The sequence below is a fragment of the Myxine glutinosa genome, chromosome 1 (assembly GCF_964187855.1).
Source record: "Myxine glutinosa chromosome 1, kmMyxGlut1.1, whole genome shotgun sequence".
Lineage (NCBI taxonomy): Eukaryota > Metazoa > Chordata > Myxini > Myxiniformes > Myxinidae > Myxine > Myxine glutinosa.
Window position 1 is genome coordinate 49,678,009 of NC_136261.1, and position 68,540 is coordinate 49,746,548.

Sequence of the window (68,540 nt, forward strand, 5' to 3'; positions counted from 1 at the left end):
TGTGTGTGTGTGTGTGTGTGTGTGTGTGTGACACACTCCCCCGTGTGCAAGTGTGTGTGTGACTCACTCTCCCATGCGGGCAGATATTGAACTTTAAAATAGTAGCAGTATTTGTGCCAAATTAATTATGTGGATCGTGTTTGAAAATGGTTTTGGAATTCGAAAAACACGAGTAGTATATAATTACTCTCATTAAACATGGAAGAAACTGACATGTGGTGCTCAGATGTGTCGAATGAAAAATTGCATACCTTTTGCTTTGGTACACTATGGTATTTGTGACATCGCAATGTGCGCTGTGTCATGACTTGGTGACTGCTGCGTTGCTATTGGTAACAAACTGTTTACTTTTCAACTCTCCAGGGCTCCTCTGACAGCTGAATAGTCCAACATGGCAGCGCGAAGCTGCAGGTGATTGATTGTTCAGGTTAAGACTGCACAACACTGATGTGACTTCATTGAACCCGTCTGTTTGGCTCCTCCTCTATCTATTTATTATGTACGTAAATGGGACCAATTTTACCCCTCACCGCTCTCCTCCCACAGATGTCCCTTCTTGTTTGCTTCTAGGTTGTCCATGGCTTGTTTTCTATCCAACGAAGGTGGACGGAGGTTATGTTTTCACCCTTGTCTGATTGTGTGCAGGATATCTCAAAAAGATGTGGACGGATTCGGATGAAATTTGGTGGACAGGTTGATTCAATTTTGGTGAAGATCCGGATCCGATAAAACATTTTAGTGATTCTTCACCATTGAGAGATTTTGCCAAGATTGATACGATATCCCAGAGTTGGAGACAGATTCAGCCGAACTTGCTGGACACGTTGGGTGTGGGATACGTAATCTCAAAGACCGCTTGACCTTCCAATAGGTTATTGCGTCATAATAGTTAGTGTACCTGCACTGAAGTTGTGCACTTGATATTTGAATCTTGTCCCTGACCGAATATTTTCGGATAGTGACGTAATTAACAAAAAATACATTTATGATCATAACTTGAATAATTGTCCTCCGATTTTCATGATGTTGAGTTTTATGGATAGATTGCAGATGGGGACACCATCGCATCACGTGCTCTGAGGCAGGCTTTCCATTGGCGATCGCTTTGTGAACGCAGGTATCTTGTTATTTCCACTGTTTGACCCGTAACTTTCCAAACAGCGCATCATGCTATTACCCACTGTTTCATTTCGCTCTAATCTTTTAGCCAATTTTTTTTAACTTCCATAAAACTTCTTTATTTTATTTACCAAATTTAAAAGAAACCAATCTCTGGTTCTAACCCTTGTCATCCATACCACCGATTGTGTATATTCTCCATCTTCTCTGTCCATTGTGTGCAGGACATGAGTATTTTATCATCCATTTTAATATTGCACGAGCAACGAATTTGTATTCAGGTCGCATCTCCGAGGAAGCAACAGACATCCCATTGCTTGCCAGCTGAGCCTTTTACGATGACGTTGTGAGATATTGCGTGTAGGGATTGCAGAATCCCAATACATTTAATCATATAAGCAAGGAGAAGGGATGGAATAGGTTCGCTAAATAGGATGGGTGTTCTGCTTGGCAAGGTAGCTGCACATATTGAATAAAACCCATCACTAGACTCACGACAACTCGATCAGAGAGCTGAGTTTGACCGAACGCCCCTGAGCACGACCGTATTGTACTTTGTTTTCCCCCCGTGTTGATTCATTATGCAGCATCAACAGTTTCCTTGTGAGCCGAGAACATCATTATTCACGAGCAGGTACCCGTGGAAATTCCGTCTGATGTAAGATGCGACTTCAACAACATTGTATACAACAGTTAAATATATCATGTGAATTTAATACTGTCCAGCTGTGGCTCCCAAAGATGTTGCGAGATTAAATCAACACCTCCCACCGAACGCCCAAAAGATTAAATAATGTTGCGAGATTAAATAAACACCTCCCACCCAACGCCCAAAAAGTCCCCCCCCCCCTCAACACCAAGGCCGCAACTCCCCCTCCCACCGACAAATTCTCATCCCCTCCCCCCAATCCCAAGTCCTCAACTGCCCACCCCAACCACAAGTAATGAACTTCCCACCCCCAAGCCCAACGCCCTCCCCAACATACAACCCCACAATATCCAACCCCAAGTCTCCAACAAGCCCTCAACAAGAAATTCTCCGAAAACCACAACTTCTCAATGCCCTCCTCCCCTCAAACCACAAGTCCTCAACTCTCCCCCTCCCTCTTCCCCCACCCCCCGACCTGGAGTCCACAACTGGTCATAATCAGCTCTCCTCGAGCAACCACAAGTCCTCAACCCACCACCACAGGTCCTAAACCCACCACCACAGGTCCTCAACCCACCACCCTCCCCACCCGTCAACCACAAGTCCTCAACCCACCAACCACAGGTCCTCAACCCACCAACCACAGGTCCTCAACCCACCAACCACAGGTCCTCAACCCTCCGCCCCACTGCAAGTCTTCAACCCACCCACCCAGAGCCTCAACCCCCACCCCAATTCTCTATCCTCTCATCCTCCTTTCTTCAAAGCAAGAGGGCATTTTTACATCATTACAGATAATTTATTCATTACTTCATTAAATAGTGGGATACACAACTGTTTGCCCTCCCCTATTCAGGTTAATATTGAACCGTGGGCAAAATCGGGAGAGGCCAACACTAGCTCATTGGTCAGAATAAGCTTGGAGGGGAGCAGTCAGAAGTGGAAGCTCTTTTACAGAGAATATATATCTTAAAGGGGAGGGGGGAAGGGGAAAGGGGAGGAGGAGGGTGAGGAGAGGGGAGGGGGGGGGGAAGGGTGGGGAGATGGGGAAGGGGAGCAGTCAGAAGCGGAGCTCTTTCACAGAGAATTTATATCTTAAAGGGGAGAAGGGGGGGGGGGAGGGGAAGTGGGAAAGAGGGGGGAAGGGTGGGGAGAGGAGGGAGGGGGAGGAGGGAGGCAGGAGAGGAAGGGGAGTGGCTCATGTTTCTGAGTGAATGTGGCTCACGTTTCTGAGTGAATGTGGCTCACGTTTCTGAGTGAATGTGGCTCACGTTTCTGAGTTGTGTGATGGCGATCAGGAAGAAGAAGAAGCCACACTACCAAATTCGTACATTTCCGGAATTGTTTGATTTATTTGTATTCAAATGTCTGGTAATTGTTTTGTATTTATTTATGCGAATGTGTACTTGTATATAACTGTCATTCATTTTAAAAGGCTTCGGCACTATCGAGCGATTTTGTTGTTTTTTTAACTCCAAAAAACGAACTTTTTTTTTTCAATATATATACACTAGCAGAAGTACCCGGCATTGCCGGGTGGGGGAGGGGAACAGGGGGGAGGGGAGGGGAACGGGGGGGGGGAGGGGAGAAGAGTGGGAGGGAGAGGGGAGAAGAGGGGGGGATGGGGAGGGTGAGGGGAGGAGGGGTGGGTGGGGGGAGAGGGGGGAGGGGAGGAGGGGTGGGTGGGGGGAGAGGAGGAGGGGAGGAGGGGAGAGGGGGGAGGGGGGGAGGGGCCGGAGGGGAGGAGGGGAGGGGGAGGACGAAAGGGAGGGGGAGGGCGAAAGGAGGAGGGGGGAGTGGGGAGGGCGAAAGGGAGGGGGAGGGGGAGGGCGAAAGGGAGGGGGAGGGGGAGGGCGAAAGGGAGGGGGAGGGGAGGGCGAAAGGGAGGGGGGAGGGGGAGGGCGAAAGGGAGGGGGAGGGGGAGGGCGAAAGGGAGGGGGAGGGGGAGAGGCGAAAGGGAGGGGGAGGGGGAGGGCGAAAGGGAGGGGGAGGACGAAAGGGAGGGGGAGGGGGAGGGCGAAAGGGAGGGGGAGGGGGAGGGCGAAAGGGAGGGGGAGGGGGGAGGGCGAAAGGGAGGGGAGGGCGAAAGGGAGGGGAGAAGGCGAAAGGAGGGGGGAGGGCGAAAGGGAGGGGGGAGGGCGAAAGGGAGGGGGGAGGGCGAAAGGGAGGGGGGAGGGCGAAAGGGAGGGGGAGGGGGTGAGGGCGAAGGAGGGGGAGGGGGGAGGGCGAAGGAGGGGGAGGGGGGAGGGGCGAAGGGAGGGGGGAGGGCGAAAGGGAGGGGGGAGGGGGAGGGGGAGGGGAAAGGGAGGGGGAAAAGGTAGGGGGGAGGGGGAAGGGGGGATGGAGGGGGGAGGGGGAAGGGGGGATGGAGGGGGAGGGGGGGAGGGGGAAGGGGGGGATGGAGGGGGAAGGGGGAGGAAAGGGGATGGCCAGTCAACAATGACGTTGCAGTTCTCATGGTCGGAGAGCAGCACAACAATCGGACATAGTCCTGCATATTCGCAACAGCACGAAGCGGATTTTGGAGACTCACCGATCCTGTGACGTCCTCCAGTACCGGCGTTGCCGGGCGGGGGAAGGGAGACCCATACATTCGCCCTCTCGACTCAAGCTCACTCGGACAAAAGCCTCGCACAAATTACACCATGAAGGCCCAATGGTCATGTCTATGCCACAAATCACGGGCGCACTGAATTGAAAATATATAGAATGCTCATACTCTGTGAAATGTGAAGCCGCCGTGTCGCCATCTTGGTCAGCACGACTCGACCAACTAGCTTCGCGGATCTCGTTTTGTGCGGCAAGAAACTGCTCCAATCGGTTACGGAAGGGTTGTGGAAAGACGTTTCACAGCTGTTTCAAAGACAATTAATTCATATCGCACAAAATCGATACAAAACACGATCGCATAAAAGGTGAAGTGACGGGATGGAACATCACGTGATCGCTCTGAGAGAATCAGTCTGGCGGCGGGAATGGAACATCACGTGATCGCTCTGAGCGAATCAGCGAGCTGCTCTGGAACCGGCTGAGATTAGCGGGTACTTCGCTGAAATGCGCTGAGGTAAATATGAATAAAAAATATGGATCGTCAAATATTTTGAGTTCGGCCATGTTCGTCCCATGCTCAATGGCCATGTCTATGTCAAATATCAAGCACGTAAGCCTCTCCGTTTAGGAGTCTATCGGTAACATTACACACACACACACAAACTGTGTTTTATACATATAGATATATTTGCCTAAAACACTCCCAGGCACTCACTGATGAACCTCTGAAAGTTTGATGAAGATCTGTTCAGCCATCTCTGAATAAAACGCGGACACACACACAGACAACTCACCTTTATACGTATATATAAATCGGGATTTAAATTTCATTCAAATATTGATCCAGACTCTATTCTCTTTCAAACATTCAAACCGACAGGGGTAGTTATTTATCACAGCATCTGTGGAATTTTCACCCTTTTACTCAACTCCGTTTCGCTGTTATTTGGTGGAGCAAAAAGTCAACTGAGCTTTATAGATATGAGACTCGTGAGATACCCGTGCTACGCACGCGTGGGTGGCCAGAAGCAAAGAGGCAATGCAGATATGACGAATCCTAAAGCATAAAACCAATAAATTACACATTCCTGTAGCACCCTCAGTCGCACATCAGACATGGACATTGGACAGCGAGTTCGTGAAGGACTTCCATGAAAAACGTACCCGTTCGCAAACAAACAGGTACGTTCACGTTTCGAAACATTGATCATGGGTCCTCGGGCGAGTGAAGCGTACTTCGAGCTCTCCACGGCATCGAAGTTTAAGTGTTTTCCCATTCTTGTCTTTGTCAAATTTCCACTGGTTATTTTGCTGTGTACGTGTTATTGTGCGTTTCTGGTTGGTGTTGGTTTGTAATTCGTACAAACTTGTGTGTAGTTAATCGTTTTCTGAGTCGTACCTCGTGCACGGCCTGGTAACTTGGGGCTTCCCTCCCCCCGTCGGTGTTTTGTCGGTTTGGGTTATTTCCTTCGCTGCATTGCTTGTTTCTTTGATTTTATTTTCTCCCCCTCACCTCACCTCCCTAGACAAAGAATCCTACATCGATTCTTTCTCTCCTCCCGGACACGTGCTTGTTCGCTCTCCTCCTCGTCTCGGCTTGTGCCCCGCCCCCTGTATCTCGTTTCTCTTCCGCCTCTGCTCCTTCCTTCTCAAATCCACGTTCTCGCTTGGAGACTTTTCCCAGATTGTTTTTCATGGTTTTCATGGTTCTGTTAGTGTAGCAGCATAGCAAACCTGTTGTGCATTTTGTGATACAAGCACCAAATTTGGTACACTAGTAGACTATCATATTATGAAAAGATCTGGATATTGGGCCATCTCAGATTCAGAGATTTGATTTTTGCAAGATTTCGATTCGATTGGGATCGAAGAGAACACCTTCTTCGTCTTCTGTACAGTGAAGTTGCCAGCCCTGAATTCTCTGGCTACATCTGGGTGCTTCATTGGGAGTGCAACCGTGTCCCTCAGGTGAACAGGGACCCACCTGGCATAGTGTGTGTGGTCTAAGGCATGGAACCATGGGACCAGTTCCGTCAGGGCATCAAGGTACGTCGTGAATGAAGCCTGCCGCAGAGAACGCACGTAGACCAGTACCAACATCTCTAGTTCCAGCACAGTTGCCCAGTACTGAAAGTTGGCAATGTCTTCTCCTCTCTGGTGACACCAGTCTTCGAACTCAGGCAGGTCTTCTGCATCATCAGCATATGTCATACAGTGGCGTTCATACGCACGGTGTTGCAGGATGTGCAGTGCCGCTGCAGTGATTTGATGAGCTCTTCTTGTGCGGGTGACGTGGGCAGCTCGTAGGAAGGAGTCGGCCGGCCCTGGCGTTGCAATCTCAGCTTGCAAAATCTGCAAATCTTGCAAAAATCAAATCTCTGAATCTGAGATGGCCCAATATCCAGATCTTTTCATAATATGATAGTCTACTAGTGTGCCAAATTTGGTGCTTGTATCACAAAATGCACAATTCTTTTGAATATTTGGGCTAAGCCGCCCCACTATGTTTGGATATTGTTGGAATATGTTTAAACCGCAGCCGTGATGTTGGGGGAGGAGGCTGTTTCACAGCACCACTTGGTTGTCTGCGACATAAGGGTGAAAGGTGCGAGGATAGCTCAGCGGGTGAAGTACCAACCAAGAATGAAGGTGTGGAGGTTGAAAGAGGTGACAGTAAGGGAGGCATTAAAAGAGAGGCTGAGTAGGGTAGAGGATGATGTCGTTGAGCTCGAAAGTGGTTGGATGTCAATGAAAGCTAGTCTGTTGGGAGCCGTTGGTGAGGTATGTGGATGGACAAAAGACCACCGAGGCACTCGGAAACATGGTGGTGGGATGATGAAGTTGGAAAGAGGATTGACGAGAAGAGGAAGAAGTTCAAGGAGTGGCAGAAGGCGAAGGGTACGGGAGCAGAAACAGCAGAGCATGAAAGTTATAAGGCAGCCAGGTAGGCTGCAAAGAAAGAGGTAGCAAAGGCGCAGGAGGCATGTAGGAAAATGTTCGGAGAACGCTTGGATTCGGAAGAGGGTCAGAAAGCAGTATTCAGGATTGCAAAGCACATACCGAAAGAGAGGTGTGATGTGATGGGGATGAGTTGCTTGAAGGATGAAGTGGGACAAATCGTTGTCGACCCACATGGAATTAAAGGAAGATGGAAAATATATATGGAAATGCTGTTGAATACAGAGAATGAATGGGATGGCAACAAAGAGAGTAACCCAGTTTTAGGACCGGCAGAGAAGATAACTGAGAAGGAAGTTGAGGAAGCGATAAAAGCAATGAATAGTGGAAAAGCGGGAGGGCCGACGGGAGTTGTGGGAGATATGTTGAAGGCAGCAGGAACTTGGGGTGTGAAGAGAATGACAGAGATCTGTAATCTGGTGGTGAAAGAAGGCCGCATTCCAGTGGATTGGGAACTGAGTACCCTCGTCCCTCTATACAAGGGGAAAGGTGACCCTCTGGAGTGTGGCTCGTACGGAGCGATAAAGTTATTGGAGCATGGAATGAAGGTATTGGAAAGGGTGTTGGAGAGGAGGATAAGGAAGAAAGTGAAGATCGACTAAATGCAGTTTGGATTTATGCCAGGAAGAGGAACGACAGATGCCCTTTTCATTGTGAGGCAGTTGCAGGAGAAGTACATGGAGAAGAGGAAGAAGTTGTTTTTGGGGTTTGTTGATCTGGAGAAAGCATTCGATAGGGTTCCACACAAAGTATTGACATGGGCATTGAGGAAGTTAGGAGTGGAGGAATGGTTGATCAGAGTAGTGATGGCAATGTACAAAAGAGCGCGCACAGCTGTAAGGACGAAGGACGGGAACAGTGGTGAGTTTGAGGTGAAGGTGGGAGTGCATCAGGGGTCGGTACTAAGTCCACTACTATTTGTAGCTGTGATGGGGGTGCTGGCTCAGAACGTAAAGGAGGGTTTACCATGGGAGTTGTTGCATGCAGATGATCTGGTGTTGATTGCGGAAAGTATGGATGGACTGAAGGAAAAGCTGAACAAGTGGAAGGGATGTATGGAGACAAAAGGTCTGAAGGTGAATATCGGAAAGACGAAGGTGATGGCAAGTGGTAAAGCATGTGGTGAGGTGGAAAGAACTGGGAAGTGGCCGTGTGCTGTGTGCAGGAAGGGTGTCGGAGTGAACTCCATTCAATGTACAATGTGCGCTGAGTGGGTTCATCAAAAATGTAGTGGTCTGAGAGGGTCATTTACCAGTGTGGCAGCTACATTCAAATGTAAGGTGTGCACAGAGGGAGCTGCAGATGGAGGAAATGTTGAGTTGGATCTTGGAGACGGCGTGAAGCTGGAAGGTGTGAAAACATTTTGCTACCTCGGAGACATGCTGAATGGAGAAAGTGGATCAGACTCGGCAACGGTTGCTCGAGTGAGATGTGCATGGAAGAAGTTTCGGGAACTGAGTGGCGTGGTGATGAGGAGGAGAGTGTCGCTGAAGCTGAAGGGAAAGGTGTATGCTGCATGTGTGAGAAGTGTTATGATTTATGGGAGCGAGACATGGGTAATGAATGTAGAGCAGCAACGAAGGCTGGAAAGGGTGGAAATGCGAATGGTTCGATGGATGTGCGGAGTATCATTGAGAGAGAGGAAGACAAATGATGAATTGCGAAAGATGATGGGGATATTGCCTGTGATTGATGCTGTGAAGAGGAACAGGCTGAGATGGTTTGGTCATGTGTTGAGGAAGGATGAAAGTGACTGGTTGAGAAGAGTGATGGAAATTGATGTAGAAGGAAGTAGAGGACGGGGAAGACCGAGAAAGACTTGGCTAAAGATGGTGGAAGAAGAAATGCGGGCAAGGGGGTTAACAAGGAGAGATGCAGAAAATAGGGCAAAATAGAGAAGATTGTCATGGGGACCGCAAGGCTAACCCCCCTCTAGCAGGGAAAATGGCCTTAAAATGCATGTTGTTGTTGTTGATCATGGGTCCGTGGCGAATCTGCATATGGCGATCCGCGAAGTTCACGTTCAGAAAGTCGAAACCATCACGGCATGTCGTCATTTACTTGAACTCGATATCTCTTTTTTTCATTCCAAACAACATAACTCCAACCACAAATTAATCACAAAATAAACTTTTAACAACATTGTTAATGTTTCCTTCATTGTAAAAACTACCAAGTCAACCGGTAAAAGGATTTTGAGCCGATACGTGTAACGGCCTTGGCAAGATCGATGGAGACAGCGATCTGTTAGCTTATACACCCCCCAAATAGCTTTGTGGAATTCTCTCATGTAGAGATTAAACTCACGTCGTTTGAACTTTGGCCGAGGTCATTATTTACTTTTAATGATGTTTATATGCGAATCAAAAAGAAGATGAATGGTTTTTGGTCGTCCTTTCTGCATATCTCATGGGATTGTGAGTTGGAGAGACGACCGTGATGGCGGGGAGGGGGTTGGCATTCTCTCAAGCAGGGATTCAACCCATGTCCTTATAAAAGGTCTTTGTCCGAAGTCACCAAGTCTGATCGGTGCAGCCGTGTAGCGATCGTTTGTGCGGCACCCGGGAAAATAACGTTATGCAGGAGTCCAAACCTGAAAATGCTGGAGGGCAAAGCTGAAATTGGAAAAACAATATACCCTATTTTACTCTAGGGGATCCCAGGATTACCCACCCAAAATATCGTTGCGATCGGTTCAGCCGTTCTTGCGGTACCTTCAAACAGAAGGACAGACGGACGGACATTTGGTGAATCAAAAAGATTTCTTTACTTTCAAGTTCTTTATCTGCTATTCAATCAAATCACGCACCTCTTGATTTTTTTTGGGGGGAAGAGATTTTTTGGGGGAATTTTGGGGATATTTTTCCCATCGCAGGAAGTTGAAACAAAACCGCCTTTTGTTTGGCAGGTTTTAAAAGAGGTTTAAAAAACCTCTCTTGTTTTCTTTCAAACATTTCTTCACCCGTTAGTTTCTGTCTTCGTTTCTTCTTTATCTCTTCCTGTTGTTTAACAACTTTTGAAAGTAATTGATTATATTCCTTAAATTTTCTTGCTCGTTCTTCGGTGTTCATTTTATTTAAAAAAAAAATTATTGGTTATTATATCATCTTCTTTAACAACATTATATTTATATTTTCCAACCGTATGTTTCATAACACCCTCAAATTCCTTTTTACCACATAATGTAGAACAATTATTCCTCCAAAAATTATTTGTATCTATTGAATTTAGTTTGAATAAAATAAAACTATTAGCATTATTTGTTATTGCGCGACGAGGGAGTTGAAAGTATGATTGACTGAGATATACAATTACAAGAAGAATGTCGTCCCCTTGTATAGTAGCTGTCCATAACCGTTTGATTTCTCTCATTAACACAATCGTCAAAGATAACGAGGTTCTTTTTTGTTTCATCTAAATTCTAAATCTTGGGGTAAAGGTATATCACCCGTATTATCGCTGAGAATACAAGTTATAGGTATAGACGATGTGGGTTTTGATTCCTTTTTACATTTTTGTGGAGTATCACAAAATAGTTGTATTACATCTTCAATGTTGTGCTCATTTAGTTTGTGTTGAAGCTTAAATAACCCGATTAGATCTTCTTTTTGAAGACCCGCATTAAAACCTTGTGATGCTAGTTGATACTCTGGTTGAAAACTTGATTTTGTGAAAATTATTAAATTTTCATAATCTAAAAAATATGGAGTTATCCGATTATATCCTGACAAGTTCCACTCCATCATTCCTCCTCTTTACCCACGGTTCTAAACCCATGTGACTCACAATAACCAAGACAATCTCCAACTTTCTCATCCTGGATGTCACACAAGCCCCAATATGATCAGCCACAGCTCATAACTCCACCTCACATAACAGTTCTACATTTTGTACTGAAAGCACATTTTTTACATAGCAGTAAATACAGTAGTAACAGCAACACACACAAAACACGATTAAATTTTTTTTCTGATTGGTAAAAGAATGAAAAATCTAAGACAGGCAGCAGTATAACTGACATCCCAGAAGAGAGCCCCTGATTTGTTACGGCATGCAAAACACAAAGCAAAGCATGGGGTCAAACACTGCTTTAATTAACAGTTATAACAACGAGAACTATATACATATGTATAGAGAGAGAAAAAGAGAGAGAAAAAGAGAGAGAAAAAAACCCCAATCAGGCCAACGGACCTACTCGATCCATGAACGAGAAACCTGTGTTGGCATTGATCCCCATTCAATGTCACCACCTTCACTCCAGGGGTGAGAACACAGCAGTCCAAGGGGCCGACGTGAGAGTGATGGAGGACGGGACAATGAGATGCCCAGATGTGAACTCGTCACCTGTGTCACGTCACCACGATGAATGAGGCCTTCTATGTCCGCCCGTCCGTTGCTGCTCCGTTCTCCAGAGCAGTCAATCATTCCTTCTCTCTCGCCCAACAGCCATTCACAGGATTTCAACGCATGGATTGAACCACACAAGCCAAATTTGGGGGAGGAGTGAATAGGAAGAAGAGGCATCAGAGAGGGTAAAGAGGCCACAACCATAACAAGTCAAACTCGAGAGGGGATGAGGGGTGAAGGCAAAGAGGTCACAGACCGTAACAGTTTCTCTTTTGTGTTTTATTTGCAAATGTGCTACTTGAGCTGAGTTAGTAACTTTGAGTTGTTCTTCCTCTAGAGGTGTTGCCACAGCATTTGCTGTCGTCAATATTTGATGTCGTTGTGGAGTTTTCTGATTGACTTCGCCAATCTGATGCCCAATCTCTCTCTCGGTAAAAGTAATCACATTTTAAATCCCAATCAAACTGTTCGATCTCCTGCTTAACACTAGGAAGTTCTTCCGGTTGCTTCTTTTCTTTGGGAGTTTGGACTCCTCTGTGAATCTCATCCCATATGATGTACCCCTATTCCATTTTAGCGTTGGTGATGGTCACCTTTAGATGGTGCAGTAATTATCTATTGTGCGTATGGTCTACTGTATGGGAAATCATGTGCTTTTTCCAACTGCCTTTTTGACAGAAATCTTTATCACATATTGAGCATTTGTATGGACGCTCTCCTGTATGGATCCTCATATGTAATTTCAAATTTGGGTTTAGAGGGAAATCTTTATCACATATCGAGCACTTGTAAAGACGCTCTCCTGTATGGATCATCATATGTCTTCTCAAATTGCTGTTACAAGAGAAATCTTTATCACATATCGAGCATTTGTAAGGATGCTCTCCTGTATGGATCCTCATATGTAATTTCAAACTTTGGTTTAGAGCGAAATCTTTATCACATATTGAGCATTTGTAAAGACGTTCTCCTGTGTGGATCCCCATGTGCCTTTTCAAAATGCTGTTACAAGCGAAATATTTATCACAAATTGAGCATTTGTAAGGACGCTCTCCTGTATGGATCCTCATATGTAATTTCAAATTTTGGTTTCGAGGGAAATCTTTACCACATATTGAGCAGTTGTAAAGACGCTCTCCTTTATGGATCCTCATATGCCTTTTCAAATTGCAGTTATGAGTGAAATCTTTATCACAAATTGAGCATTTGTATGGGTGCTCTCCTGTATGGATCCTCATATGTGATTTCAAATTTTGGGTTTGAGAGAAATCTTTATCACATATTGAGCATTTGTAAGGATGCTCTCCTGTATGGATCCTCATATGTGATTTCAAATTTTGGTTTAGAAGGAATTCATTATCACATATTGAGCATTTGTAAAGACGCTCTCCTGTATGGATCCTCATATGCCTTTTCAAATTGCTGTTACAAGTATAATCTTCATCACGTATTGAGCATTTGCAAGGACGCTCTCCTGTATGGATTATCATATGACTTTTCAAATCGCTGTTATAAGGGAAATCTTTGTCGCAGGTTGAGCACTTGTTCGGGCACTCTCCCGAATGGGTACTCATGTGCATTTTGACGTTACTCGGTGAAGCGAAATCTGTACTGCATTCATCATACTTGTGATGTATTTGACTTTTGAGAACAGTTTTGTGTTTATTTAATTCCACATTGATCTTTGTGTTGCGAGCAACAGACATGCACATGCATGATGAAGGTCGAGAGTCTTGTTCTCGGGATCGTTTCTTCAAAAAAGACTTCTTCGCAGTCAAGCTGCACCTGGATCTTGTTTGTGCAACATGACTTCTTCGTTGTTCTATAAAAATGAAGAATAAAAATCATTTTTCATTTTTTTGGCAAACTCTAAATGCAAAATATTGAAAGATTTCGAAAAATTTTCATGTTCTGAATTCAAAATATTCATTTTGTCGGTTTCTGCTCACCACTTGCAGAACAGGTAGTACTGCCATTTGTCAAATGAACATGTGGATCTCCCTTTGCAGAAGCACATATTGAAGCTCCTGAGACAGATGAATTGTTGTTGTGTTGTCTGCGTTCCACATTCACAGGAGGGACATCACCTGCACAGAATTCAGTGTCAGGCTTTTGCAGAACATTAACTTTAAAACACTGACAAATAGATATCAGGCCAACAGGTAGCATAATAGATGTCACTTCTGTAATTCTGCCACCATTAAGGATGATGAGCCAAGGTGTTTACAACGAGAAGTACATACGAGCTGGTGTGTGTTGCAACCATTTTATCAAAGGTAATTGTTTCCAAATGCTGGACTCAGCATTACCATAAATTGGCGTATAAGCTGCACCCTAATTTTGTGACACTTCACATTAACTTCCTGTCCGGGGATTGTTCCACATGTTATCATATACTGTATGTCGACGCCGGTTGCACCTCATCAAAGCCAAGTTATCCTCACCAGATTTGTCGTGTATTTTTCTGTTATACATTTGTCCCTGTGTTGCTGTTATATTCCACCAAATGTTTAAAGTTATATAGGACCTTGTTACCTTCGCCACCAAATATGGTCTTATCTTTACTGGAAACCTTTATGAATTCCATTCAAATGGCCAAGAACTAATTTGCTCTTAAACTTCTTAATTTTTTCAATGTAAAATTTGTGAATAATTATTTAACCATTCCCTCATATTATTTCAAAGTTATTGCAAAAACAAAAATAAAAAAAAATCAGAAAATGTGAAAAGAAATCATGTAGAATGATTTTTTAAAAACACCCAAGAAAAACACATTTAAAAAAATTAACATCTTGGATATAACTCACTGTCAAGTCTGAAATACGAACTACAAACAAACACAAGAAAGACTTGCAATCTCATGCAACACACAGTCAATGTACTCAATCAAACACAATGCCCAAAATCCATTTGAACAAGAAACCAAAAATTGAGTTGCATATTCAAAGACCTCTTAAAACACAGTTGTAAAATACACTTGCAATGCCACAAACACCAACAAAATACAGGATATATGATAGACAATGCTTTTGAAGGACACATTAAAACTAGATTTAATCAATTCATTAAATCAATCTTCATCTCGCGAGATCTTTGTCAGCGAGGTCACGTCTTTTCAAAGCTGTCCATGCGCTCACGCTTTCGAAGTTATGTAATTTTTCACAATTGTGTTTTTGTCGCAACTGTATTTATCTTTCGGTGTGTGTACCTATAGTGTGTCCTTAGTAAGATTCTCGGTGTTAATTTTTCATACCTGTATACAAAATCGTCGGTTAATTTGTGTCGCATCTTTTGAGGCCGAGTAGGCTACCGTGTCCTACCTTGAGGCTTTGTTTTTCTCTTAGCAGTCCATTGATTGTGCTGCAATTACTTTCGTTCTCTGTTTTTGTCCCAGTCTTTCACCCCATACTTCCTTGTTTAAAATCTCAACTCGAAAAAAAATAAAAAAATTCCTTCTCTGTTCTTATTCATTGTTCTTATTCGTTTATTCGTTGTTCTTATTTGTTCGTTCGTTCTTCGATCACGTGTTTCACCCCCATTTCCATTTTCCATTTACCCAGATAGTTTTCACTGCTAAATTTAAAAATGTTTAAACTTTCCCCTGAAGTACTGTATTCTGTCGTATATTATAACACCTTTTTCTTCTTCTTCTTCTTTAAAGGAGTGCTTTCGACTTGCTCACCAAATCTATTCATTCCAAAAAATAATTCCATCTCTTACAGTTCCTCTTTTCTACATTCCCGAAACTCTCCTACACTCCACCCCTCCTCCAGCATCCTCAAACATATTTTCGATTCGAAGGTCACAAGAAACTCATTTTGCAATAAATGTTCATTTTCCATTAACCGTACACTTTCTCAAATCCAATCTCACCCCTCCCCTCCAAATCTTCACCAGCACCCCTCCCCTCCAAAACTTCCCCATCACCCCCCCCCCCCAAAACTTCCAGATCACCCCTCCCCTCCAAATCTACCCCCTTGCCCCTCCCCTCCAAATCTTTCCCATCACCCATCCCTTTCAAATCTTCCCCCTTGCCCCTCCCCTCCAAATCCTTCCCATTACCCATCCCTTTCAAATCTCCCCCCTTGCCCCTTCCCTCCTAACCTCCCCCCTCCCCTCCGAGACTCTCCATCGCCCTGTCCCCTCCTAGACTCCCCTCTCAACCCTCCTTCTCAAAGCGTCCTCCCCGTTTCTTCCCCCTTCCAACTTTCACCTTCATCTCCCCCAACCTTCTGCCTCGCTCTTCCCCCTCCTCAAATAACACCTCACTGTGCCTCATCCAATCACCATCAAACCTTTTGTCCACCCCATCCTTCCCTTTCTCCAAGCTATTCTGAAATCTCTGACACACCTTCAACAGCACTCCCTATCTCTTCCTCCTCTTCCACATCTTACCATACCCCTCCCTCCCCTGTTTTGTGTCCGATGCTCCCCCTTCCTCTTCCTCTTCATTAACGGTATGGACCTCAAACATCCGGGGCCTTCGCTCAAACTTGACTGATCTCTCCATACAGGTTGCTTCTGACAAACCAGACATGATCTGCTTAACAGAAACTTTCCTCCTTCATGATGTCTCCGATTCCTTGGTATCTCTCCCAGGTTACTCCCTCCTCCGGTATGATAGACCTGAGCCTCGTCCTGGAGGTGGGGTTGCTATCTTTATAAAAAAAACTCTTCCTCACTCGCCCTGCACTGCCCTCTCTCCACCTCATCCCCAGGAATACCTCTGGCTACGGCTTCCCCTTCGCTCCCACCTTTTGTTCATATGTGTGTTGTACCGTCCACCAAACAGTGATGACTCCATCTACATCTCGCTGTCTGATAATATGGACCAACTTCTATCTACCCATCCCAACTCTCTCTTCCTCATATGTGGTGATTTCACTTGTCACCATGCCAGTTGGCTGGGTGTGGGTACCGCTCTCACCAGCCATGGCTCCTCAGCAAAGGACTTCTGCGACTCACTGGGACTGACACAATCTGTCAATTTCCTGACCCGGATCTCAGTCAACGGAGCATCTTCTCTTCTGGTCTTGGTTATGACTAACTTCCCTGAAAATGTCTGCTGCTCTTCTTCTGCTCCAATCGGCTCATCTGATCATGTGCTTGTTAAAGTGGACATCTCTCTGACCATTCTCAGAGAGCCTCCTCAGCGTCTACGAGTCTGGCATTTCACTCAGGCCAACTGGCACGGTCTTCAAGCAGCCATCAATCATCTGGACTGGTCTCCCATCTCTACCACCTCTGACATCAACTCATCCTTGGAATTCTTCAAAAGTAAATTGCTCTCTCTCTCATGCACAGATTTATCCCATCTCGTCTTCAGTTGTCATACCCTTCCTCCCGTACATGGTACACGGAATCTTGTGGTGAGGCTGTTGCCCAGAAACAACTTGCCTTCGTCTCCTGGAACGTAAATCCAATGGAAGGAAATCTCATTTCCTTTCACAAAGCCCGAAACAAGTGTATGTCCAACCTCAGGAGAGCCAGGAAACAATATCTCTCCGTTCTCAAGACCGAACTCTCTTATCTGTCTCCCTCTTCCAAATCCTGGTGGCATCTGGTCAAATCTGTTTCTGGTGTTTGTCCCCCCCTCCATCCCCTCCCTTACCTCAAACGGCTACACAGCTGACTCCACACGTGAAAAAGCTGAATACCTCAACTCTGTGTTTGCCTCTAAATCTTGTGTTCCAAACCCATCCCTCTCTGTACCCACCGTACCCAGTCATACCCAGCTGCTCCTGGACTCTGTGTCCTTTCCTCCTGACAAGGTGGAAAAGTTTCTGTCAACCCTCAACTCTGATTCTGCAACTGGACCTGATGGCATCAGCCCACGTGTCCTAAAATCCTATTCTTCCGCTCTTTCTCTCCCTTTCTCTGTTCTCTTCACCCTCTTTTTTGCTCAAGGTCATCTGCCATCTGCTTGGAAATCAGCCAACTCACCGCTTTGCACAAAAAAGATGCAAAAACAGATCCTAGCAACTACAGACCAATCAGCCTTCTCCGAATTATCAGCAAAGTCATGGAATCCATCATTGCTTTGGATATGAAATCTTTCCTTTTCTCCAATGGCTTGATCTCTGATGATCAATTTGGTTTCAGACCAGGTCACTCTACTCTGGACATGCTGCTTCTGCTTTCTCAACAATGGATGGAGGTCCTCAATGCCAAACAGGAAATTAGAGCTGTCTCCCTTGATCAGCAGCACTCCCTATTTCTTTACGATTTAGCACTCTATACGATTCACATGCCTTCGATACGGTCTGGCACCCCGCTCTGCTCACCAAACTCTCCTCCTTTGGTATCCATGGAAATCTCCACGCATGGCTGGCGGACTTCCTCTCTAGTCGTAGTCAACGTGTGGCCCTGAATGGGTTTCTCTCATCTCCTCTTCCTGTCCAGGCTGGACTTACTCAAGGCAGTGTTCTGGGCTTTGTGCTTTTTTGGTTCACGAGTTATCAAGTGACCACTATATTCGTCATGTGTGTGTGTGTTTGTCTGTCTGTGTGTGTGTCTGTCTGTCCGCAGCATAACTACCCGATGATATCATCCGATCTTGATGAAACTTGGGTGGGAGGTTGATATCATGATCTAGTTGTGTCCTGCCCAGAGTGGGCGTATTGCGCCCATTGTGGGTGGAGCCACGCCCAAAAAAGATGTCTTTTTCGGGGGTAATTGAGTTCAAGCTACATCTTCTCCGAGGGGTTTGGTGGAATCTGACAGGGGTTTCGGTATTTGGTGAGGCCAATATCATGTGTCTAGCCCCACGGAGGTCGATTTTTCTTTTCTTTTTCTTTTTTAAAAAAATTTATTATAATTTTTTTCATTTCATTTTTCACCGAATTTTCGGTATTGTGCAGCTAACTAACCTCATAACTGATTATACATTACAGCAATACACCGGCCTACGTCATTAATTGGTTCCATAAGCTGTGACGTAACTCGGTTTTTGACGTAAACCGGGCGTAATGTCTTTAAAATGCCTTAAAATGAAGACAAACACCGTAAAACTAGAGTAAATAACTGGAGGAGGCTGCGGCTTCGCCCTGAATCTTTGCCGCTCCCTGTCGGGAGTCCATCCGTTGTTTTCTATCGGTCGGGTCTTCTCCTCGAACGGGGTGACCGGCACGGACGTGTCGACCGTGAGCGGGCTTGTGTGCCGAGTGGCTCCGCGGCCCGCTTCACCACGGCGTGCTTTACCTAACGTGTCCGAGCAGTTTCACCGGTGGTCGTGTCGTGTCATCTGTGATGAACGAACGAGCTCAGGGTTCCGTGAACCCGGCCGCCCCGGGGATCGACGCTCGCCTCCGATTCGTAGGCATGCCCCGTCTTTCCTCGAGCGGCCAAAGTTGCGTGCTTCTTTTTTTTTGGACGATGCTATATACTGTACGCAGAAACGACGACGTACAGGCAGGCATTTGCAAACATGCACATGTGCACATGCACACGTCGATCGGTTCGTCGGCACCGGATGCCGGCGAGGTGCCCGACGAGGCACCCCGGCTGGAGGCATGACACGGTCGTTCGTTTCACATGGGCCATGGGGACTGACCTCATCACGGACATTGCACACTGCACGGTGACGTGACATGACGTCTGCCACGGACGGTCGTCCGAGCCGGCATCGTCGTCATGTTTCGCCGTTGCCATGTTACGTTGGTTGTTTTACACAGGAAAGGAACCTTTACACAGTAAAGGCATAATCACAAAAATACCAGCGAAAGGCAAAGCAAGCACACGACCGCAGCACAGGACAAAATGCATATGGCGTCGCCTTTGTTTTGAATGAGAACCAGCATCTATGCGTATGTACAGTATACGGTACGTACATTTTAATATATTTTTACTGTGCTTTTTATTGTATTTTAAATTGTTTTTTAGCTTCTTTTAATGTTAATTTATGTACTACTTTATTTATTTTAAATATATTTTGAAGGAAAAATTTGTTTTTTTCACGTCCTCCTATTATGATGTAGGAGTGACGTTAAGTCGCACATAATGACTTTCGCTGAACTGAAATTTACTCCAAAAGAGTGGCGTTAAGTCGGATTTGACGGAGGTCGAAATGGCGTAAAACGGGGTATTGCTGTATTTTCTATCTCATTTCAAGGTCAGTAACCTTCGTTTTGACATTTCCAGGCCTGGCCTGTCCGGGCCTGTTTCGGTTTTGTCCACCCTTTGTCATCGAATACCGCTCGCTCGTGAACCATCGTCGTCTCCTGACTTGTCTGGTCTTTATTTTTATTTATTTTTATTTTTTTGTACACAAGATCGAGTCAGGTTGGGCATCCTCCGTTGTGCGATGTCCTTCCTTGGCACACCTGAGCTCCTCACCACATACAAGGCTTTCATCTGCAGCTCAATGGAATACTGCTCTCCCCTCTGGGCTGGTGCTCCTGCCTCACACCTAGCTCGGCTTCACGCTGTTGAAACCAAAGCTTTCAGAATCATTGCAATGTCCCGCGATGAAGCTAACTCCGAGGGCCTTTCACGCACTCACCGCAGGCAGGTTGTTGGTCTTTCTGTCTTCTATTGACTCCTCTCCGGCCTTGCTCCCCCAGCTCTCTCTCTGTGCTGTCCCCCAAATATTCCTACAGGTCGCACCAGATCTGCCAGCAACCCTCTTATGGTTAAACTGCCAAAATCTAGCCTCTCTGCTCACCTTCACTCTTTCATTCCTCTTTTCTCCCGCCTCTGGAACAAACTCCCCCACTCCCTTCAATCCCACCCCTCCCTCCAGCTGTTTAGCACCATCTCTTATCTTCCCCCATCCAAAACCTTGATCTTTTCTACCCCCGCTAATTCACCCCAGATCCACTTTTGTGAAATTTCAACTTCTTTCCTGGAAGTCCATGCAGTGTCCATATGTTTTATACCTCTCCCACCTCCCCCCAAGCCCTCTCCCTCCCACAGATCTCTCGATATCCCTGCTCTCAAATGTTGTGTTTGTGTCCTTCCCCCCTCTCTCCCCATCTTGTCTCCCGCTCCCCATATTAATTATTATATGTTTTATGTGTCGCTTTGACTTTTTGTGCGATAAATGTTAGCTCTTTCCTGGTGTATACCCTGGTTTAGAATAGGTACAACGTATCCCTGCATGTCGTAAGAGGCGACTAAGAGGGTTGGCGTCAGGAAGGGCATCCGGCCATAAAAAACATTGCCTCAAAAAGAGAACCATGACAATTACAACTACATATGGACAGAGTACAGCCCGAAGTGGAGATCGGTTTCTGAGGTTTGGGACATGGAATGTAGGGACAATGACAGGGAGATCAGGAGAAGTGGTGGAAGTATTGGTCAGAAGAAGAGTGGACATATGTTGTGTGCAAGAGAGGAGATGGAAGGGAAGTGGTGTGAGAATGGTGAAGGGTAGGCAGGGACAGAAATACAAGTTTGTGTGGCAAGGGTGCCTGGAGTGCATGAATGGTGTTGGTGTCCTGTTTTCTGAGGAGTTTGTAGACAGTGTGGTGAGTGTGACTAGAGTGAGTGATAGGTCGATGATGGTGAAAATGATGATTGGAAAGCTCTTGGTGAACATCATCTCGGGATATGCTCCGCAGGTTGGTCGGAGCGATGAAGAGAAGGACAAGTTCTGGTGTGCGATGGAGAAGCTGATGGAAAACGTGAAATATGAGGAAGTTGTTGTGGAAGGAGGAGACCAAAATGGACATGTGGGAAGGAGTTTGGATGGTTTTGAGGGAGTTCATGGGGGTTACAGATATGGTGTGAGAAATGGAGAAGGTGAAAGGATTTTGGAGTTTGCTGATGGAGCTGATTGGTTGATTTGTAATACTCAGTTCCAGAAAGAGGATAATAAGCTTGTTACATACACGTCAGGTGGGTCGACGAACACCGATGACTACCTGATTGTGCATAGGTGAGATAGGGGGCACCCCGGGACACAAAGGTGATCCCGGGGGAGGAGGCTGTTTCACAGCACCACTTGGTTGTTTGCGACATAAGGCCAGATTAAAAAAAAGAGTTGGTGATCGTCCCCGCCCGACCCTACGAAACACACCCGACCCGAAACTTTTTTTATTTTTTATTTTGAAAAAAATCATTAAAAAACGATCTTTTCACAGTCAAATTTGGCGCCGTTCTGCACCGCATGCGCAGTGCGTGCTGCGTGGTGCATGCTGCGCGGAGCGTCGCAAGTGCCTCGGGCAACTTCAGCCATTTTACGTTAGCCATTCATGGCGGCTATTGTGTGAGATTTTTCCCGCTGAAATCTATTGATTCGTGCTGCTATGGACACCATTCTCTACAGCTGTGGAAGTGTATTCACGGAGATCAACAACAATGGTGATGACGATCCTGAACAGGATACCAGACTCGCTGATCTTTATGTTCGTGCCAATCTGAACTGTGCTTCCCCTATAGAACTAGCGTACGACTCTGCTGGCTATGAAATGCTCTGCATCCACTGGTACTGAGGAGAATTTGGTTGAAAAGGCAGGGCAATACCCTCAATGTAACATTTGTACTGCAAAGCCAGCACCAAAGCGTGGCAGAAATCTTGTTCAACATGCTCAATAGTTTCAAGGTGCCAAGGGCATGGTGTTTATCTGTTTTTCCGATGTCATGGTGGATATACATGTACAGGTGTCTTGCCCTTTCACTACCAAGCTCAGCTAGGACATTCAACATCATCCAAAATCACACAAACACTGTGTTTCATAGAGATTTGGGCAACGTCTGTAAATCTGTGAGATGAATGAAGAAATTAAATCATTTTGAGGAGAAAGGAGTCTTTATTTCATATTTTTCCATGTCAACAAAACTCAATGGAAAGTACGGAAAAAAATAAAAATAAAAACCTCCCTCCCTACCGGAACTTTTGAGAAAAAAGGACGATCACCAACTCTTTTTTTCTATCTGGCCTAAGGGTGAAAGGTGCGAGGAGAGCTCAGCGGGTGAAGTACCAACCGAGAATGAAGGTGTGGAGGTTGAAAGAGGTGACAGTAAGGGATGCATTAAAAGAGAGGCTGAGTAGGGTAGAGGATGATGTGGTTGAGCTTGAAAGTGGTTGGATGTCAATGAAAGATAGTCTGTTGGGAGCCATTGGTGAGGTATGTGGATGGACAAAAGGACCACCAAGGCACTCGGAAACATGGTGGTGGGATGATGAAGTTGGAAAGAGGATTGACAAGAATAGGAAGAAGTTCAACGAGTGGCAGAAGGCGAAGGGTACGGGAGCAGAAAAAGCAGAGCATGAAAGTTATAAGGCAGCCAAGAAGGCTGCAAAGAAAGAGGTAGCAAAGGCGCAGGAGGCATGCAGGAAAATGTTCGGAGAACGCTTGGATTCGGAAGAGGGTCAGAGAGCGGTATTCAGGATTGCAAAGCAGATAGCGAAAGAGAGGTGTGATGTGATGGGGGTGAGTTGCTTGAAGGATGAAGTGGGACAAATCGTTGTGGACCCAGATGGAATTAAAGGAAGATGGAAAAGATATATGGAAATGCTGTTGAATACAGAGAATGAATGGGATGGCAACGTAGAGAGTAACCCAGTTTTGGGACCGGCAGAGAAGATAACTGAGAAGGAAGTTGAGGAAGCAATAAAAGCAATGAAGAGTAGAAAAGCGGGAGGGCCAAAGGGAGTTGTGGGAGATATGTTGAAGGCAGCAGGAAGTTGGGGTGTGAAGAGAGTGACAGAGATCTGTAATCTGGTGGTGAAAGAAGGCTGCATTCCAGTGGATTGGGAACCGAGTACCCTCGTCCCTCCATACAAGGGGAAAGGTGAACCTCTGGAGTGTGGCTCGTACCGAGCGATAAAGTTATTGGAGCATGGAATGAAGGTATTGGAAAGGGTGTCGGAGAGGAGGTTAAGGAAGAAAGTGAAGATCGACGAAATGCAGTTTGGAATTATGCCAGGAAGAGGAACGACAGACGCGCTCTTTATTGGGAGGCAGTTGCAGGAGAAGTAATGTCCTCTCCTCTCCAATTCTCTCTCCTCCACCCTCCTCCTGAAGCTGCCTCCTCCCCACTTCGTCTCCCTTCTATCTCATACCTCCACCCCCCCAAACCTTCTACTTTCCTCTGCCCCCCCTCAAACAACCCCTCACTGTGCCGCATCCCTTCACCAGCAAACCTTTCATCCTCCTCATCCTTCCCTTTCTTGGAACTCTTCTGCAACATCTGAAACACTATCAACTGCTCTCCCTACCTCCCCCTCTCATCCTTCATCTTACCCTACTCCTCCCCTCCCCTGTCCTGTACCCGATGCTCCCCCTCTCTCTTCATTAACGGTATGGACCTCAAACATCCGGGGCCTTCGCTCAAACCTGACTGATCTCTCCATACAGGTTGCTTCTGACAATCCAGACTTGATCTGCTTAACAGAGACTTTCCTCCTTCAAGATGTCTCTGATTCCTTAATATCTCTTCCTGGTTACTCCCTCCTCCGGTATGATAGACCTGAGCCTCGGCCTGGTGGTGGGGTGGCTATCTTTGTCAAAAACTCTCTTCCTCACTCTCCTTGCACTGCTCTCTTTCCTCCTCACCCGCAGGAGTACCTCTGGTTACGGCTTCCTCTCCGCTCCCACCTTTTGTTCATATGTGTTCTGTACCGTCCCCCAAACAGTGATGACTCCATCTACATTTCAATGTCTGACAACATGGACCAACTTCTATCCACTCATCCCAACTCTCTCTTCCTCATATGTGGTGACTTCAACTGTCATCATGCCACCTGGTTGGGTGTGGGTTCCTCTCTCACTAGTCATGGCACCTCAGCAAAGGACTTCTGTGACTCACTGGGATTGACACAATCTGTCAATTTCCCGACCCGGATCTCAGCCAATGGAGTATCTTCTCTTCTAGACTTGGTTATGACAAACTTCCCTGCTAATGTCTGCTGCTCTTCTTCTGCTCCAATCGGTTCTTCTGATCATGTGCTTGTCAAAGTGGACATCTCTCTGGCCATTCTCAGAGAGCCTCCTCAGCGTCGACGAGTCTGGCATTTCACTCAGGCTGACTGGGACGGTCTTCAAGCAGCCATCAATCGTCTGGATTGGTCTCCCATCTCCACTGCCTCTGACATCAATTCTTCCTGGGAATTCTTCCAAAGCAAACTGATCTCTCTCATGCACAGATTTATCCCATCTCGCCTTCAATTGTCTTACCCTTACTCCCGTCCATGGTACACTGAATCTTGTGGTGAGGCAGTTGCCCTGAAACAACTTGCCTTTGCCTCTTGGAAGGCTAATCCAACTGAAGGAAATCTCAGTTCCTTCCACCAAGCTCGGAACAAGTGTGTGTCTACCCTCAGGAGTGCCAGGAAGCACTATCTCTCCTCACTCAAGAATGAACTCTCAAACCTGTCTCCTTCCTCCAAATCCTGGTGGCGTCTGGTCAAATCTGTTTCTGGTGTTTGTTCCCCCTCCATCCCCTCCCTTACCTCAAATGGCCACACAGTTGACATCGCACGTGACAAAGCCGAATGCCTCAACTCTGTGTTCGCCTCGAAATCCTTAGTCCCAAACCCATCTCTCTCTGTTCCCACCTTTCCCAGTCGAACCCAAATGCTCCTGGACTCTGTGTCCTTCTCTCCTGACAAGGTGGAGGAGTTTTTGTCAAACCTCGACTCTGATTCTGCAACTGGACCAGATGGCATCAGCCCACGGGTCCTAAAATCCTGCTCTGCCGCTCTATCTCACCCTCTCTCTGTTCTTTTCACCCTATCTTTTGCTCAAGGTCATCTGCCAGCATCCTGGAAATCAGCTAACATTACCGCTTTACACAAAAAAGGTGCAAAAACAGATCCTTGCAACTACAGACCAATCAGCCTGCTCCCAATTATCAGCAAAGTCATGGAATCCATCATTGCTTCGGATATGAAATCTTTCCTCTTCTCCAATGGCTTGATCTCTGATCATCAATTTGGTTTCAGACCAGGTCACTCTACTCTGGACATGCTGCTTCTGCTGTCTCAACAATGGATGGAGGTCCTGAATGCCAAACAGGAAATCAGAGCTGTCTCCCTTGACATATCAAGGGCCTTTGATACGGTCTGGCACCCAGCTCTGCTCACCAAACTCTCCTCCTATGGTATCCATGGAAATCTCCATGCATGGCTTGCGGACTTCCTCTCTGGTCGTAGTCAACGTGTGGCCCTGAATGGATTTCTCTCATCTCCCCTTCCTGTTCAGGCTGGAGTTCCCCAAGGAAGTGTGCTGGGCCCTGTGCTTTTTCTGGTCTTTATCAATGATCTCTCTGACTCTCTGGAAAATCCTCTCTATCTCTTTGCTGATGACTCCACTCTCTGCCGCTCCATTCCTCTTCCCTCAGATAGGCAGTCTGCAGCCTCCTCACTCTCTGAAGACCTGGACAAAATCACAGACTGGTCAAACAAGTGGAACATGTCTTTCAATCCTGCCAAATCTCACTCTCTTACTATGTCTCTCCGAAAAGATCGACTGGACAACCCTCCCATCTACTTTCTCAACAATCCTCTCCAAGAAGTTCTGTCACTCAAGCTTTTGGGTCTCACTATCTGCCATGATCTTTCTTGGGAAAACCACATTTCCAAGCTGGCCTCCAAAGCCAGTCGCCGACTGGGCATCCTCCGTCGTGCGAAGTCCTTCCTCGGCACACCTGAGCTCCTCACCACATACAAGGCTTTCATCCGCAGCTCAATGGAATTCTGTTCTCCCCTATGGGCTGGTGCTCCTGCCTCACACCTGGCTCGGCTTCACGCTGTTGAATCCAAAGCTTTCAAAATCATTGGAATCTCCCGCGATGAAGCTATCTCTGAGGGCCTTTCACTCACTCACCGCAGGCAGGTAGGTGGTCTTTCTGTCTTCTACCGACTCCTCTCCGGCCTTGCTCCCCCAGCTCTCTCCGTGCTCTGTCCCCCAAATATTCCTACAGGTCGCACAAGATCTGCCAGCAACCCTCTGATGGTTAAACTGCCGAAATCTCGGCTCTCTGCTCACCTTCACTCTTTCATTCCTCTTTTCTCCCGCCTGTGGAACAAACTCCCACACTCCCTTCAATCCCTCTCCTCCCTCCAGGTCTTTAAAACAGCTGTTCACCACCATCTCTTATCTTCCCCCATCCATAACCTTGATCTTTTCTACCCCCACTAATTCACCCCAGATCCACCTTGTTTGAAATTCCAACTTATTTCCTGGAAATCCTGGCAGTGTCCATATGTTTATACCTCTCCCACCCCCCCCCCCTTCACATGCCTCCCCCCCTTCACATGCCTCCCCCCTTCACATGCCTCCCCCCCCCAAAGCCCTCTCCCTCCCACAGATCTCTCGATGTCTCCATGTCTCTCGGTCCCTGCTCTCAAATGTTGTGTTTGTGTCCTTCCCCCTCTCTCCCCGTCTTGTCTGCCGCTCCCGATGTTATTTGTTTTATGTGTCTGTTTGTCTTTCTGTGTGATTAATTTTCGCTCTTTCACGAGCCTCGATCTTGTATACAAAAAAAAAAAAAAAAAAAAAAAAAATAAGTACATGGAGAAGAGGAAGAGTTGTTTCTTGGGTTTGTTGATCTGGAGAAAGCATTCGATAGGGTTCCACGCAAAGTATTGACATGGGCATTGAGGAAGTTAGGAGTGGAGGAATGGTTGATCAGAGTAGTGATGGCAATGTACAAAAGAGCACGCACAGCTGTAAGGATGAAGGACGGGACCAGTGGTGAGTTTGAGGTGAAGGTGGGAGTGCATCAGGGTCAGTACGAAGTCCACTACTATTTGTAGCTGTGATGGAGGTGCTGCCTCAGAATGTAAAGGAGGGTTTACCGTGGGAGTTGTTGTATGCAGATGATCTGGTGTTGATTGCGGAAAGTATGGATGGACTGAAGGAAAAGATGAACAAGTGGAAGGAATGTATGGAGACAAAAGGTCTGAAGGTGAATATCGGAAAGACGAAGGTGATGGCAAGTGGTAAAGCATGTGCTGAGGTGGAAAGAACTGGGAAGTGGCCATGTGCTGTGTGCAGGAAGGGTGTCGGAGTGAACTCCATTCAATGTACAATGTGCGCTGAGTGGGTTCATCAAAAATGTAGTGGTCTGAGAGGGTCATTAACCAGTGTGGCAGCTGCATTCAAATGTAAGGTGTGCACAGAGGGAGCTGCAGATGGAGGAAATGTTGAGTTGGATCTTGGAGACGGCATGAAGCTGGAAGGTGTGAAAACATTTTGCTACATCTGAGACATGCTGAATGGAGAATGTGGATCAGACTTGACAACAGTTGCAAGAGTGAGATGTGCATGGAAGAAGTTTCGGTAACAGAGTGGCGTGCTGATGAGGAGGGGAGTGTCGTTGAAGCTGAAGGGAAAGGTGTATGCTGCATGTGTGAGAAGTGTTATGATTTATGGGACCGAGACATGGGTAATGAACGTAGAGCAGCAACGAAGGCTGGAAAGGGTGGAAATGCGAATGGTTCGGTGGATGTGTGGAGTATCGTTGAGAGAGCGAGGAAGACAAATGATGAATTGCGAAAGATTTTTTTTTTTTTTTTTTTTTTGTATCCAAGATCGAGGCTCGTGAAAGAGCTAACATTAATCACACAAAAAGACAAACCGACACACAAAACACAAAAAACAAGAGGAGCGGCAGACAAGATGGAGAGAGAGGGGGAAGGACACAAACACAACATTTGAGAGCAGGGACATCGGGAGGACTTGGGGGGAGGTGGGAGAGGAATAAAACATATGAACACTGCAAGGACTCTGGGGTGAATTACCGGGGGTAGAAAAGATCAAGGTTTTCGATGGGGGAAGATAAGAGATGGTGGTGAACAGCTGTTTTAAAGACCTGGAGGGAGGAGTGGGATTGAAGGGAGTGGGGGAGTTTGTTCCAGAGGCGGGAGAAAAGGGGAATGAAAGAGTCAAGGTGAGCAGAGAGCCTAGACTTTGGCAGTTTAACCATAAGAGGGTTGCAGACAGATCTTGTGCAACCTGAAGGAATATTGGGGGGACAGAGCACAGAGAGAGCTGGGGGAGCAAGGCCGGAGAGGAGTCGGTAGAAGACAGAAAGACCACCAACCTGCCTGCGGTGAGTGAGTGAAAGGCCCTCGGAGTTGACTACATTGCAGGAGATTCCAATGATTCTGAAAGCTTTGGCCTCAACAGCGTGAAGCCGAGCAAGGTGTGAGGCAGAAGCACCAGCCCAGAGGGGGGAACAGTATTCCATTGAGCTGCGGATGAAAGCCTTGTATGTGGTGAGGAGCTCAGGTGTGCCAAGGAAGGACTTCACACGACGGAGGATGCCCAGTCGGCGACTGGCTTTGGAGGCCAGCTTGGAAATGTGGTTTTCCCAAGAAAGATCATGGCAGATAGTGAGACCCAAAAGCTTGAGCGACAGAACTTCTTGGAGATGATTGTTGAGAAAGTAGATGGGAGGGTTGTCCAGTCGGTCCTTTCGGAGAGACATTGTAAGAGTGTGAGATTTGTCAGGATTGAAAGACATGTTCCACTTGTTTGACCAGTCTGTGATTTTGTCCAGGTCTGCAGAGAGTGAGGAGGCTGCAGACTGCCGATCTGAGGGATGAGGAATGGAGTGGCAGATGGTGGAGTCATCAGCAAAGGGATAGAGAGGATTTTCCAGAGAGTCGGAGAGGTCATTGATGAAGACCAGAAATAGCACAGGGCCCAGAACACTGCCTTGGGGAACTCCAGCCAGAACAGGAAGGGAAGATGAGAGAAATCCATTCAGGGCCACACGTTGCCTACGACCAGAGAGGAAATCCGCAAGCCATGAGTGGAGATTTCCCTGAATACCATAGGAGGTGAGTTTGGTGAGCAGAGCTGGGTGCCAGACCGTATCGAAGGCACGTGATATGTCAAGTGAGACAGCTCTGATTTCCTGTTTGGCATTGAGGACCTCCATCCATTGTTGAGACAGCAGAAGCAACATGTCCAGAGTAGAATGACCTGGTCTGAATCCAAATTGATGATCAGAGATCAAGCCATTGGAGAAGAGGAAGGATTTGATATCTGAAGCAATGATGGATTCCATGACTTTGCTGATAATTGGGAGCAGGCTGATTGGTCTGTAGTTGCAAGGATCTGTTTTTGCACCTTTTTTGTGTAAAGCGGTAATGTTTGCTGATTTCCAAGATGCTGGCAGATGACCTTGAGCAAAAGAGAGAGTGAAAAGAACAGAGAGAGGGTGAGATAGAGCGGCAGAGCAGGATTTTAGTACCCGAGCGCTGATGCCATCTGGTCCAGTTGCAGAATCAGAGTCGAGGTTTGATAAAAACTTCTCCACCTTGTCAGGAGAGAAGGACACAGAGTCCAGGAGCAGTTGGGTTCGACTGGAAAAGGTGGGAACAGAGAGAGATGGGTTTGGGACACAAGATTTTGAGGCAAACACAGAGTTGAGGCATTCGGCTTTACCCACACACCATTTTCCAGAGAGTCGGATGATGGGAATACAGCCTGTGATTGATGCTGTGAAGAGGAACAGGTTGAGATGGTTTGGTCATGTGTTGAGGAAGGATGAAAGTGACTGGTTGAGAAGAGTGATGGAAATGAATGTAGAAGGAAGTAGAGGACGGGGAAGACCGAGAAAGACTTGGCTAAAGATGGTGGAAGAAGAAATGCGGGCAAGGGGGTTAACAAGGAGAGATTTCTTTTTTTGGGGGGGGGATACTGCATCGAGGCTCGTGAAAGAGCTAACATTTTTCACACGAAAAAATCAAACAGTCAAACAAAATATATAACAAGCGTTACGCCTAGGTCCCCCGTCGGGGAAGTGATGTGAGTTGACAAAGTGGAACACGCAGAAAACATGCTATGACATGATATTTCGCTCACAAGGTTCAGACATACATGGAGGCGGCCATTTTGGATTTTGATGTGGCGACCCAATTTTCAATAGCGTTCTTCCGTATGCCTCGATACACCCACACACCAGAAGGTACTTCGATTATTTTTCAAGATATTTCGCTCACAAGGTTAGACATATACATGGCGGCGGCCATCTTGGATTTTGACGTGGCGACCCAATTTTAAACAGCGTTCTTGTTTGTGCCTAGATACACCCACACACCAAATTAGAAGTTGGTACTTCGCTTATTTTTCAAGATATTCATCTCACAAGGTTCAGACATACATGGCGGCAGCCATCTTGGCTTTTGACGTGGCGACCCAATTTTAAACAGCGTTCTTGCTTGTGCCGAGATACACCCACACACCAGATTAGACGTTAGTACTTCGCTTATTTTTCGAGATATTTCGCTCACAAGTTTCAGACATATATATGGTGGCGGCCATCTTGGATTTTGACGTGGCGACCCAATTTTAAACAGCGTTCTTCCGTGTGCCTAGATAAACCCACACACCAGATTAGACATTGGTACTTCGCTTATTTTTCGAGATTTTCATCTCACAAGGTTCGGACATACATGGCGGTGGCCATCTTGGAGTTTGACGTGGCGACCCAATAGATACACCCACACACCAGATTAGACGTTGGTACTTCGCTTCTTCTTCGAGATATTTCGCTCACAGGTTTCAGACATATATATGGTGATGGCCATCTTGGATTTTGACGTGGCGACCCAATTTGCAATAGCGTTTGTCCTTATAGCCGGCGAAGCCGGTGTTGTCAATAAACGCGTACGTATTATGTTGAAAACCTGATTATGCCTTGGCTCGAGAATCCGAAGCGCAGTGGACGCAGCCATCTTGCGGATGCGGAAGTATGCATAACAAATTTAAAACGTTCATTAGGAGTTTCTTTCACCCGTCGTCGTTTGATTCACAATCTTATGCACCTCCGATGTATTAATAAAATTATTTAACACCAACATCGGCCCGCACGGGCCTGGTTATTTTCAACAAAACGCGTCACCAAACACCGGACCCAATGAGAGTCGAGCATTTGCAAAAATATTTCTAAAATGAAAGCGCTCAATGGTGGGTGCCATCGACCGGATGCGGACGTTTGCATAAAACAATTGCGAAAAAGTTCAATAGGAGGTTGTTTCACCCGTCGTTCTTTGATTCACAATCTAATGAAACCTCTAATTAGTAATTAAAATACGTTAAGACCAACCTCGTTATCTTCAACGAAAATCGTCATCAAACACCAGAACCAATGAGATTCGAGCATTTGAAAAAATATTTTTTTACAATCTTATTACGCGTTTCGGAGGGTGAAAACGGCGTCAAATATTCTAACATTGACGAAGAATTATTTTTTAGAAATCTCGTGGCCGTCGGAGAACCGAATCAGCCAATCAGTGCCCTCGACACAGGACATCTTACCAGCGCCCTCGACACGTCTGCGACGCCGGGAACGAGGTTGGTGCAAAACAACCGAATCATGCGTAAGCATATGCTGCTCGAAATAGCAGCAGCAGTAGATGTCCCTGATGATGGGTCATGTTTTTTTCACTGTTTGAGCTTGAGAATTTTCCTACTTCTTAAAATAGGCCTTAAGCTAGCACATCGTATCGTTACTTCCTTAAGCTTCTTGTGACATTTATTGTATGCAGGTATTGGGGAGGACTGTCTGCTCTTCTCTTTTACCAAGTCTTACCAGGTACGGTACCTACTACACCTACCTACTACCAACTACATAACCTACTGATACCATAGTGATGGGTAAAATAGTGGCAAGAGGCTTTGGCTTCGCCGGCTCATTGCGGCTTTGCAGTCGGTACTAGTACCGAGATACACCCACACACCAAATTAGAAGTTGGTACTTCGCTTATTTTTCAAGATATTCATCTCACAAGGTTCAGACATACATGGCGGCGGCCATGTTGGATTTTGACGTGGCGACCCAATTTTCAATAGCGTTCTTCCTTCTGCCTAGATACACCCACACACGAGATTAGAAGTTGGTACTTCGCTTATTTTTCAAGATATGCAGGTTACAAGGTTCAGACATACATGGCATCAGACATACATGGCGGCGGCCTTCTTGGATTTTGACGTGGCGACCCAATTTTAAACAGCGTTCTTATTTGTGCCTAGATACACCGACACACCAGATTAGACGTTGGCACTTCGCTTATTTTTCAAGATATTTCGCTCACAAGTTTCAGACATATATATGGTGGCGGCCATCTTGGATTTTGACGTGGCGACCCAATTTTCAACAGCGTTCGTCGTTATGCCGAGATACACCCACACACCAGATTAGAAGTTGGTACTTTGCTTATTTTTCAAGATATGCAGGTTACAAGGTTCAGACATACATGGCGGTGGCCATCTTGGATTTTGACGTGCGTTGCACCCACACACCAAATTCGAATGCGGTCCTTCGCTTACGCATGCACGCCCGGACGGACGGACACACGGACGGAGGGGAAAGCCATCGTCCCCCTTTCGCTACGCTGTGCGACGGGGGGACAAAAAGGGGAGCGGTAGACAAGATGGGGAGAGAAGGGGAAGCACACAAACACAACATTTGAGAACAGGGACATCAGGAGATGTGTGGGAGGGAGAGGGCTTGGGAGGAGGAGGCATGGGAAGGGGGGCGGGTGGGAAAAGTATAAAACACAAGGACACCAATGACTTCCAGGAAATAAGTTGGTATTTCAAAAAAGTGGCTTTGGGGTGAAATTAGCGGGGGTAGAAAACATCAAGGTTTTGGATGGGGGAAGATAAGAGATGGTGGGGAACAGCTGTTTTAAAGACCTGGAGGGAGGAGTGGGATTGAAGAGAGTGAGGGAGTTTGTTCCAGAGGTGGGAGAAAAGAGGAATGAAGGAGTGAAGGTGAGCAGAGAGTCTTGATTTTGGCAGCTTAACCATAAGAGGGTTGCAGGCAGATCTTGTGCGACCTGTAGGAATATTTGGGGGACAGAGCCCAGAGAGAGCTGGGGGAGCAAGGCCGGAGAGGAGTCGGTAGAAGACAGAAAGACCACCAACCTGCCTGCGGTGAGTAAGTGAAAGGCCCTCGGAGGTAGCTTCATCGCGGGAGATCCCAATGATTCTGAACGCTTTGGTTTCAACAGCCTGAAGACGAGCTAGGTGTGAGGCAGGAGCACCAGCCCAGAGAGGAGAGCAGTATTCCATTGAGCTGCGGATGAAAGCCTTGTAGGTGGTGAGGAGCTCAGGTGTGCCAGGGAAGGACTTCGCATGACGGAGGATGCCCAGTCGGCGACTGGCTTTGGAGGCCAGATTTGAAATGTGATTTTCCCAGGAAAGATCATGGCAGATAGTGAGACCCAAAAGCTTGAGTGACCGAACTTCTTGCAGAGGATTATTCAGAAAGTGGATAGGAGGGTTGTCCAGTCGGTCTTTTCGGAGAGACATCGTAAGAGTGTGAGATTTGTCAGGATTGAAAGACATGTTCCACTTGTTTGCCCAGTCTGTGATTTTTTCCAGGTCTGCAGAGAGTGAGGAGGCTGCAGACTGCCGATCTGAGGGATGAGGAATGGAGCGGCAGAGAGTGTAGTCATCAGCAAAGAGATAGAGAGGATTTTCAAGAGAGTCAGAGAGATCATTGATGAAGACCAGAAAAAGCACAGGGCCCAGAGCACTGCCTTGGGGAACTCCAGCCTGAACAGGAAGAGGAGATTAGAGAAACCCATTCAGGGCCACACGTTGACTGCGACTGGAGAGGACGTCCGCCAGCCATGCGTGGAGATTTCCATGGATACCAAAGGAGGAGAGTTTGGTGAGCAGAGCGGTGTGCCAGACCGTATCGAAGGCACGTGATGTGTCAAGGGAGACAGCTCTAATTTCCTGTTTGGCATTGAGGACCTCCATCCATTGTTGAGACAGCAGAAGCAGCATGTCCAGAGTAGAGTGACCTGGTCTGAAACCAAATTGATGATCAGAGATCAAGCCATTGGAGAAGAGGAAAGATTTCATATCCGAAGCAATGATGGATTCCATGACTTTGCTGATAATTGGGAGAAGGCTGATTGGTCTGTCGTTGCAAGGATCTGTTTTTGCACTTTTTTTGTGTAAAGCGGTGATGTTGGCTGATTTCCAGCAGATAGCAGATGACCTTGAGCAAAAGACAGGGTGAAGAGAACAGAGAGGGAGTGAAAGAGCGGAAGAACAGGATTTTAGGACCCGTGGGCTGATGCCGTCAGGTCCAGTTGCAGAAACAGAGTCCAGGGTTGACAGAAACTTTTCCACCTGACACAGAGTCCAGGTGCAGCTGGGTACGACTGGGTACGGTGGGTACAGAGAGGGATGGGTGTGGGACACAAGGTTTCGAGGCAAACACAGAGTTGAGGCATTCAGCTTTTTCACGTGTGGAGTCAGCTGTGAAGCCGTTTGAGGTAAGGGTGGGGATGGAGGGGTAACAAACACCAAAAACAGATTTGACCAGATGCCACAAGGATTTGGAAGAGGGAGACAGATAATAGAGTTCGGTCTTGAGAACAGATAGATATTGTTTCCTGGCTCTCCTGAGGGTGGACACACACTTTTTTCGGGCTTTGTGAAAGGAAATGAGATTTCCTTCCGTTGGATTTCCTGATGCAGAAATGCATTTTGCTGATGTAGATGCAGAAAATAGGGCAAAATGGAGAAGATTGTCATGGGGGCCGCAAGGCTAACCCCCGCTCTGGCAGGGAAAATGGCCTTAAAATGCATGTTGTTGTTGTGTTGTTGTTATGTTCGCTCTTTCACAAGCCTCAATCTTGTTTTGAAAAAAAAAAAAAAAAAAAACTCTTCCAGGCATCTGCCTCCCATGCATGTGCCATCAATTTCAGCTCATATGGGTAAACCAAGCGAATGGATATGGTATTTGGGCAAATGGAAAGGTGGTTAGTGGATTTGGGGGAGGGAGGAAAGAGATTTGAGGTGATCGGATCAAAAAAAAAGGGAGAGGAGTTGGACGAGGAATCTTTACTGTAACACAAACCAAACTTTATAACACAGAGTAACAAACTTTCCAGCTGGTGTCAAAATGGAATTGCTTTCCCCACAAACTGGGAACAACTTTCCTGTCACCATAAAATATGTGACCGACACAAAAAATTAATCAAATGACATTTCGAAGCATAATACAGCACTTCCTGTTAAGTTACACAAACCTGGATCAACAAGAGGAGAAGTGCTGCTGGATTCTTGTGTTGATGCATCGTTTGACTCTTCAATCGGAACAGAAGATTTCCAAACGTTTTGAGGCACATCCTTTTGGAAATTAGCTGCTTCTTCCAGATCACCTTTACCTGCACACAACTCGACATTTAACCAAATGCTGCACAAAGAAGGTAGAAATGCAAACTACAGTTACTCAAGTTTAGTTTACAACTCGGAGCTTGATTTAGGTTTAAATACAAATTTGAGAATTGAATATGTTATTCCCTTTTGAATACAGAAGTTGTTGAAAGAAAAGAACAATTTTCACATTTTGCAAGTTTATCCAGCAATGGGTTGTAATTTGTTTTTGAATGAAAATTTGACAAAGAAATCGTTCAGATTGGTCAATCAAGGATTTCCATGATATGACGAATTATAGATTTTCCATGATATAAAGCATGGGGATTTTTGGGTTTTTTTGTATACAAGATCGAGGCTCATGTAAGAGCTAACATCAATCACAAAAAATCAAATGGACACACAAAACATCCAATAAAGGGAGTGGGAGACGGGATGGGGAGAGAGAGGGAAGCACACAAGTACAACAGCAGAGAACAAGGACGTCGGAACAGGGATAACTTAAATGTGCCGTTAAACACAGAACACATTGGGAAACTTTCAAAGTATTTCTTGGTTAGCAAAGGTGTATAAAAAAGCAACATACGAGACTTGGCTCTTGATCCATCATCCTGACAGCGGAGGCTGCAGACATCACTGAACCCGATTCCACAGAACCCAGAAACGTTTTCCAGCTGCACATTTTGGGATCTGACAAACTTTTGGGAGAAACTTGAAAGTTCCCGAATAACATTCTCCAAGTTGACAAACAGACTTCCCAACAGAGAAGAACCTGCAATCTGGACATCTTGCGGCTTTAAAAAAGAATTCATAAACTTACATAAGTCAGCATACATTGCAAATTGAAGTTTATCTTTGGCGAGAGAGAGGAGCTCGGTTCGCAATGCATCTGACTCTGTGCAAGCTCGAATAACCTTCTGATTCTCAATTCCAAGCTTATCGACCACTGCTTGGGCTGTTTCTGCTCTCAGGCCTTGTGACTGGAGCCATTCCAAGAAGTGGTCCATTTCACCGATGAACTGCCAGGGATACAATGATCATGTTCATTAATTACTTCATTCATTCATTTCAAGCACACCATTTCACTTTACTACAAGTAACATTTTCTTCAATCAGTTTGAAAAAAAATTTTCGTGAGCTATAATTTTATCCAATCAATCTTACCAGCAGTTCCCAAGTAAGGGAGTGGAAGGGATAAGGGGGGAGGGTGGGAATAAGGGAGTGGAGGGGATAAGGGGGGAGGGTGGGAATAAGGGAGTGGAGGGGATAAGGGAGTGGAGGGGATAAGGGGGGAGTGGAGGGGATAAGGGGGGAGTGGAGGGGATAAGGGGGGAGGGTGGGGATAAGGGAGTGGAAGGGATAAGGAGAGAGGGTGGGAATAAGGGAGTGGAGGGGATAAGGAGGGAGGGTGGGAATAAGGGAGTGGAGGGGATAAGGGAGTGGAGGAGAAAAGGGGAGAGAAAGGGAGAATGGAGGGGAGGGTGGAAGGGATGAGAGTGGAGAAGGGAGGGAGAACAGAGGGAGAAGAGAAGGAGAACAGACGGAAGAAAGGAAAATCAGAGAGGGGTGAGAGGGAGGGGAGGGAAGGGTCGGGAAAGGGGAAGGGAGAGGTGAAGGAAGTGGAAAGGGTGGGGGGAGAGAAGAGAAGGGAGGGGAAAGGGGCAGGGAGAGAGAGAGGGTGGGGAGAGAGTGGAGAGAAGGCATGGGTTGAGGGGGAGGGGAGGGGAAGGCAGCATGAGGGGAGGGGGGGCAAGGGGCAAGTGGGGGAAGTGGAAGGGGAGGGGGAGAATGAGGAAAAATGAAGGGGAGAATGAGGGGTGGGGAGAATGGAGAAAGGGCAGAATGGGGGGAGGTGGTGCAGTTCGAGTTTTAATTTATCCTTTCAAAACACTCAAACATTTTTTTGTGAAAAAATTAATGATTGATTGGGGTCAGGAACCGCACTCGAGTCCTGAAAAAGCCGCAGGTTGCAAATCCTTGCCATCGTTGATGGCTCATCAGCCAATTGACGTTAGATGAAGAAGTGACACCACAGATCGGCCAGTTTCCACGACCATTCAAGGTGCATGAGAGTAATTACCTTTCGTTCACTTGTTCAATTACTTCCACGACCAAGTAAAAGACGACTGTCTTTCCCTCGCGGTCCCAACTGTACTGTCTTTCCCTCGCAGTCCCAACTGTACTGTCTTTCCCTCGCGGTCCCTCTGTACTGTCTTTCCCTCGCAGTCCCAACTGTACTGTCTTTCCCTCGCAGTCCCAACTGTACTGTCTTTCCCTCGCGGTCCCAACTGTACTGTCTTTTCCTCGCGGTCCCTCTGTACTCTCTTTCCCTCGCGGTCCCTCTGTACTCTCTTTCCCTCGCAGTCCCAACTGTACTGTCTTTTCCTCGCGGTCCCAACTGTACTGTCTTTCCCTCGCGGTCAATCTGTACTCTCTTTCCCTCGCGGTCCCTCTGTGCTGTCTTTCCCTCGCGGTCCCTCTGTACTGTCTTTCCCTCGCGGTCCCTCACTCCCTCTGTACTGTCTTTCCCTCGCGGTCCCAACTGTACTGTCTGTCCCTCGCGGTCCCTCTGTACTGTCTTTCCATCGCGGTCCCTCTGTACTCTCTTTCCCTCGCGGTCCCTCTGTGCTGTCTTTCCCTCGCGGTCCCTCTGTGCTGTCTTTCCCTCGCGGTCCCTCTGTGCTGCCTTTCCCTCGCGGTCCCTCTGTGCTGTCTTTCCCTCGGGGTCCCTCTGTGCTATCTTTCCCTCGCGGTCCCAACTGTACTGTCTTTCCCTCGCGGTCCCAACTGTACTGTCTTTCCCTCGCGGTCCCAACTGTACTGTCTTTCCCTCGCGGTCCCTTTGTGCTGTCTTTTCCTCGTGGTCCCTCTTTACTGTCTTTCCCTCGCGGTCCCCCTGTGCTGTCTTTCCCTCGTGGTCCCCTGTGCTGTCTTTTCCTCGCGGTCCCTCTGTGCTGTCTTTCCCTCGCGGTCCCCCTGTGCTGTCTTTCCCTCGCGGTCCCTCTGTGCTGCATTTCCCTCGCGGTCCCTCTGTGCTGTATTTCCCTCGCGGTCCCTCTGTGCTGTCTTTCCCTCGCGGTCCCACTGTGCTGTCTTTCCCTCGCGGTCCCACTGTGCTGTCTTTCCCTCGCGGTCCCAACTGTACTGTCTTTTCCTCGCGGTCCCAACTGTACTGTCTTTTCCTCGCGGTCCCAACTGTACTGTCTTTTCCTCGCGGTCCCAACTGTACTGTCTTTCCCTCGCGGTTCCTCTGTACTCTCTTTCCCTCGCGGTCCCTCTGTGCTGTCTTTCCCTCGCGGTCCCTCTGTACTGTCTTTCCCTCGCGGTCCCTCTGTACTGTCTTTCCCTCGCGGTCCCAACTGTACTGTCTTTCCCTCGCGGTCCCTCTGTACTGTCTTTCCATCGCGGTCCCTCTGTACTCTCTTTCCCTCGCAGTCCCCCTGTGCTGTCTTTCCCTCGCGGTCCCTCTGTGCTGTCTTTCCCTCGCGGTCCCTCTGTGCTATCTTTCCCTCGCGGTCCCAACTGTACTGTCTTTCCCTCGCGGTCCCAACTGTACTGTCTTTCCCTCGCGGTCCCTCTGTACTGTCTTTCCATCGCGGTCCCTCTGTACTCTCTTTCCCTCGCGGTCCCTCTGTGCTGTCTTTCCCTCGCGGTCCCTCTGTGCTGCCTTTCCCTCGCGGTCCCTCTGTGCTGTCTTTCCCTCGGGGTCCCTCTGTGCTATCTTTCCCTCGCGGTCCCAACTGTACTGTCTTTCCCTCGCGGTCCCAACTGTACTGTCTTTCCCTCGCGGTCCCAACTGTACTGTCTTTCCCTCGCGGTCCCTTTGTGCTGTCTTTTCCTCGTGGTCCCTCTTTACTGTCTTTCCCTCGCGGTCCCCCTGTGCTGTCTTTCCCTCGCGGTCCCTCTGTGCTGCATTTCCCTCGCGGTCCCTCTGTGCTGCATTTCCCTCGCGGTCCCTCTGTGCTGTCTTTCCCTCGCGGTCCCACTGTGCTGTCTTTCCCTCGCGGTCCCACTGTGCTGTCTTTCCCTCGCGGTCCCAACTGTACTGTCTTTTCCTCGCGGTCCCAACTGTACTGTCTTTTCCTCGCGGTCCCAACTGTACTGTCTTTTCCTCGCGGTCCCAACTGTACTGTCTTTCCCTCGCGGTCCCTCTGTACTCTCTTTCCCTCGCGGTCCCTCTGTGCTGTCTTTCCCTCGCGGTCCCTCTGTACTGTCTTTCCCTCGCGGTCCCTCTGTACTGTCTTTCCCTCGCGGTCCCAACTGTACTGTCTTTCCCTCGCGGTCCCTCTGTACTGTCTTTCCATCGCGGTCCCTCTGTACTCTCTTTCCCTCGCGGTCCCCCTGTGCTGTCTTTCCCTCGCGGTCCCTCTGTGCTGTCTTTCCCTCGCGGTCCCTCTGTGCTGTCTTTCCCTCGCGGTCCCTCTGTGCTGTCTTTCCCTCGCGGTCCCTCTGTGCTGTCTTTTCCTCGCGGTCCCTCTGTGCTGTCTTTTCCTCGCGGTCCCTCTGTACTGTCTTTCCCTCGTGGTCCCTTTGTGCTGTCTTTCCCTCGCGGTCCCTCTGTGCTGTCTTTCCCTCACGGTCCCCCTGTGCTGTCTTTCCCTCGCGGTCCCTCTGTGCTGTCTTTCCCTCGCGGTCCCCCTGTCTGTCCCCCTCCCTCGCGGGCCCCCTGTGCTGTCTTTCCCTCGCGGTCCCTCTGTACTGTCTTTCCCTCGCGGTCCCAACTGTACTGTTTTTCCCTCGCGGTCCCAACTGCACTGTCTTTCCCTCGCGGTCCCTCTGTGCTGTCTTTCCCTCACGGTCCCTCTGTACTGTCTTTCACTCACGGTCCCACTGTGCTGTCTTTCCCTCGCGGTCCCACTGTGCTGTCTTTCCCTGTGCTGTCTTTCCCTCGCGGTCCCTTTGTGCTGTCTTTCACTCGCGGTCCCACTGTGCTGTCTTTCCCTCGCGATCCCACTGTGCTGTCCCACTGTGCTGTCCCACTGTGCTGTCTTTCCCTCGCGGTCCCTTTGTGCTGTCTTTCCCTCACGGTCCCACTGTGCTGTCTTTCCCTCGCGGTCCCACTGTGCTGTCTTTCCCTCACGGTCCCCCTGTGCTGTCTTTCCCTCGCGGTCCCTCTGTGGTGTCTTTCCCTCGCGGTCCCTCTGTGCTGTCTTTCCCTCGCGGTCCCACTGTGCTGTCTTTCCCTCGCGGTCCCCCTGTGCTGTCTTTCCCTCGCGGTCCCAACTGTACTGTCTTTCCCTCGCGGTCACAACTGTACTGTCTTTCCCTCGCGGTCCCTTTGTGCTGTCTTTTCCTCGTGGTCCCTCTGTACTGTCTTTCCCTCGCGGTCCCCCTGTGCTGTCTTTCCCTCGTGGTCCCCTGTGCAGTCTTTTCCTCGCGGTCCCTCTGTGCTGTCTTTCCCTCGCGGTCCCCCTGTGCTGTCTTTCCCTCGCGGTCCCCCTGTGCTGCATTTCCCTCGCGGTCCCTCTGTGCTGTCTTTCCCTCGCGGTCCCACTGTGCTGTCTTTCCCTCGCGGTCCCACTGTGCTGTCTTTCCCTCGCGGTCCCACTGTGCTGTCTTTCCCTCGCGGTCCCACTGTGCTGTCTTTCCCTCGCGGTCCCACTGCGCTGTCTTTCCCTCGCGGTCCCTCTGTGCTGTCTTTTCCTCGCGGTCCCACTGTGCTGTCTTTCCCTCGCGGTCCCACTGTGCTGTCTTTCCCTGGCGGTCCCCCTGTGCTGTCTTTCCCTCGCGGTGCCCCTGTGCTGTCTTTCCCTCGCGGTCCCCCTGTGCTGTCTTTCCCTCGCGGTCCCCCTGTGCTGTCTTTCCCTCGCGGTCCCTTTGCGCTGTCTTTCCCTCGCGGTGCCCCTGTGCTGTCTTTCCCTCGCGGCCCCCCTGTACTGTCTTTCCCTCACGGTCCCCCTGTGCTGTCTTTCCCTCGCGGTCCCTCTGTGCTGTCTTTCCCTCGCGGTCCCTCTGTGCTGTCTTTCCCTCGCGGTCCCACTGTGCTGTCTTTCCCTCGCGGTCCCCCTGTGCTGTCTTTCCCTCACGGTCCCTCTGTGCTGTCTTTCCCTCGCGGCCCCTCTGTGCTGTCTTTCCCTCGCGGTCCCTCTGTGCTGTCTTTCCCTCGCGGTCCCTCTGTGCTGTCTTTCCCTCGTGGTCCCAACTGTACTGTCTTTCCCTCGCGGTCCCTCTGTGCTGTCTTTCCCTCGCGGTCCCTCTGTGCTGTCTTTCCCTCGCGGTTCCTCTGTACTGTCTTTCCCTCGCGGTCCCAACTGTACCGTCTTTCCCTCGCGGTCCCTTTGTGCTGTATTTTCCTCGCGGTCCCTCTGTGCTGTCTTTCCCTCGCGGTTCCTCTGTACTGTCTTTCCCTCGCGGTCCCAACTGTACCGTCTTTCCCTCGCGGACCCTTTGTGCTGTATTTTCCTCGCGGTCCCTCTGTGCTGTCTTTCCCTCGTGGTCCCCCTGTGCTGTCTTTCCCTCGCGGTCCCTCTGTGCTGTCTTTCCCTCGCGGTCCCTCTGTGCTGTCTTTCCCTCGTGGTCCCCCTGTGCTGTCTTTCCCTCGCGGTCCCTGTGCTGTCTTTCCCTCGCGGTCCCTCTGTGCTGTCTTTCCCTCGCGGTCCCTCTGTGCTGTCTTTCCCTCGCGGTCCCCCTGTCTGTCCCCCTGTCTGTCCCCCTCCCTCGCGGTCCCCCTGTGCTGTCTTTCCCTCGCGGTCCCTCTGTGCTGTCTTTCCCTCGCGGTCCCTCTGTGCTGTCTTTCCCTCGCGGTCCCTCTGTGCTGTCTTTCCCTCGCGGTCCCTCTGTGCTGTCTTTTCCTCGCGGTCCCTCTGTGCTGTCTTTTCCTCGCGGTCCCTCTGTACTGTCTTTCCCTCGTGGTCCCTTTGTGCTGTCTTTCCCTCGCGGTCCCTCTGTGCTGTCTTTCCCTCGCGGTCCCCCTGTGCTGTCTTTCCCTCGCGGTCCCTCTGTGCTGTCTTTCCCTCGCGGTCCCTCTGTGCTGTCTTTCCCTCGCGGGCCCCCTGTCTGTCCCCCTCCCTCGCGGTCCCCCTGTGCTGTCTTTCCCTCGCGGTCCCTCTGTGCTGTCTTTCCCTCGCGGTCCCTCTGTGCTGTCTTTTCCTCGCGGTCCCTCTGTGCTGTCTTTTCCTCGCGGTCCCTCTGTACTGTCTTTCCCTCGTGGTCCCTTTGTGCTGTCTTTCCCTCGCGGTCCCTCTGTGCTGTCTTTCCCTCGCGGCCCCCCTGTGCTGTCTTTCCCTCGCGGTCCCTCTGTACTCTCTTTCCCTCGCGGTCCCTCTGTGCTGTCTTTCCCTCGTGGTCCCCCTGTGCTGTCTTTCCCTCGCGGTCCCTCTGTACTCTCTTTCCCTCGCGGTCCCTCTGTGCTGTCTTTCCCTCGCGGTCCCTCTGTACTGTCTTTCCCTCGCGGTCCCAACTGTACTGTCTTTCCCTCATGGTCCCTCTGTACTGTCTTTCCATCGCGGTCCCTCTGTACTCTCTTTCCCTCGCGGTCCCTCTGTACTCTCTTTCCCTCGCGGTCCCTCTGTGCTGTCTTTCCCTCGCGGTCCCTCTGTGCTGTCTTTCCCTCGCGGTCCCTCTGTGCTGTCTTTCCCTCGCGGTCCCTCTGTGCTGTCTTTCCCTCGCGGTCCCTCTGTGCTGTCTTTCCCTCGCGGTCCCTCTGTGCTGTCTTTCCCTCACGGTCCCTCTGTGCTGTCTTTCCCTCGGGGTCCCTCTGTGCTATCTTTCCCTCGCGGTCCCAACTGTACTGTCTTTCCCTCGCGGTCCCAACTGTACTGTCTTTCCCTCGCGGTCCCTCTGTACTGTCTTTCCCTCGCAGTCCCAACTGTACTGTCTTTCCCTCGCAGTCCCAACTGTACTGTCTTTCCCTCGCGGTCCCAACTGTACTGTCTTTCCCTCGCGGTCCCAACTGTACTGTCTTTTCCTCGCGGTCCCTCTGTACTCTCTTTCCCTCGCGGTCCCTCTGTACTCTCTTTCCCTCGCAGTCCCAACTGTACTGTCTTTTCCTCGCGGTCCCAACTGTACTGTCTTTTCCTCGCGGTCCCAACTGTACTGTCTTTCCCTCGCGGTCCCTCTGTACTCTCTTTCCCTCGCGGTCCCTCTGTGCTGTCTTTCCCTCGCGGTCCCTCTGTACTGTCTTTCCCTCGCGGTCCCTCTGTACTGTCTTTCCCTCGTGGTCCCAACTGTACTGTCTTTCCCTCGCGGTCCCTCTGTACTGTCTTTCCATCGCGGTCCCTCTGTACTCTCTTTCCCTCGCAGTCCCTCTGTGCTGTCTTTCCCTCGCGGTCCCTCTGTGCTGTCTTTCCCTCGCGGTCCCTCTGTGCTGTCTTTCCCTAGCGGTCCCTCTGTGCTGTCTTTCCCTCGCGGTCCCTCTGTGCTGCCTTTCCCTCGCGGTCCCTCTGTGCTGTCTTTCCCTCACGGTCCCTCTGTGCTGTCTTTCCCTCGGGGTCCCTCTGTGCTATCTTTCCCTCGCGGTCCCAACTGTACTGTCTTTCCCTCGCGGTCCCAACTGTACTGTCTTTCCCTCGCGGTCCCTTTGTGCTGTCTTTTCCTCGTGGTCCCTCTTTACTGTCTTTCCCTCGCGGTCCCCCTGTGCTGTCTTTCCCTCGTGGTCCCCTGTGCTGTCTTTTCCTCGCGGTCCCTCTGTGCTGTCTTTCCCTCGCGGTCCCCCTGTGCTGTCTTTCCCTCGCAGTCCCTCTGTGCTGCATTTCCCTCGCGGTCCCTCTGTGCTGCATTTCCCTCGCGGTCCCTCTGTGCTGCATTTCCCTCGCGGTCCCTCTGTGCTGTCTTTCCCTCGCGGTCCCACTGTGCTGTCTTTCCCTCGCGGTCCCACTGTGCTGTCTTTCCCTCGTGGTCCCAACTGTACTGTCTTTTCCTCGCGGTCCCAACTGTACTGTCTTTTCCTCGCGGTCCCAACTGTACTGTCTTTTCCTCGCGGTCCCAACTGTACTGTCTTTCCCTCGCGGTCCCTCTGTACTCTCTCTCCCTCGCGGTCCCTCTGTACTCTCTTTCCCTCGCGGTCCTTCTGTGCTGTCTTTCCCCCGCGGTCCCTCTGTACTGTCTTTCCCTCGCGGTCCCTCTGTACTGTCTTTCCCTCGCGGTCCCAACTGTACTGTCTTTCCCTCGCGGTCCCAACTGTACTGTCTTTCCATCGCGGTCCCTCTGTACTCTCTTTCCCTCGCGGTCCCTCTGTGCTGTCTTTCCCTCGCGGTCCCTCTGTGCTGTCTTTCCCTCGCAGTCCCTCTGTGCTGTCTTTCCCTCGCGGTCCCTCTGTGCTGCCTTTCCCTCGCGGTCCCTCTGTGCTGTCTTTCCCTCACGGTCCCTCTGTGCTGTCTTTCCCTCGGGGTCCCTCTGTGCTATCTTTTCCTCGCGGTCCCTCTGTGCTATCTTTTCCTCGCGGTCCCAACTGTACTGTCTTTCCCTCGCGGTCCCAACTGTACTGTCTTTCCCTCGCGGTCCCTTTGTGCTGTCTTTTCCTCGTGGTCCCTCTTTGCTGTCTTTCCCTCGCGGTCCCCCTGTGCTGTCTTTCCCTCGTGGTCCCTCTGTGCTGTCTTTCCCTCGCGGTCCCCCTGTGCTGTCTTTCCCTCGCGGTCCCTCTGTGCTGCATTTCCCTCGCGGTCCCTCTGTGCTGTCTTTCCCTCGTGGTCCCACTGTGCTGTCTTTCCCTCGCGGTCCCACTGTGCTGTCTTTCCCTCGCGGTCCCTTTGTGCTGTCTTTCCCTCGCGGTCCCACTGTGCTGTCTTTCCCTCACGGTCCCACTGTGCTGTCTTTCCCTCGCGGTCCCTCTGTGCTGTCTTTCCCTCGCGGTCCCACTGTGCTGTCTTTCCCTCGCGGTCCCCCTGTGCTGTCTTTCCCTCGCGGTGCCCCTGTGCTGTCTTTCCCCCGCGGTGCCCCTGTGCTGTCTTTCCCTCGCGGTCCCCCTGTGCTGTCTTTCCCTCGCGGTCCCCCTGTGCTGTCTTTCCCTCGCGGTCCCTTTGCGCTGTCTTTCCCTCGCGGTGCCCCTGTACTGTCTTTCCCTCGCGGTCCCAATGTGCTGTCTTTCCCTCACGGTCCCCCTGTGCTGTCTTTCCCTCGCGGTCCCTCTGTGCTGTCTTTCCCTCGCGGTCCCACTGTGCTGTCTTTCCCTCGTGGTCCCCCTGTGCTGTCTTTCCCTCGCGGTCCCTCTGTGCTGTCTTTCCCTCGCGGCCCCTCTGTGCTGTCTTTCCCTCGCGGTCTCTCTGTGCTGTCTTTCCCTCGCGGTCCCTCTGTACTGTCTTTCCCTCGCGGTCCCAACTGTACTGTCTTTCCCTCGCGGTCCCTCTGTACTCTCTTTCCCTCGCGGTCCCTCTGTACTGTCTTTCCCTCGCGGTCCCTCTGTACCGTCTTTTCCTCGCGATCCCTTTGTGCTGTCTTTTCCTCACGGTCCCTCTGTGCTGTCTTTCCCTCGTGGTCCCCCTGTGCTGTCTTTCCCTCGCGGTCCCTCTGTGCTGTCTTTTCCTCGTGGTCCCTCTGTACTGTCTTTCCCTCGTGGTCCCTTTGTGCTGCCTTTCCCTCATGGTCCCACTGTGCTGTCTTTCCCTCGTGGTCCCTCTGTGCTGTCTTTCCCTCGTGGTCCCCTGTGCTGTCTTTCCCTCACGGTCCCTGTGCTGTCTTTCCCTCGCGGCCCCTCTGTGCTGTCTTTCCCTCGCGGTCCCCCTGTCTGTCCCCCTGTCTGTCCCCCTCCCTCGCGGTCCCCCTGTGCTGTCTTTCCCTCGCGGTCCCTCTGTGCTGTCTTTCCCTCGCGGTCCCTCTGTGCTGTCTTTCCCTCGCGGTCCCTCTGTGCTGTCTTTTCCTCGCGGTCCCTCTGTGCTGTCTTTTCCTCGCGGTCCCTCTGTACTGTCTTTCCCTCATGGTCCCTTTGTGCTGTCTTTCCCTCGCGGTCCCTCTGTGCTGTCTTTCCCTCACGGTCCCCCTGTGCTGTCTTTCCCTCGCGGTCCCTCTGTGCTGTCTTTCCCTCGCGGTCCCCCTGTCTGTCCCCCTCCCTCGCGGGCCCCCTGTGCTGTCTTTTCCTCGCGGTCCCTCTGTACTGTCTTTCCCTCGCGGTCCCTCTGTGCTGTCTTTCCCTCGCGGTCCCTCTGTACTGTCTTTCACTCACGGTCCCACTGTGCTGTCTTTCCCTCGCGGTCCCACTGTGCTGTCTTTCCCTGTGCTGTCTTTCCCTCGCGGTCCCTTTGTGCTGTCTTTCACTCGCGGTCCCACTGTGCTGTTTTTCCCTCGCGGTCCCAACTGCACTGTCTTTCCCTCGCGGTCCCTCTGTGCTGTCTTTCCCTTGCGGTCCCTCTGTACTGTCTTTCACTCACGGTCCCACTGTGCTGTCTTTCCCTCGCGGTCCCACTGTGCTGTCTTTCCCTGTGCTGTCTTTCCCTCGCGGTCCCTTTGTGCTGTCTTTCACTCGCGGTCCCACTGTGCTGTCTTTCCCTCGCGATCCCACTGTGCTGTCCCACTGTGCTGTCCCACTGTGCTGTCTTTCCCTCGCGGTCCCTTTGTGCTGTCTTTCCCTCACGGTCCCACTGTGCTGTCTTTCCCTCGCGGTCCCACTGTGCTGTCTTTCCCTCACGGTCCCCCTGTGCTGTCTTTCCCTCGCGGTCCCTCTGTGGTGTCTTTCCCTCGCGGTCCCTCTGTGCTGTCTTTCCCTCGCGGTCCCTCTGTGCTGTCTTTTCCTCGCGGTCCCACTGTGCTGTCTTTCCCTCGCGGTCCCCCTGTGCTGTCTTTCCCTCGCGGTCCCAACTGTACTGTCTTTCCCTCGCGGTCACAACTGTACTGTCTTTCCCTCGCGGTCCCTTTGTGCTGTCTTTTCCTCGTGGTCCCTCTGTACTGTCTTTCCCTCGCGGTCCCCCTGTGCTGTCTTTCCCTCGTGGTCCCGTGTGCTGTCTTTTCCTCGCGGTCCCTCTGTGCTGTCTTTCCCTCGCGGTCCCCCTGTGCTGTCTTTCCCTCGCGGTCCCCCTGTGCTGTCTTTCCCTCGCGGTCCCCCTGTGCTGCATTTCCCTCGCGGTCCCTCTGTGCTGTCTTTCCCTCGCGGTCCCACTGTGCTGTCTTTCCCTCGCGGTCCCACTGTGCTGTCTTTCCCTCGCGGTCCCACTGTGCTGTCTTTCCCTCGCGGTCCCACTGCGCTGTCTTTCCCTCGCGGTCCCTCTGTGCTGTCTTTCCCTCGCGGTCCCACTGTGCTGTCTTTCCCTCGCGGTCCCACTGTGCTGTCTTTCCCTCGCGGTCCCCCTGTGCTGTCTTTCCCTCGCGGTGCCCCTGTGCTGTCTTTCCCTCGCGGTCCCCCTGTGCTGTCTTTCCCTCGCGGTCCCCCTGTGCTGTCTTTCCCTCGCGGTCCCTTTGTGCTGTCTTTCCCTCGCGGTGCCCCTGTGCTGTCTTTCCCTCGCGGCCCCCCTGTACTGTCTTTCCCTCACGGTCCCCCTGTGCTGTCTTTCCCTCGCGGTCCCTCTGTGCTGTCTTTCCCTCGCGGTCCCTCTGTGCTGTCTTTCCCTCGCGGTCCCACTGTGCTGTCTTTCCCTCGCGGTCCCCCTGTGCTGTCTTTCCCTCACGGTCCCTCTGTGCTGTCTTTCCCTCGCGGCCCCTCTGTGCTGTCTTTCCCTCGCGGTCCCTCTGTGCTGTCTTTCCCTCGCGGTCCCTCTGTGCTGTCTTTCCCTCGCGGTCCCAACTGTACTGTCTTTCCCTCGTGGTCCCTCTGTGCTGTCTTTCCCTCGCGGTCCCTCTGTGCTGTCTTTCCCTCGCGGTTCCTCTGTACTGTCTTTCCCTCGCGGTCGCAACTGTACCGTCTTTCCCTCGCGGTCCCTTTGTGCTGTCTTTTCCTCGCGGTCCCTCTGTGCTGTCTTTCCCTCGTGGTCCCCCTGTGCTGTCTTTCCCTCGCGGTCCCTCTGTGCTGTCTTTCCCTCGCGGTCCCTCTGTGCTGTCTTTCCCTCGTGGTCCCCCTGTGCTGTCTTTCCCTCGCGGTCCCCCTGTCTGTCCCCCTGTCTGTCCCCCTCCCTCGCGGTCCCTCTGTGCTGTCTTTCCCTCGCGGTCCCTCTGTGCTGTCTTTCCCTCGCGGTCCCTCTGTGCTGTCTTTCCCTCGCGGTTCCTCTGTGCTGTCTTTTCCTCACGGTCCCTCTGTGCTGTCTTTTCCTGGCGGTCCCTCTGTGCTGTCTTTTCCTCGCGGTCCCTCTGTACTGTCTTTCCCTCGTGGTCCCTTTGTGCTGTCTTTCCCTCGCGGTCCCTCTGTGCTGTCTTTCCCTCGCGGGTCCCCCTGTGCTGTCTTTCCCTCGCGGTCCCTCTGTGCTGTCTTTCCCTCGCGGTCCCTCTGTGCTGTCTTTCCCTCGCGGTCCCCCTGTCTGTCCCCCTCCCTCGCGGTCCCCCTGTGCTGTCTTTCCCTCGCGGTCCCTCTGTGCTGTCTTTCCCTCGCGGTCCCTCTGTGCTGTCTTTTCTTCGCGGTCCCTCTGTGCTGTCTTTTCCTCGCGGTCCCTCTGTACTGTCTTTCCCTCGTGGTCCCTTTGTGCTGTCTTTCCCTCGCGGTCCCTCTGTGCTGTCTTTCCCTCGTGGCCCCCCTGTGCTGTCTTTCCCTCGCGGTCCCTCTGTACTCTCTTTCCCTCGCGGTCCCTCTGTGCTGTCTTTCCCTCGTGGTCCCCCTGTGCTGTCTTTCCCTCGCGGTCCCTCTGTACTCTCTTTCCCTCGCGGTCCCAACTGTACTGTCTTTCCCTCACGGTCCCTCTGTACTGTCTTTCCATCGCGGTCCCTCTGTACTCTCTTTCCCTCGCGGTCCCTCTGTACTCTCTTTCCCTCGCGGTCCCTCTGTGCTGTCTTTCCCTCGCGGTCCCTCTGTGCTGTCTTTCCCTCGCGGTCCCTCTGTGCTGTCTTTCCCTCACGGTCCCTCTGTGCTGTCTTTCCCTCGGAGTCCCTCTGTGCTATCTTTCCCTCGCGGTCCCTCTGTGCTGTCTTTCCCTCGCGGTCCCTCTGTGCTGTCTTTCCCTCGCGGTCCCTCAGTACTGTCTTTCCCTCGCGGTCCAAACTGTACTGTCTTTCCCTCGCGGTCCCTTTGTGCTGTCTTTTCCTCGTGGTCCCTCTTTACTGTCTTTCCCTCACGGTCCCCCTGTGCTGTCTTTCCCTCGTGGTCCCCTGTGCTGTCTTTTCCTCGCGGTCCCTCTGTGCTGTCTTTCCCTCGCGGTCCCCCTGTGCTGTCTTTCCCTCGCGGTCCCTCTGTGCTGCATTTCCCTCGTGGTCCCTCTGTGCTGTCTTTCCCTCGGGGTCCCACTGTGCTGTCTTTCCCTCGCGGTCCCACTGTGCTGTCTTTCCCTCGCGGTCCCACTGTGCTGTCTTTCCCTCGCGGTCCCTTTGTGCTGTCTTTCCCTCGCGGTCCCACTGTGCTGTCTTTCCCTCACGGTCCCACTGTGCTGTCTTTCCCTCGCGGTCCCTCTGTGCTGTCTTTCCCTCGCGGTCCCACTGTGCTGTCTTTCCCCCGTGGTCCCCCTGTGCTGTCTTTCCCTCGTGGTCCCCCTGTGCTGTCTTTCCCTCGCAGTCCCTTTGCACTGTCTTTCCCTCGCGGTGCCCCTGTGCTGTCTTTCCCTCGCGGTCCCCCTGTACTGTCTTTCCCTCGCGGTCCCAATGTGCTGTCTTTCCCTCACGGTCCCCCTGTGCTGTCTTTCCCTCGCGGTCCCTCTGTGCTGTCTTTCCCTCGCGGTCCCTCTGTGCTGTCTTTCCCTCGCGGTCCCACTGTGCTGTCTTTCCCTCGCGGTCCCCCTGTGCTGTCTTTCCCTCGCGGTCCCTCTGTGCTGTCTTTCCCTCGCGGTCCCTCTGTGCTGTCTTTCCCTCGCGGTCCCTCTGTACTGTCTTTCCCTCGCGGTCCCAACTGTACTGTCTTTCCCTCGCGGTCCCTCTGTACTCTCTTTCCCTCGCGGTCCCAACTGTACCGTCTTTCCCTCGCGATCCCTTTGTGCTGTCTTTTCCTCGCGGTCCCTCTGTGCTGTCTTTCCCTCGTGGTCCCCCCTGTGCTGTCTTTCCCTCGCGGTCCCTCTGTGCTGTCTTTTCCTCGTGGTCCCTCTGTACTGTCTTTCCCTCGTGGTCCCTTTGTGCTGCCTTTCCCTCGTGGTCCCACTGTGCTGTCTTTCCCTCGTGGTCCCCCTGTGCTGTCTTTCCCTCACGGTCCCTGTGCTGTCTTTCCCTCGCGGTCCCTCTGTGCTGTCTTTCCCTCGCGGTCCCCCTGTCTGTCCCCCTCCCTCGCGGTCCCCCTGTGCTGTCTTTCCCTCGCGGTCCCTCTGTGCTGTCTTTCCCTCGCGGTCCCTCTGTGCTGTCTTTCCCTCGCGGTCCCTCTGTGCTGTCTTTTCCTCGCGGTCCCTCTGTACTGTCTTTCCCTCGTGGTCCCTTTGTGCTGTCTTTCCCTCGCGGTCCCTCTGTGCTGTCTTTCCCTCGCGGTCCCCCTGTGCTGTCTTTCCCTCGCGGTCCCTCTGTGCTGTCTTTCCCTCACGGTCCCTCTGTGCTGTCTTTCCCTCGTGGTCCCTCTGTGCTGTCTTTCCCTCGCGGTCCCCCTGTCTGTCCCCCTCCCTCACGGGCCCCCTGTGCTGTCTTTCCCTCGCGGTCCCCCTGTCTGTCCCCCTCCCTCGCGGTCCCACTGTGCTGTCTTTCCCTCGCGGTCCCTTTGTGCTGTCTTTTCCTCGTGGTCCCTCTGTACTGTCTTTCCCTCGCGGTCCCCCTGTGCTGTCTTTCCCTCGTGGTCCCGTGTGCTGTCTTTTCCTCGCGGTCCCTCTGTGCTGTCTTTCCCTCGCGGTCCCCCTGTGCTGTCTTTCCCTCGCGGTCCCCCTGTGCTGCATTTCCCTCGCGGTCCCTCTGTGCTGTCTTTCCCTCGCGGTCCCACTGTGCTGTCTTTCCCTCGCGGTCCCACTGTGCTGTCTTTCCCTCGCGGTCCCACTGTGCTGTCTTTCCCTCGCGGTCCCACTGCGCTGTCTTTCCCTCGCGGTCCCTCTGTGCTGTCTTTCCCTCGCGGTCCCACTGTGCTGTCTTTCCCTCGCGGTCCCACTGTGCTGTCTTTCCCTCGCGGTCCCCCTGTGCTGTCTTTCCCTCGCGGTGCCCCTGTGCTGTCTTTCCCTCGCGGTCCCCCTGTGCTGTCTTTCCCTCGCGGTCCCCCTGTGCTGTCTTTCCCTCGCGGTCCCTTTGCGCTGTCTTTCCCTCGCGGTGCCCCTGTGCTGTCTTTCCCTCGCGGCCCCCCTGTACTGTCTTTCCCTCACGGTCCCCCTGTGCTGTCTTTCCCTCGCGGTCCCTCTGTGCTGTCTTTCCCTCGCGGTCCCTCTGTGCTGTCTTTCCCTCGCGGTCCCAACTGTACTGTCTTTCCCTCGCGGTCCCTCTGTGCTGTCTTTCCCTCGCGGTCCCTCTGTGCTGTCTTTCCCTCGCGGTTCCTCTGTACTGTCTTTCCCTCGCGGTCGCAACTGTACCGTCTTTCCCTCGCGGTCCCTTTGTGCTGTCTTTTCCTCGCGGTCCCTCTGTGCTGTCTTTCCCTCGTGGTCCCCCTGTGCTGTCTTTCCCTCGCGGTCCCTCTGTGCTGTCTTTCCCTCGCGGTCCCTCTGTGCTGTCTTTCCCTCGTGGTCCCCCTGTGCTGTCTTTCCCTCGCGGTCCCCCTGTCTGTCCCCCTGTCTGTCCCCCTCCCTCGCGGTCCCCCTGTGCTGTCTTTCCCTCGCGGTCCCTCTGTGCTGTCTTTCCCTCGCGGTCCCTCTGTGCTGTCTTTCCCTCGCGGTCCCTCTGTGCTGTCTTTTCCTCACGGTCCCTCTGTGCTGTCTTTTCCTGGCGGTCCCTCTGTGCTGTCTTTTCCTCGCGGTCCCTCTGTACTGTCTTTCCCTCGTGGTCCCTTTGTGCTGTCTTTCCCTCGCGGTCCCTCTGTGCTGTCTTTCCCTCGCGGTCCCCCTGTGCTGTCTTTCCCTCGCGGTCCCTCTGTGCTGTCTTTCCCTCGCGGTCCCTCTGTGCTGTCTTTCCCTCACGGTCCCCCTGTCTGTCCCCCTCCCTCGCGGTCCCCCTGTGCTGTCTTTCCCTCGCGGTCCCTCTGTGCTGTCTTTCCCTCGCGGTCCCTCTGTGCTGTCTTTTCTTCGCGGTCCCTCTGTGCTGTCTTTTCCTCGCGGTCCCTCTGTACTGTCTTTCCCTCGTGGTCCCTTTGTGCTGTCTTTCCCTCGCGGTCCCTCTGTGCTGTCTTTCCCTCGTGGCCCCCCTGTGCTGTCTTTCCCTCGCGGTCCCTCTGTACTCTCTTTCCCTCGCGGTCCCTCTGTGCTGTCTTTCCCTCGTGGTCCCCCTGTGCTGTCTTTCCCTCGCGGTCCCTCTGTACTCTCTTTCCCTCGCGGTCCCAACTGTACTGTCTTTCCCTCACGGTCCCTCTGTACTGTCTTTCCATCGCGGTCCCTCTGTACTCTCTTTCCCTCGCGGTCCCTCTGTACTCTCTTTCCCTCGCGGTCCCTCTGTGCTGTCTTTCCCTCGCGGTCCCTCTGTGCTGTCTTTCCCTCGCGGTCCCTCTGTGCTGTCTTTCCCTCACGGTCCCTCTGTGCTGTCTTTCCCTCGGAGTCCCTCTGTGCTATCTTTCCCTCGCGGTCCCTCTGTGCTGTCTTTCCCTCGCGGTCCCTCTGTGCTGTCTTTCCCTCGCGGTCCCTCAGTACTGTCTTTCCCTCGCGGTCCCAACTGTACTGTCTTTCCCTAGCGGTCCCTTTGTGCTGTCTTTTCCTCGTGGTCCCTCTTTACTGTCTTTCCCTCACGGTCCCCCTGTGCTGTCTTTCCCTCGTGGTCCCCTGTGCTGTCTTTTCCTCGCGGTCCCTCTGTGCTGTCTTTCCCTCGCGGTCCCCCTGTGCTGTCTTTCCCTCGCGGTCCCTCTGTGCTGCATTTCCCTCGTGGTCCCTCTGTGCTGTCTTTCCCTCGGGGTCCCACTGTGCTGTCTTTCCCTCGCGGTCCCACTGTGCTGTCTTTCCCTCGCGGTCCCACTGTGCTGTCTTTCCCTCGCGGTCCCTTTGTGCTGTCTTTCCCTCGCGGTCCCACTGTGCTGTCTTTCCCTCACGGTCCCACTGTGCTGTCTTTCCCTCGCGGTCCCTCTGTGCTGTCTTTCCCTCGCGGTCCCACTGTGCTGTCTTTCCCCCGCGGTCCCCCTGTGCTGTCTTTCCCTCGTGGTCCCCCTGTGCTGTCTTTCCCTCGCAGTCCCTTTGCGCTGTCTTTCCCTCGCGGTGCCCCTGTGCTGTCTTTCCCTCGCGGTCCCCCTGTACTGTCTTTCCCTCGCGGTCCCAATGTGCTGTCTTTCCCTCACGGTCCCCCTGTGCTGTCTTTCCCTCGCGGTCCCTCTGTGCTGTCTTTCCCTCGCGGTCCCTCTGTGCTGTCTTTCCCTCGCGGTCCCACTGTGCTGTCTTTCCCTCGCGGTCCCCCTGTGCTGTCTTTCCCTCGCGGTCCCTCTGTGCTGTCTTTCCCTCGCGGTCCCTCTGTGCTGTCTTTCCCTCGCGGTCCCTCTGTACTGTCTTTCCCTCGCAGTCCCTTTGCGCTGTCTTTCCCTCGCGGTGCCCCTGTGCTGTCTTTCCCTCGCGGTCCCCCTGTACTGTCTTTCCCTCGCGGTCCCAATGTGCTGTCTTTCCCTCACGGTCCCCCTGTGCTGTCTTTCCCTCGCGGTCCCTCTGTGCTGTCTTTCCCTCGCGGTCCCTCTGTGCTGTCTTTCCCTCGCGGTCCCACTGTGCTGTCTTTCCCTCGCGGTCCCCCTGTGCTGTCTTTCCCTCACGGTCCCTCTGTGCTGTCTTTCCCTCGCGGTCCCTCTGTGCTGTCTTTCCCTCGCGGTCCCTCTGTACTGTCTTTCCCTCGCGGTCCCAACTGTACTGTCTTTCCCTCGCGGTCCCTCTGTACTCTCTTTCCCTCGCGGTCCCTCTGTGCTGTCTTTCCCTCGCGGTCCCTCTGTACTGTCTTTCCCTCGCGGTCCCAACTGTACCGTCTTTCCCTCGCGATCCCTTTGTGCTGTCTTTTCCTCGCGGTCCCTCTGTGCTGTCTTTCCCTCGTGGTCCCCCCTGTGCTGTCTTTCCCTCGCGGTCCCTCTGTGCTGTCTTTTCCTCGTGGTCCCTCTGTACTGTCTTTCCCTCGTGGTCCCTTTGTGCTGCCTTTCCCTCGTGGTCCCACTGTGCTGTCTTTCCCTCGTGGTCCCCCTGTGCTGTCTTTCCCTCACGGTCCCTGTGCTGTCTTTCCCTCGCGGTCCCTCTGTGCTGTCTTTCCCTCGCGGTCCCCCTGTCTGTCCCCCTCCCTCGCGGTCCCCCTGTGCTGTCTTTCCCTCGCGGTCCCTCTGTGCTGTCTTTCCCTCGCGGTCCCTCTGTGCTGTCTTTCCCTCGCGGTCCCTCTGTGCTGTCTTTTCCTCGCGGTCCCTCTGTACTGTCTTTCCCTCGTGGTCCCTTTGTGCTGTCTTTCCCTCGCGGTCCCTCTGTGCTGTCTTTCCCTCGCGGTCCCCCTGTGCTGTCTTTCCCTCGCGGTCCCCCTGTGCTGTCTTTCCCTCGCGGTCCCTCTGTGCTGTCTTTCCCTCACGGTCCCTCTGTGCTGTCTTTCCCTCGTGGTCCCTCTGTGCTGTCTTTCCCTCGCGGTCCCCCTGTCTGTCCCCCTCCCTCGCGGGCCCCCTGTGCTGTCTTTCCCTCGCGGTCCCTCTGTACTGTCTTTCCCTCGCGGTCCCAACTGTACTGTTTTTCCCTCGCGGTCCCAACTGCACTGTCTTTCCCTCGCGGTCCCTCTGTGCTGTCTTTCCCTCGCGGTCCCTCTGTGCTGTCTTTCCCTCGCGGTCCCTCTGTACTGTCTTTCACTCGCGGTCCCACTGTGCTGTCTTTCCCTCGCGGTCCCACTGTGATGTCTTTCCCTCGCGGTCCCTTTGTGCTGTCTTTCACTCGCGGTCCCACTGTGCTGTCTTTCCCTCGCGGTCCCACTGTGCTGTCCCACTGTGCTGTCTTTCCCTCACGGTCCCTTTGTGCTGTCTTTCCCTCACAGTCCCACTGTGCTGTCTTTCCCTCGCGGTCCCACTGTGCTGTCTTTCCCTCGCGGTCCCTCTGTACTGTCTTTCTCTCGCGGTCCCACTGTGCTGTCTTTCCCTCACGGTCCCCCTGTGCTGTCTTTCCCTCGCGGTCCCTCTGTGGTGTCTTTCCCTCGCGGTCCCTCTGTGCTGTCTTTCCCTCGCGGTCCCTCTGTGCTGTCTTTCCCTCGCGGTCCCCCTGTGCTGTCTTTCCCTCACGGTCCCAACTGTACTGTCTTTCCCTCGCGGTCACAACTGTACTGTCTTTCCCTCGCGGTCCCTTTGTGCTGTCTTTTCCTCGCGGTCCCTCTGTACTGTCTTTCCCTCGCGGTCCCCCTGTGCTGTCTTTCCCTCGTGGTCCCCTGTGCTGTCTTTTCCTCGCGGTCCCTCTGTGCTGTCTTTCCCTCGCGGTCCCCCTGTGCTGTCTTTCCCTCGCGGTCCCCCTGTGCTGCATTTCCCTCGCGGTCCCTCTGTGCTGTCTTTCCCTCGCGGTCCCACTGTGCTGTCTTTCCCTCGCGGTCCCACTGTGCTGTCTTTCCCTCGCGGTCCCACTGTGCTGTCTTTCCCTCACGGTCCCACTGTGCTGTCTTTCCCTCGCGGTCCCACTGTGCTGTCTTTCCTTCGCGGTCCCACTGCGGTCTTTCCCTCGCGGTCCCTCTGTGCTGTCTTTCCCTCGCGGTCCCCCTGTCTGTCCCCCTCCCTCGCGGTCCCCCTGTGCTGTCTTTCCCTCGCGGTCCCCCTGTGCTGTCTTTCCCTCGCGGTCCCTCTGTGCTGTCTTTTCCTCGCGGTCCCTCTGTGCTGTCTTTTCCTCGCGGTCCCTCTGTGCTGTCTTTTCCTCGCGGTCCCTCTGTACTGTCTTTCCCTCGTGGTCCCTTTGTGCTGTCTTTCCCTCGCGGTCCCTCTGTGCTGTCTTTCCCTCGCGGCCCCCCTGTGCTGTCTTTCCCTCGCGGTCCCTCTGTACTCTCTTTCCCTCGCGGTCCCTCTGTGCTGTCTTTCCCTCGTGGTCCCCCTGTGCTGTCTTTCCCTCGCGGTCCCTCTGTACTCTCTTTCCCTCGCGGTCCCTCTGTGCTGTCTTTCCCTCGCGGTCCCTCTGTACTGTCTTTCCCTCGCGGTCCCAACTGTACTGTCTTTCCCTCACGGTCCCTCTGTACTGTCTTTCCATCGCGGTCCCTCTGTACTCTCTTTCCCTCGCGGTCCCTCTGTACTCTCTTTCCCTCGCGGTCCCTCTGTGCTGTCTTTCCCTCGCGGTCCCTCTGTGCTGTCTTTCCCTCGCGGTCCCTCTGTGCTGTCTTTCCCTCACGGTCCCTCTGTGCTGTCTTTCCCTCGGGGTCCCTCTGTGCTATCTTTCCCTCGTGGTCCCTCTGTGCTGTCTTTCCCTCGCGGTCCCTCTGTGCTGTCTTTCCCTCACGGTCCCTCAGTACTGTCTTTCCCTCGCGGTCCCAACTGTACTGTCTTTCCCTCGCGGTCCCTTTGTGCTGTCTTTTCCTCGTGGTCCCTCTTTACTGTCTTTCCCTCGTGGTCCCCTGTGCTGTCTTTCCCTCGTGGTCCCCTGTGCTGTCTTTTCCTCGCGGTCCCTCTGTGCTGTCTTTCCCTCGCGGTCCCCCTGTGCTGTCTTTCCCTCGCGGTCCCTCTGTGCTGCATTTCCCTCGCGGTCCCTCTGTGCTGTCTTTTCCTCGCGGTCCCTCTGTACTGTCTTTCCCTCGTGGTCCCTTTGTGCTGTCTTTCCCTCGCGGTCCCTCTGTGCTGTCTTTCCCTCGCGGTCCCCCTGTGCTGTCTTTCCCTCGCGGTCCCTCTGTGCTGTCTTTCCCTCACGGTCCCTCTGTGCTGTCTTTCCCTCGTGGTCCCTCTGTGCTGTCTTTCCCTCGCGGTCCCCCTGTCTGTCCCCCTCCCTCGCGGGCCCCCTGTGCTGTCTTTCCCTCGCGGTCCCTCTGTACTGTCTTTCCCTCGCGGTCCCAACTGTACTGTTTTTCCCTCGCGGTCCCAACTGCACTGTCTTTCCCTCGCGGTCCCTCTGTGCTGTCTTTCCCTCGCGGTCCCTCTGTGCTGTCTTTCCCTCGCGGTCCCTCTGTACTGTCTTTCACTCGCGGTCCCACTGTGCTGTCTTTCCCTCGCGGTCCCACTGTGCTGTCTTTCCCTGTGCTGTCTTTCCCTCGCGGTCCCTTTGTGCTGTCTTTCACTCGCGGTCCCACTGTGCTGTCTTTCCCTCGCGGTCCCTTTGTGCTGTCTTTCCCTCACAGTCCCACTGTGCTGTCTTTCCCTCGCGGTCCCACTGTGCTGTCTTTCCCTCGCGGTCCCTCTGTACTGTCTTTCTCTCGCGGTCCCACTGTGCTGTCTTTCCCTCACGGTCCCCCTGTGCTGTCTTTCCCTCGCGGTCCCTCTGTGGTGTCTTTCCCTCGCGGTCCCTCTGTGCTGTCTTTCCCTCGCGGTCCCTCTGTGCTGTCTTTCCCTCGCGGTCCCACTGTGCTGTCTTTCCCTCGCAGTCCCCCTGTGCTGTCTTTCCCTCACGGTCCCAACTGTACTGTCTTTCCCTCGCGGTCACAACTGTACTGTCTTTCCCTCGCGGTCCCTTTGTGCTGTCTTTTCCTCGTGGTCCCTCTGTACTGTCTTTCCCTCGCGGTCCCCCTGTGCTGTCTTTCCCTCGTGGTCCCCTGTGCTGTCTTTTCCTCGCGGTCCCTCTGTGCTGTCTTTCCCTCGCGGTCCCCCTGTGCTGTCTTTCCCTCGCGGTCCCCCTGTGCTGCATTTCCCTCGCGGTCCCTCTGTGCTGTCTTTCCCTCGCGGTCCCACTGTGCTGTCTTTCCCTCGCGGTCCCACTGTGCTGTCTTTCCCTCGCGGTCCCACTGTGCTGTCTTTCCCTCGCGGTCCCTCTGTGCTGTCTTTCCCTCGCGGTCCCCCTGTCTGTCCCCCTCCCTCGCGGTCCCCCTGTGCTGTCTTTCCCTCGCGGTCCCTCTGTGCTGTCTTTCCCTCGCGGTCCCTCTGTGCTGTCTTTTCCTCGCGGTCCCTCTGTGCTGTCTTTTCCTCGCGGTCCCTCTGTGCTGTCTTTTCCTCGCGGTCCCTCTGTACTGTCTTTCCCTCGTGGTCCCTTTGTGCTGTCTTTCCCTCGCGGTCCCTCTGTGCTGTCTTTCCCTCGCGGCCCCCCTGTGCTGTCTTTCCCTCGCAGTCCCTCTGTACTCTCTTTCCCTCGCGGTCCCTCTGTGCTGTCTTTCCCTCGTGGTCCCCCTGTGCTGTCTTTCCCTCGCGGTCCCTCTGTACTCTCTTTCCCTCGCGGTCCCTCTGTGCTGTCTTTCCCTCGCGGTCCCTCTGTACTGTCTTTCCCTCGCGGTCCCAACTGTACTGTCTTTCCCTCACGGTCCCTCTGTACTGTCTTTCCATCGCGGTCCCTCTGTACTCTCTTTCCCTCGCGGTCCCTCTGTACTCTCTTTCCCTCGCGGTCCCTCTGTGCTGTCTTTCCCTCGCGGTCCCTCTGTGCTGTCTTTCCCTCGCGGTCCCTCTGTGCTGTCTTTCCCTCACGGTCCCTCTGTGCTGTCTTTCCCTCACGGTCCCTCTGTGCTGTCTTTCCCTCGGGATCCCTCTGTGCTGTCTTTCCCTCGCGGTCCCTCTGTGCTGTCTTTCCCTCGCGGTCCCTCAGTACTGTCTTTCCCTCGCGGTCCCAACTGTACTGTCTTTCCCTCGCGGTCCCTTTGTGCTGTCTTTTCCTCGTGGTCCCTCTTTACTGTCTTTCCCTCGTGGTCCCCTGTGCTGTCTTTCCCTCGTGGTCCCCTGTGCTGTCTTTTCCTTGCGGTCCCTCTGTGCTGTCTTTCCCTCGCGGTCCCCCTGTGCTGTCTTTCCCTCGCGGTCCCTCTGTGCTGCATTTCCCTCGCGGTCCCTCTGTGCTGTCTTTCCCTCGCGGTCCCACTGTGCTGTCTTTCCCTCGCGGTCCCACTGTGCTGTCTTTCCCTCGCGGTCCCACTGTGCTGTCTTTCCCTCGCGGTCCCTTTGTGCTGTCTTTCCCTCGCGGTCCCACTGTGCTGTCTTTCCCTCACGGTCCCACTGTGCTGTCTTTCCCTCGCGGTCCCTCTGTGCTGTCTTTCCCTCGCGGTCCCACTGTGCTGTCTTTCCCTCGCGGTCTCCCTGTGCTGTCTTTCCCCCGCGGTGCCCCTGTGCTGTCTTTCCCTCGCGGTCCCCCTGTGCTGTCTTTCCCTCGTGGTCCCCCTGTGCTGTCTTTCCCTCGCGGTCCCTCTGTGCTGTCTTTCCCTCGCGGTCCCTCTGTGCTGTCTTTCCCTCGCGGTCCCACTGTGCTGTCTTTCCCTCACGGTCCCCCTGTGCTGTCTTTCCCTCGCGGTCCCTCTGTGCTGTCTTTCCCTCACGGTCCCTCTGTGCTGTCTTTCCCTCGCGGTCCCTCTGTACTGTCTTTCCCTCGCGGTCCCAACTGTACTGTCTTTCCCTCGCGGTCCCTCTGTACTCTCTTTCCCTCGCGGTCCCTCTGTGCTGTCTTTCCCTCGCGGTCCCTCTGTACTGTCTTTCCCTCGCGGTCCCAACTGTACCGTCTTTCCCTCGCGATCCCTTTGTGCTGTCTTTTCCTCGCGGTCCCTCTGTGCTGTCTTTCCCTCGTGGTCCCCCCTGTGCTGTCTTTCCCTCGCGGTCCCTCTGTGCTGTCTTTTCCTCGTGGTCCCTCTGTACTGCCTTTCCCTCGTGGTCCCTTTGTGCTGCCTTTCCCTCGTGGTCCCACTGTGCTGTCTTTCCCTCGTGGTCCCCCTGTGCTGTCTTTCCCTCACGGTCCCTGTGCTGTCTTTCCCTCGCGGTCCCTCTGTGCTGTCTTTCCCTCGCGGTCCCCCTGTCTGTCCCCCTCCCTCGCGGTCCCCCTGTGCTGTCTTTCCCTCGCGGTCCCTCTGTGCTGTCTTTCCCTCGCGGTCCCTCTGTGCTGTCTTTCCCTCGCGGTCCCTCTGTGCTGTCTTTTCCTCGCGGTCCCTCTGTACTGTCTTTCCCTCGTGGTCCCTTTGTGCTGTCTTTCCCTCGCGGTCCCTCTGTGCTGTCTTTCCCTCGCGGTCCCCCTGTGCTGTCTTTCCCTCGCGGTCCCTCTGTGCTGTCTTTCCCTCACGGTCCCTCTGTGCTGTCTTTCCCTCGTGGTCCCTCTGTGCTGTCTTTCCCTCGCGGTCCCCCTGTCTGTCCCCCTCCCTCGCGGGCCCCCTGTGCTGTCTTTCCCTCGCGGTCCCTCTGTACTGTCTTTCCCTCGCGGTCCCAACTGTACTGTTTTTCCCTCGTGGTCCCAACTGCACTGTCTTTCCCTCGCGGTCCCTCTGTGCTGTCTTTCCCTCGCGGTCCCTCTGTACTGTCTTTCACTCGCGGTCCCACTGTGCTGTCTTTCCCTCGCGGTCCCACTGTGCTGTCTTTCCCTGTGCTGTCTTTCCCTCGCGGTCTCTTTGTGCTGTCTTTCACTCACGGTCCCACTGTGCTCTCTTTCCCTCGCGGTCCCACTGTGCTGTCCCACTGTGCTGTCTTTCCCTCGCGGTCCCTTTGTGCTGTCTTTCCCTCGCGGTCCCACTGTGCTGTCTTTCCCTCGCGGTCCCACTGTGCTGTCTTTCCCTCGCGGTCCCACTGTGCTGTCTTTCCCTCGCGGTCCCTCTGTACTGTCTTTCTCTCGCGGTCCCACTGTGCTGTCTTTCCCTCACGGTCCCCCTGTGCTGTCTTTCCCTCGCGGTCCCTCTGTGGTGTCTTTCCCTCGCGGTCCCTCTGTGCTGTCTTTCCCTCGCGGTCCCTCTGTGCTGTCTTTCCCTCGCGGTCCCACTGTGCTGTCTTTCCCTCGCGGTCCCCCTGTGCTGTCTTTCCCTCACGGTCCCAACTGTACTGTCTTTCCCTCGCGGTCACAACTGTACTGTCTTTCCCTCGCGGTCCCTTTGTGCTGTCTTTTCCTCGTGGTCCCTCTGTACTGTCTTTCCCTCGCGGTCCCCCTGTGCTGTCTTTCCCTCGTGGTCCCCTGTGCTGCCTTTTCCTCGCGTTCCCTCTGTGCTGTCTTTCCCTCGCGGTCCCCCTGTGCTGTCTTTCCCTCGCGGTCCCCCTGTGCTGCATTTCCCTCGCGGTCCCTCTGTGCTGTCTTTCCCTCGCGATCCCACTGTGCTGTCTCTCCCTCGCGGTCCCACTGTGCTGTCTTTCCCTCACGGTCCCACTGTGCTGTCTTTCCCTCGCGGTCCCACTGCGCTGTCTTTCCCTCGCGGTCCCTCTGTGCTGTCTTTCCCTCGTGGTCCCACTGTGCTGTCTTTCCCTCGCGGTCCCACTGTGCTGTCTTTCCCTCGCGGTCCCCCTGTGCTGTCTTTCCCTCGCGGTGCCCCTGTGCTGTCTTTCCCTCGCGGTGCCCCTGTGCTGTCTTTCCCTCGCGGTCCCCCCTGTGCTGTCTTTCCCTCGCGGTCCCTTTGCGCTGTCTTTCCCTCGCGGTGCCCCTGTGCTGTCTTTCCCTCGCGGTCCCCCTGTGCTGTCTTTCCCTCGCGGTCCCAATGTGCTGTCTTTCCCTCACGGTCCCCCTGTGCTGTCTTTCCCTCGCGGTCCCTCTGTGCTGTCTTTCCCTCGCGGTCCCTCTGTGCTGTCTTTCCCTCGCGGTCCCTCTGTGCTGTCTTTCCCTCGCGGTCCCACTATGCTGTCTTTCCCTCACGGTCCCCCTGTGCTGTCTTTCCCTCACGGTCCCTCTGTGCTGTCTTTCCCTCGCGGTCCCTCTGTGCTGTCTTTCCCTCGCGGTCCCTCTGTGCTGTCTTTCCCTCATGGTCCCTCTGTGCTGTCTTTCCCTCGGGGTCCCTCTGTGCTATCTTTCCCTCGCGGTCCCTCTGTGCTGTCTTTCCCTCGCGGTCCCTCTGTGCTGTCTTTCCCTCGCGGTCCCTCTGTACTGTCTTTCCCTCGCGGTCCCAACTGTACTGTCTTTCCCTCGCGGTCCCTTTGTGCTGTCTTTTCCTCGTGGTCCCTCTTTACTGTCTTTCCCTCACGGTCCCCCTGTGCTGTCTTTCCATCGTGGTCCCCTGTGCTGTCTTTTCCTCGCGGTCCCTCTGTGCTGTCTTTACCTCGCGGTCCCCCTGTGCTGTCTTTCCCTCGCGGTCCCTCTGTGCTGCATTTCCCTCGCGGTCCCTCTGTGCTGTCTTTCCCTCGCGGTCCCACTGTGCTGTCTTTCCCTCGCGGTCCCACTGTGCTGTCTTTCCCTCGCGGTCCCACTGTGCTGTCTTTCCCTCGCGGTCCCTTTGTGCTGTCTTTCCCTCGCGGTCCCACTGTGCTGTCTTTCCCTCACGGTCCCACTGTGCTGTCTTTCCCTCGCGGTCCCTCTGTGCTGTCTTTCCCTCGCGGTCCCACTGTGCTGTCTTTCCCTCGCGGTCTCCCTGTGCTGTCTTTCCCCCGCGGTGCCCCTGTGCTGTCTTTCCCTCGCGGTCCCCCTGTGCTGTCTTTCCCTCGTGGGCCCCCTGTGCTGTCTTTCCCTCGCGGTCCCTTTGCGCTGTCTTTCCCTCGCGGTGCCCCTGTGCTGTCTTTCCCTCGCGGTCCCCCTGTACTGTCTTTCCCTCGAGGTCCCAATGTGCTGTCTTTCCCTCACGGTCCCCCTGTGCTGTCTTTCCCTCACGGTCCCTCTGTGCTGTCTTTCCCTCACGGTCCCTCTGTGCTGTCTTTCCCTTGCGGTCCCACTGTGCTGTCTTTCCCTCGCGGTCCCCCTGTGCTGTCTTTCCCTCGCGGTCCCTCTGTGCTGTCTTTCCCTCGCGGTCCCTCTGTGCTGTCTTTCCCTCGCGGTCCCTCTGTACTGTCTTTCCCTCGCGGTCCCAACTGTACTGTCTTTCCCTCGTGGTCCCTCTGTACTCTCTTTCCCTCGCGGTCCCTCTGTGCTGTCTTTCCCTCGCGGTCCCTCTGTACTGTCTTTCCCTCGCGGTCCCAACTGTACCGTCTTTCCCTCGCGATCCCTTTGTGCTGTCTTTTCCTCGCGGTCCCTCTGTGCTGTCTTTCCCTCGTGGTCCCCCCTGTGCTGTCTTTCCCTCGCGGTCCCTCTGTGCTGTCTTTTCCTCGTGGTCCCTCTGTACTGTCTTTCCCTCGTGGTCCCTTTGTGCTGCCTTTCCCTCGTGGTCCCACTGTGCTGTCTTTCCCTCGTGGTCCCCCTGTGCTGTCTTTCCCTCACGGTCCCTGTGCTGTCTTTCCCTCGCGGTCCCCCTGTCTGTCCCCCTCCCTCGCGGTCCCCCTGTGCTGTCTTTCCCTCGCGGTCCCTCTGTGCTGTCTTTCCCTCGCGGTCCCTCTGTGCTGTCTTTTCCTCGCGGTCCCTCTGTACTGTCTTTCCCTCGTGGTCCCTTTGTGCTGTCTTTCCCTCGCGGTCCCTCTGTGCTGTCTTTCCCTCGCGGTCCCCCTGTGCTGTCTCCCTCGCGGTCCCTCTGTGCTGTCTTTCCCTCGCGGTCCCTCTGTGCTGTCTTTCCCTCATGGTCCCTCTGTGCTGTCTTTCCCTCGCGGTCCCCCTGTCTGTACCCCTCCCTCGCGGGCCCCCTGTGCTGTCTTTCCCTCGCGGTCCCTCTGTACTGTCTTTCCCTCGCGGTCCCAACTGTACTGTTTTTCCCTCGCGGTCCCAACTGCACTGTCTTTCCCTCGCGGTCCCTCTGTGCTGTCTTTCCCTCGCGGTCCCTCTGTGCTGTCTTTTCCTCGTGGTCGCTCTGTACTGCCTTTCCCTCGTGGTCCCTTTGTGCTGCCTTTCCCTCGTGGTCCCACTGTGCTGTCTTTCCCTCGTGGTCCCCCTGTGCTGTCTTTCCCTCACGGTCCCTGTGCTGTCTTTCCCTCGCGGTCCCTCTGTGCTGTCTTTCCCTCGCGGTCCCCCTGTCTGTCCCCCTCCCTCGCGGTCCCCCTGTGCTGTCTTTCCCTCACGGTCCCTCTGTGCTGTCTTTCCCTCGCGGTCCCTCTGTGCTGTCTTTCCCTCGCGGTCCCTCTGTGCTGTCTTTTCCTCGCGGTCCCTCTGTACTGTCTTTCCCTCGTGGTCCCTTTGTGCTGTCTTTCGCTCGCGGTCCCTCTGTGCTGTCTTTCCCTCGCGGTCCCCCTGTGCTGTCTTTCCCTCGCGGTCCCTCTGTGCTGTCTTTCCCTCACGGTCCCTCTGTGCTGTCTTTCCCTCGTGGTCCCTCTGTGCTGTCTTTCCCTCGCGGTCCCCCTGTCTGTCCCCCTCCCTCGCGGGCCCCCTGTACTGTCTTTCCCTCGCGGTCCCAACTGTACTGTTTTTCCCTCGCGGTCCCAACTGCACTGTCTTTCCCTCGCGGTCCCTCTGTGCTGTCTTTTCCTCGCGGTCCCTCTGTACTGTCTTTCACTCGCGGTCCCACTGTGCTGTCTTTCCCTCGCGGTCCCACTGTGCTGTCTTTCCCTGTGCTGTCTTTCCCTCGCGGTCCCTTTGTGCTGTCTTTCACTCGCGGTCCCACTGTGCTCTCTTTCCCTCGCGGTCCCACTGTGCTGTCCCACTGTGCTGTCTTTCCCTCGCGGTCCCTTTGTGCTGTCTTTCCCTCGCGGTCCCACTGTGCTGTCTTTCCCTCGCGGTCCCACTGTGCTGTCTTTCCCTCGCGGTCCCTCTGTACTGTCTTTCTCTCGCGGTCCCACTGTGCTGTCTTTCCCTCACGGTCCCCCTGTGCTGTCTTTCCCTCGCGGTCCCTCTGTGGTGTCTTTCCCTCGCGGTCCCTCTGTGCTGTCTTTCCCTCGCGGTCCCTCTGTGCTGTCTTTCCCTTGCGGTCCCACTGTGCTGTCTTTCCCTCGCGGTCCCCCTGTGCTGTCTTTCCCTCACGGTCCCAACTGTACTGTCTTTCCCTCGCGGTCACAACTGTACTGTCTTTCCCTCGCGGTCCCTTTGTGCTGTCTTTTCCTCGTGGTCCCTCTGTACTGTCTTTCCCTTGCGGTCCCCCTGTGCTGTCTTTCCCTCGTGGTCCCCTGTGCTGTCTTTTCCTCGCGGTCCCTCTGTGCTGTCTTTCCCTCGCGGTCCCCCTGTGCTGTCTTTCCCTCGCGGTCCCCCTGTGCTGCATTTCCCTCGCGGTCCCTCTGTGCTGTCTTTCCCTCGCGGTCCCACTGTGCTGTCTTTCCCTCGTGGTCCCACTGTGCTGTCTTTCCCTCGCGGTCCCACTGTGCTGTCTTTCCCTCACGGTCCCACTGTGCTGTCTTTCCCTCGCGGTCCCACTGCGCTGTCTTTCCCTCGCGGTCCCTCTGTGCTGTCTTTCCCTCGTGGTCCCACTGTGCTGTCTTTCCCTCGCGGTCCCACTGTGCTGTCTTTCCCTCACGGTCCCCCTGTGCTGTCTTTCCCTCGCGGTGCCCCTGTGCTGTCTTTCCCTCGCGGTGCCCCTGTGCTGTCTTTCCCTCGCGGTCCCAACTGTACTGTCTTTCCCTCGTGGTCCCTCTGTACTCTCTTTCCCTCGCGGTCCCTCTGTGCTGTCTTTCCCTCGCGGTCCCTCTGTACTGTCTTTCCCTCGCGGTCCCAACTGTACCGTCTTTCCCTCGCGATCCCTTTGTGCTGTCTTTTCCTCGCGGTCCCTCTGTGCTGTCTTTCCCTCGTGGTCCCCCCTGTGCTGTCTTTCCCTCGTGGTCCCTCTGTGCTGTCTTTTCCTCGTGGTCCCTCTGTACTGTCTTTCCCTCGTGGTCCCTTTGTGCTGCCTTTCCCTCGTGGTCCCACTGTGCTGTCTTTCCCTCGTGGTCCCCCTGTGCTGTCTTTCCCTCACGGTCCCTGTGCTGTCTTTCCCTCGCGGTCCCCCTGTCTGTCCCCCTCCCTCGCGGTCCCCCTGTGCTGTCTTTCCCTCGCGGTCCCTCTGTGCTGTCTTTCCCTCGCGGTCCCTCTGTGCTGTCTTTTCCTCGCGGTCCCTCTGTACTGTCTTTCCCTCGTGGTCCCTTTGTGCTGTCTTTCCCTCGCGGTCCCTCTGTGCTGTCTTTCCCTCGTGGTCCCCCTGTGCTGTCTCCCTCGCGGTCCCTCTGTGCTGTCTTTCCCTCGCGGTCCCTCTGTGCTGTCTTTCCCTCGTGGTCCCTCTGTGCTGTCTTTCCCTCGCGGTCCCCCTGTCTGTCCCCCTGTCTGTACCCCTCCCTCGCGGGCCCCCTGTGCTGTCTTTCCCTCGCGGTCCCTCTGTACTGTCTTTCCCTCGCGGTCCCAACTGTACTGTTTTTCCCTCGCGGTCCCAACTGCACTGTCTTTCCCTCGCGGTCCCTCTGTGCTGTCTTTCCCTCGCGGTCCCTCTGTGCTGTCTTTTCCTCGTGGTCGCTCTGTACTGCCTTTCCCTCGTGGTCCCTTTGTGCTGCCTTTCCCTCGTGGTCCCACTGTGCTGTCTTTCCCTCGTGGTCCCACTGTGCTGTCTTTCCCTCGTGGTCCCCCTGTGCTGTCTTTCCCTCACGGTCCCTGTGCTGTCTTTCCCTCGCGGTCCCTCTGTGCTGTCTTTCCCTCGCGGTCCCCCTGTCTGTCCCCCTCCCTCGCGGTCCCCCTGTGCTGTCTTTCCCTCATGGTCCCTCTGTGCTGTCTTTCCCTCGCGGTCCCTCTGTGCTGTCTTTCCCTCGCGGTCCCTCTGTGCTGTCTTTTCCTCGCGGTCCCTCTGTACTGTCTTTCCCTCGTGGTCCCTTTGTGCTGTCTTTCGCTCGCGGTCCCTCTGTGCTGTCTTTCCCTCGCGGTCCCCCTGTGCTGTCTTTCCCTCGCGGTCCCTCTGTGCTGTCTTTCCCTCACGGTCCCTCTGTGCTGTCTTTCCCTCGTGGTCCCTCTGTGCTGTCTTTCCCTCGCGGTCCCCCTGTCTGTCCCCCTCCCTCGCGGGCCCCCTGTGCTGTCTTTCCCTCGCGGTCCCTCTGTACTGTCTTTCCCTCGCGGTCCCAACTGTACTGTTTTTCCCTCGCGGTCCCAACTGCACTGTCTTTCCCTCGCGGTCCCTCTGTGCTGTCTTTTCCTCGCGGTCCCTCTGTACTGTCTTTCACTCGCGGTCCCACTGTGCTGTCTTTCCCTCGCGGTCCCACTGTGCTGTCTTTCCCTGTGCTGTCTTTCCCTCGCGGTCCCTTTGTGCTGTCTTTCACTCGCGGTCCCACTGTGCTCTCTTTCCCTCGCGGTCCCACTGTGCTGTCCCACTGTGCTGTCTTTCCCTCGCGGTCCCTTTGTGCTGTCTTTCCCTCGCGGTCCCACTGTGCTGTCTTTCCCTCGCGGTCCCACTGTGCTGTCTTTCCCTCGCGGTCCCTCTGTACTGTCTTTCTCTCGCGGTCCCACTGTGCTGTCTTTCCCTCGCGGTCCCCCTGTGCTGTCTTTCCCTCGCGGTCCCTCTGTACTGTCTTTCTCTCGCGGTCCCACTGTGCTGTCTTTCCCTCACGGTCCCCCTGTGCTGTCTTTCCCTCGCGGTCCCTCTGTGGTGTCTTTCCCTCGCGGTCCCTCTGTGCTGTCTTTCCCTCGCGGTCCCTCTGTGCTGTCTTTCCCTTGCGGTCCCACTGTGCTGTCTTTCCCTCGCGGTCCCCCTGTGCTGTCTTTCCCTCACGGTCCCAACTGTACTGTCTTTCCCTCGCGGTCACAACTGTACTGTCTTTCCCTCGCGGTCCCTTTGTGCTGTCTTTTCCTCGTGGTCCCTCTGTACTGTCTTTCCCTCGCGGTCCCCCTGTGCTGTCTTTCCCTCGTGGTCCCCTGTGCTGTCTTTTCCTCGCGGTCCCTCTGTGCTGTCTTTCCCTCGCGGTCCCCCTGTGCTGTCTTTCCCTCGCGGTCCCCCTGTGCTGCATTTCCCTCGCGGTCCCTCTGTGCTGTCTTTCCCTCCCGGTCCCACTGTGCTGTCTTTCCCTTGTGGTCCCACTGTGCTGTCTTTCCCTCGCGGTCCCACTGTGCTGTCTTTCCCTCACGGTCCCACTGTGCTGTCTTTCCCTCGCGGTCCCACTGCGCTGTCTTTCCCTCGCGGTCCCTCTGTGCTGTCTTTCCCTCGTGGTCCCACTGTGCTGTCTTTCCCTC

The 68,540-nt window shown here is 53.1% G+C and overlaps 1 protein-coding gene across 4 annotated transcripts; it reads right to left on the bottom strand.

The window, feature by feature from the left end:
* Nucleotides 1–11,349: 11,349 nt before the first annotated feature.
* Nucleotides 11,350–38,001, bottom strand: LOC137413786 (uncharacterized). 4 transcript variants are annotated; one of them, XM_078771453.1, is made up of 5 exons: nt 37,787–38,001; nt 36,293–36,725; nt 35,580–35,717; nt 13,573–13,710; nt 11,350–13,445 (listed from the first exon to the last, which is right to left on the bottom strand). In XM_078771453.1, exons 2-5 carry the CDS (start codon nt 36,711–36,713, stop codon nt 12,235–12,237), a joined length of 1,908 nt encoding a protein of 635 aa, XP_078627579.1. In that variant the 5' UTR covers nt 36,714–36,725; nt 37,787–38,001; the 3' UTR covers nt 11,350–12,234. The 4 variants fall into 4 exon arrangements, with proteins under 4 accessions (XP_078627579.1, XP_078627570.1, XP_078627566.1 ...); XM_078771444.1 differs by lacking the exon at nt 37,787–38,001 and adding an exon at nt 36,871–36,995; XM_078771440.1 differs by lacking the exon at nt 37,787–38,001 and having other exon boundaries at nt 36,293–36,995.
* Nucleotides 38,002–68,540: the final 30,539 nt, after the last annotated feature.

What these genes read in the sequence shown, in the direction of transcription:
- LOC137413786 (XM_078771453.1), bottom strand. Translation starts at nt 36,713, where the DNA reads ATGGACCACTTCTTGGAATGGCTCCAGTCACAAGGCCTGAGAGCAGAA. An exon ending in TGGATCAAGAGCCAAGTCTC is followed by an intron (nt 35,718 to 36,292) that starts GTATGTTGCTTT and finishes AGTTGTGTGCAG; the next exon opens with GTAAAGGTGATCTGGAAGAA. An exon ending in TTCTCCTCTTGTTGATCCAG is followed by an intron (nt 13,711 to 35,579) that starts GTTTGTGTAACT and finishes AATTCTGTGCAG; the next exon opens with GTGATGTCCCTCCTGTGAAT.